The sequence below is a fragment of the Ochotona curzoniae genome, unplaced genomic scaffold (assembly GCF_017591425.1).
Source record: "Ochotona curzoniae isolate NIBS_2020 unplaced genomic scaffold, NIBS_Ocur_1.0 scaffold_4506, whole genome shotgun sequence".
NCBI classification, from domain to species: Eukaryota; Metazoa; Chordata; class Mammalia; order Lagomorpha; family Ochotonidae; genus Ochotona; species Ochotona curzoniae.
Genome location: NW_024467119.1, coordinates 12,453,820 through 12,525,908, shown reverse-complemented (window position 1 = coordinate 12,525,908; position 72,089 = coordinate 12,453,820).

Here is a 72,089-nt window from a genome sequence, read left to right as displayed (position 1 = left end):
TTTATCTAAGGGCACTGAATTGTCCTGTTTTATTTGGATAACAATATATTTGGGGAATCTAAAAAAAAATACATTCAGGGTGACACTCCCCATGAATCATGACCTGTGTAATCACCCCCTTCTTCAATGTAGACAAAATGTGTAACTTCTTCTAGCCAGTAGACTATGGATGAGTGATGGGATAGGATACTTGCTCTGCAGACCAGGTTCCATAACAAATGATCCTGTTTAACTGGACTTGAATGAGACTCTTTTATAGCCTTAAGGAAGTAAGACACATGTTGTGAGAGGGCCACAAAGCAAGTCTCAAATTTGTCCCCTGGATGCTGAGGATAACCATTAAAATGAGAATTTAAGTCACTCAACCATAGAAATTGGCATGTACCAACATTCATGTGAATAAGAAAGATGACATGAAACTGAAGAAATAATTTATCAAACAGGCACCTTGGTAGTAAGTGTGTTTCACAACCCAGAGCTTTGGATTCAGCAGAGCCATGGTCTGACTTATGATGTAGGAATATTGTGAGATACTATGTGTCTGTGATGTTAAACTTCTAAGTTTTGGGTAACTTGTGATTTAGTAATGGATAAATAATATACGAAGTCATTGATTTCTTCCTCTGATAGAGAACTCTAGTTTCAATACCACTTCTAACTTCATGAGCTCTAAAGTAGGCTTCTCTGTCTTGCAGACACAGAAGCATGCTCACTTAACATTTTGGATTTCAACTACACATTTTATCTCTTAAAAGATGATGTGGCCATCTGCCAATAAAACTACACCACATGGGCCCGACGCAATGACACAATTGGCTAATCCTCCTCCTGCAAGTGCTGAGATCCAATATGGGCTCCTGTTCATGAACTGGCTACATCATTTGTAATTCAGCTCTCTGTTATTGGCCTGGGAAATAGATGGAGGAAGGCTCAAAAACACTGGGACCCTGTACCAAATATGGGAGACATGGAAGGGGCTCCTGCTGGCATTAGATCGGCTCAGCTCCAAATGTTGCAGTCCTTTGGAGAAGGAACCAGCAGATCTTTCTGTCTCTCCTTTTCGGTGTAAATCTTCCATCCCAATAAAAATTTCTATATTCTTACTTCCTACTATCTCAATCCAGTGCATGTTTGAAATCTATTTGCTCCATGTATTTAGTTTTTAAAAGATTTCTTTATTTTTTATTGGAAAGGCATTTTTTTCAGAAAGTAAGTGAGACAGAAAGAACTTCCATCTGCTCGTTCACTCCCCAAATGGCTGCGACTGAGCCTTTCTGAACTCAAAGGTCAGGAGCTTTCACCTGCTCTCACACATGAGGGCAAGGGTCCCAAGCCTCTGGGCCACCCTCCATTGGAAGTGGAGCAGACAGGAAGCAAACTGGCTCCCATGTGGGACCCTGGATCTTGACCCAACTGAGCCATCAAGTAATTGAGCTCAATAAGCTTCATTTATTGACTATGACATGTGATAGAATTCTTCTCAAAGGTTCAGTGCTTCCATTTGATTAATAGATAATAAGACTACATTGATATTGATAGGATAATCAGGAAAAATAGATCTTTTATAATGCTTTGTGCAATATTTTATATAGGCTGATTCCCTAAATAAATTAGCTAGCACATATTTGCTCTTGGTATTATGGTTCTTATGATGGCAAATGAGTTGTCATATGTATTTTGGTTTGAACTAAATGAAGCCTAATGTCAGAACACAATAGTTCTGTAATTCTATAAAGATGACCATTACATAGGCTTTTGGTACAAAAAAAGCAGCTGTTTATAATTATATTGCAAGTGTAGCAAAAATTACTATGAAATAGCATATAGTTTTAGAAATAATTACTTTAGAGAAATCATTACACACGCAATTTTCTACAGACACAGAATAGGAAGTTCCTAGGTTTTGTGCAAATGATGGAGATTATTCAATCTGCGCTTGAGGACAGTTTTCCTATAATTTTAGGTTTTGCCACTATGAAAATAATAACAAAAATTACAAAAAGTAGACTGGATGAAATCTTTTGTTTTATTCAGGTTCATTTTAATTTTTAGAAGGCTTGAGTATTTTATTCTGGTTGAGAAATCTAGTTTGTGCTTTGTTCACGTTGGCTATTAAGTTAGCATAACACATTTATTAAGATATTTGTGTATACTACAAGGGATATTTTATATACTGTGGTTGTCTGGGCTTGATACGTTTCTATTCTAATTATGCTCTTTGCCTCTGCTTCTATTAACAACATGGGTTATCAGCACGGGTTCTGGGTAATAGGAATGTTGTTTGGACAAGGGAATTCACGAGTGGATATAGGCAGTGGCTATACACACATTAATTTAAGAGTCATTTGTTTTTTACTTGGTGATATTTTCCTTCATTTAAGATTATAAAAATCGATAGACTTTCAATTGCAACTTTTCATGCTGGATTATATTCATGAAGTTAACTCTCACACTTATCCAGAATATATGAAGTTTGGCCTCAATCAAAGATAAATTAATCAGAATTTCTCACTCATTATTGCATGTTTTTCTTTTTTTTTTTTTAAGGAATCATTTATTTATTGGAAAGTCAGATATACATAGAGGAGGAGAGACAGAGAGGAAGATCTTGCCTCTGATGATTCACTGCCCAACTGGGCGCAACAGCCAGAGCCATGCTAATCCGAAGCCAGGAGCCAAGAGCCTCTTCTGGGTCTCTCACGTGGGTGCAGGGTCCCAAGGCTTTGGGCTGTCCTCGTCCTCGACTGCTTTCCCAGGCCACAAGCAGGGAGCTGGATGGAAAGTGGAGCTGCCGGGATTAGAACCGGCACCCATATGGGATCCCGGGGCGTTCAAGGCGAGGACTTTAGCTGCTAGGCCACGCTGCTGGGCCCTGCATGTTTTTCTTTAAAGAATGTAATCTGAAGAGTTGTTAAATAATTGATTAGGAAAGCCTGTACAATTTTGTCTCTTATTTGTTGTAATGCTGAAATATTTTATCTTTCAATTACTACCACTTTTATTTGGTATCTTAGTGAATATGTTTAGTAAATAATACTAATTTCATTCCATAGGTCAATTAGTTTGTAAATAGTATGTTTGGCCAATGCTAAGTGGTGGTGAATAAGAAAAGAAAAGGCATGTGACTCAATGAGCAGATCTAAGTAGCGACCAGGTCTCACAAAAGTTACACTGACTCATCCACATCCTCAATCAAAGTTACTTCATGCAGTTAAGTCATGGAGAATAAGCACTACAATGGACGCTCACACATCACTGCAACAGAGAGGCATTTGGAAACATTGCCTTTAATTCTTAGAGCTCTCTGGAGGAGTATCACGCTCAGATTAAGGATGAAGAAACTCAAGACAGGAGTTTTAATGAAATTTGATCTAAATCACACAGTTAATTAGTAGTGCGTGTAACGGGACTCGTGTGTGTTTGACTCTAGAGTAAGTGCTCTTTTTACGGTACAGTTGTTCTTCTTTCACGTACAAACATAGAAGATGGAGACGTAGAAAGCTCTGGAGAGACTGAGCATTCCCTGTGGGCAGATGGAGACACAGGGATGTGTGCCATGTGGACAACACTGGGTATTTAGAGATAATTTAGGAAAGTTCGACGGCTTGTCTTCTTTCCACTTCTTATAAAACGTCAAAGGCACATAGGCATGTGTGTACCTAATTGGGAAGAATATTAGTGTGTTTACTAGAAAAAATCATTTTCCTAATTTTTACAACTACATATATTTTTCAACCATCCAGAGTTTCAATCCTGATGCTGATGATGTGGTATGGAAAATAATATTGCTAGTGATGAAATTATTTTATGGCTCAGTCATTACTATGTGCTTTTTAAATAATAATTCTTTAGTCAAGTTAAACATAAGGCTCACTTGTTTTTTTAGATTGATATATTTGTTAATATAAAGTGAACAGATTCTGTGCATTACATAGCATATTCATATTTTCATTCATCATGTCTTCCTGTCTCAGTTCCTCTGTTTCTATCCCTTTTTAATCTTTATTAACCTTTTTGAAAGTACATAATTTTAAAAAGATAGTTATGTTTACTGGAAAGGCAGGTTAGATTTACAGAGAGGAGAGGCGTACAGAAAGATCTTCCACCTGCTGATTCACACCCCAAGTAGCCGCAGTAGTGGGAGCTGAGCCATTCTGATACCAGGAGCCAGGAGCTTCCTCTGGGTCTCCCATGTGGTTGCAGGGTCCCAAGGCTTTGGACCCTGCTAAACTGCTTTCCTAGGCCACAAAGGGATCTGGTTGGGAAGTGGAGCATGTTGGAAATACAGGATTCTAGCAGATGCAAGGCGAGGACTTTAACCACTAAGCTATTGTACTGGGCCCTCAAATGCATAATTTTAAGCTACTCTAAAGTCCAACTTAATACACCACTAACACTATAATTCAAAAACTATATGTGTGCTGGAAGCAACCACACCATATTATTCAACATATAAAAATGAGGAATGTCAGAATTCTGTAGGAGTATAAACAAGGGCTAAAAAAAAAAAATCATGTAACAAGATGTCCAAGTCATTCCTGCGTGCTTTTCTAGTCTATAATAATTGCAACATATCAGAAGCATTTCCTCTCCAGGCCTCTGTTCCACTCTCTTCCCACCGTCAGTAACTCCTGTGACACATATGTTTAATTATTTAATAGCATCCCATTTTTCTAATTTTTTATCTGAGGTTTTTCTATGGATTTGTGCTCTAGCTCGAAAATGTTTATCTTCTCTTTTATTTTTTCTTTTGCTATATTGATTTAATTTTTGTCTTTCAGAATATTTCATTTTTATTATTTATTTATTTTAGAATAAAGTTTCATAGGCTCTGAAATTTGCCCTCCCCACAATTCCTCCCCAAATTCCTTCCCCCACTGATGTACCCTATCTTATTACAATATTATGGCCCTTCAAAAACAGCCATTAGTCCATCCATTGAATTTTTTATTTCTAATATTTGGCTTGATATTTATTCCTTATCTCTATCCTATGGAGACATTTTTCATCCATGCCTAATACGAGCTTTTGCATTTTGCATGTGCATTTGAGTAATATTTAATTTTTCCTTTGGATTCCTTTTCAGACATTTCAGCTTTCTATTTCTCCTCACATTTTAAACTTGAAGTGCTGTTGTACTCTGGGGGCGTCATGTGTTTCTCCTGTAGTTACGTATTTATCCTTAGGTATTTGGAAGCACTTGTTGGTTTCTTGCTCTGATAGCTTTTATCTTTGAAACATGTCCTAGTGACTTTATGGAGTGCCTGCTCCTTCAGCACTTCCAAACTCCTGTGCTAGATGAGTCTGCAGAGCTCCTGCCAGGGCTCATTTGTGTGGCATGAATCCACACTGCCACCCAAGTCTGACATAGCAGATCTTTTTGTCAGGAGGATGAGAACATGATCACATGGTTTGACATGATTACAATCTCACCTCCTCTTGGTCAAGTTAATCAATTCCCACACATGCATGTGCATGAATCATACAAAGGATTTGTGTGAGCAATGAACACTGCAGAAACCTGCCTCAGGCACTCAGGGTCCTCTGAGCCTCAGATGAAGGGATTACCTAAAGGCACAGCTACAACCCAATGTATTGTTCAGCAACCAAATTCCTATTGTCATCCCATGCAATCTTCCATCTGTCACAGGGATTTGGGGATCCACTCTCAGCACCATGAACCATGGACCCACTCTATCCAGGAAGAGAGCAGAGATTGTCGCACATTAAGCTTCTTATTATTGAACAACCTTGGCAGTTTAGGTCTGGGTGCTGTGATAGAGTCTAGAGAGGTGAATGTCTTACAATCATAAGTGGACACCTCAATCCCTATCAACTTTCTAGGTAAGACCCCAAATAATGGAGGCATTGGATTTAATCCTTTAGGAAAATCCCCTAATAGGTGAAGGGTAACCTTGGACTTCAGGGCACATTCAAAATCAGTGTTAGACTCAAAGATTCTTCCTCAAGCAGTATTGCCAGTAGCACAGGCTACGTAGTCCTCTCCTCATCTCATGCTCAAAGCTGGTGTGTCCACCCATTCCCACGTGTGGAAATCAGCAGTGATGCTTCTGCTTATAGCCACATGTTTGTACCGTCCTTGTTATTTCATTCTGCAGAATTTCCACTATAAACTTTTTTCCAAATCTCCCCTAGTGCTTCTCCGCTATCCTGTTTCTCCTTATTGTCAAAATCCTCACATCTTAACCCTATTCAGCTATCTTGGGGGGGGGGGGGAGGAGTAGGTGGTTCCAAGCCACTATTATGTGTTTTTCTAGCTAAAACTTGAACTTAAAAAGTTGTGTGGTTGGCTTTTTACTGATATACTGATTTATTTAAGAGGCTGAAATACAGAGAAACACAAAGTTAGGCAGAAAAAGAGAGGGATGGGAAGAAGACCACACCCTTTGACTTATTTCCCTGAAGCTTATAGCAACTGGCTGGGCTGGTTCCAAATCAGGAGGCCAGAACTGAACCTGCATCTCCTAAATTCGATGGCCGGAATCCAATGTCTTAAGGACTGTTTTCAACACATGCCCTGGCGTGTGCAGTTACTTGTCATGAAATTTAGCTTTCTCCAATCAGGAACTTCTAGCTAACTTCTAGGTATGTCTGTTAGCAGTAATGGATATACTGCTTAAAGAAAACAATAAGAAAAACTAAGTGACATACTGAAAGCTTGCAATCAGAACAAACAAAAATGTATGTGTGTATGTATTCTCTGATTGTTAGAAAAATAAAGTGTGCATTTTTGTCAACCTATACAAGTGTCAAAATATCAAAGTTGGGCCAGTCACAGGAGACTGAGGAATATCTGTATTCTTTACAGCATCTATTTAATGAATATATAATCATAGTAAAAGTGAACATTTGGTGAGCACACAGCATCCCAAATAGGCCCATTTTGGAGGGTACAGTAAAATCCTATTTGCATGCATAAGCAGCCTTCAGACATATAGGAATTAGATTTTGAAAGGTACACTTATTTAAGTTGATGCACAAGAAAGATTTGCATCAACTTAAGCTCCTGAAAGAAATGATGTTTTTGGGTCAGCTACCTATCTCCGACAGTCTCTCTCCACACAAATCACACAATTAAAACTTCTGAAAGAGATACACATGAATATGACATTTCTTTAGAAAACATTTTCTGATCTCTGAATGTTTCAGTAATGCAATTTGTGTTAATAGCTCTGGAATTTCAAACAACATATGAAGGTCCACCCTTTTTCCATTCTTTCTGTGCCTTTGTGTTTTTACATTAAGTTGCCTGTATTGATCTTTTTTCCTAAGATCTGTGTTCCTATGATACAGTTGATTTCCTCCAATTTTTTTCCGATGAGTTTCACTAATGCAACACAAGGCTGTCTCCAGCTAATGGGAAAATGATAAGGGTGAGAATGTACAAAACAGGATATCAGATACAGTCCTGAAGAAAAACAGGGGAATAACTCAGGTCCTCATTTCTATGGAAATGAAACATTGGCAGAAGTTTCTTCCTGCCTGTTTCAGGATGGATGTTGGAAGGAGAGCAGTAATGCAGCCAAGGTCTGTTAAGAGACTCTGGGATTCTGGCTTATGCCTCCTTTATGCTTAGCCGCACAGCTGGTGCAGGTGCATTTTCAGCCATAATAACTAATAACATTCCCGGTGGAAACATTCAACTGCAGTAAAACAGACTGAAATCTATTAAAAATGTGAGTGTAATGTCAATATTTACAGAAGAAGGTCAAATAACAGAATTCTATTTGGTAAATGTCAGTACTGTGTGAGTTGAAAGCAGTCACATTATTTGCATTCTTATTAGAATGAAATGTGCAAAATCCATAAATATTTCATGGTTTTTCCCAACTTATATTTTTCCTCCATCACCAGAAATTACTTTTCTTGCCACTTCTCAATATCTCCGTTTCCTTGCTCATGTGCTTTCCGGCACTGGGGGTTATTCACGGAGCCTTGGACTGGTAGGGTCTAACCTTTAGATCATGCCTACCTGACTGCGACACAGTGCACATTTATATTGAAATGTAAAAATCTAACATTTATCGTGTCTTCTAATAGGAATCCACTCAAAGGCAAAAACAAATATTTACTTGGTCAAGTGGTTAAATCCACCATTTGTATGTAATGTTAACTCGTTCATTCTCCACAACTGTTACCCCACAGTGTAGCAGGCTGCCTGGAATGTCAACTCTCTTTTTTAACAGGGACAAAACACAGTAACTTTTTGAGTATCATAATGTATATAAGAACAAGGAAAGATATGTATTTAAAACATATATGGGTGATAACACCTTGGGGGAAGGGGCCTCTGTTAATAATGTAAGATGATTTAAAACAGATTCCAATAGAATGTATGACATTCTGAGTTAGCGTCTTTGTTCAATTTCAATTTTATTTTATGTGAAATGGAGAGTGCTTCCCTTCTAGATTATAGAAATGGTGATAATTTTTCTTTGGCATTTTCTTTGTAATAGAAATATTATTCAGGGGGATGCATCAGAGCGTCTTGTGTTTCCTTAGATTATAGTATGTTCTCTGAAAGATTAGAGAATTACATTTAAGAAAGCAGACATTGATTAAAGATGTGCTAGACTATTTTCACCCGACTTTGTGAGAAAAACATATTGCAATTTCCAGTAAAGTCCATCTGCGCACATATTTTGCATGATGCTTTGCCAGTCTGTGGCTTTGCACCACTTCACTGGTCACCTAACCTTATTTCATGGAACTATTTATTTATTAATTTCATTTAACTATTGCGGAAAGTGATTAATTCTCATACTTCTATTTTATGATCCTTTTTTCAATTAAATAAATGATCCACCGGAGCTGAGATGTACATGACTACGGAATTCCAAGAATACCTGATCATATCTGGTAATGGAAATGAAGCAAAATCCAATATAAGAATTCTGTAGAAAAATTTGTGGATGATATTACCTTTAAGATATATGTTCAAAGCTAAAAAATAAACAGAGACTGTAGGCCAGCATGATAGGTTTGAATCAAAATGAATCAGGGTCAATACTTTGGATATGTATGAAAACTTAAAGGCGAATCCCAAAAAAAACAAAATGTCTTCGTGGATATAAATACAGAATGTTAACCACACCCTAAACCCGCTGCAATTGCATCAGAAAGGACTATTTTTACAAGATTTAGTTATTCGACTGAAAGGCAAAGTTACAATTGGAGATGAAGACAGAAAAAAATTCTTTCCACTGGATCACTCCCCCAGTTACTGCCACACTGAAGGCGGGGCTTTGCTCAAGTCCGGAATCCATAGATGTCTGACTCTCCCAAGGGAATGGCAGGGGCCCAGTACTTGGGCTATTTGGTGCTTTGTCATATGTGTCAGCAGAGAGGTGGAGCAGAAGTGGAAGTGCTGGGATTGGAACTGGTGTCCAAATGGGATGTGGCAGCAGCCTAACCTGATATAATAAAAGCCTGCTCTCCCTTGAAAGGGACTTTTAGCAACAGGTTTATTTCCTATGAAAGTGAACTACTACCTAAAACAGACCACATGATGAATACGGAATTTTCTCCATAATAAAACGTGATTGAACATAATGTGTAATATTGTTTTTGAATCACTCTTTAAAGCAAGAAACCGAGGATGTGATTGCAGACCAGTTGTTAAATCCTCAGAGTACTGATTTGAGTCCCAGCTGGTCTGCTTCCACACCAGCCCCCTGCAGATGTGCTTGGGACTCCTGCCACACATGTGGGAGGCTCAGAGGGTGTTTCTGGTCCCTCCTGCTCGCCTGGTCCACGGGCGTACTTGGGGAGTGAATCAGGAGATGAAAGATCTCTGCCTTGCAAACTCTGCCACTCTCAATTAGTTAAAATTATTTAAAATAAACATAGTAATAGTAATAACAGTCTTCGGACATTTAAAATAGTTAGCACAGAGTCCCCTGTTTTGGTTCCCAGTTTGGGCTCCCAGCTGGAGCTTTATGATAATGCCAATTCTGCGAAGCAGCAATAGTTGTTCAAATCATTGAATTCCTGCTGTATGAAAATGTTGAATGCTTTTTATTGCATGAAAGTTAGTATATACTTATTTATACCTCCATAGTTTGAAGTCCTCATATGTATATAAATATATACACACGTATTTATGTGTATATATATGCATATATGTATTTGCACATACACATATACAAATATAGATTACACCTATGCACAGAATACCAATGTATGCATATATGCACATCTCTATATGCGCATAGATAATGTACACATGCAGTGCATGTATCCTGACTCACCTCCATGCATATAAATCCTTTTATGGACAGAAAACTAGATCTCATTACCTGTAATGTGTTTGCCTAGGTACCTAGGGATCAGGAAACTGGAAGGCTTCATGGCAACAGGCAATCTTAAAAATATTTTTAAATTCCTTTCTCTTCAGGTAATGGAAAAGTCATCACGGAAAACCCAGTGAATTGTATATTTAATATGGCATTGTGGCTGGAATTTCTGTCCCTTGATATATTTAATCAATTTTAAAATTTGCTTTTAAATAATGTGCATGTTATGCAGTCTTTGAAGATCTTTCACATGATACCAAGTTCACCAGTAGGTGCATTCTCCGGCAGATTTAGAATTTGTGTTCTCTCCTCAAATCATTTGCTTAGCAGGTAAGTACGGATTAATCTGTCTAAAGGATCAGTGAAATTCTGGGAAATGCAATACATTTCAGCTGTGATTATTAATCACCTCTAAAAGAATTCAAATAAGTTAGCTTACTGCCCTAAATATGTGATTAATGTGTGTCTTAATGTCACTTTGTACATTCAAAGCAAAATCTGCAGATTAATGATTTAAATGTAAGAAATACAGTACTATCACGATAGGAAATTAAGTATAATTGAGGAAAGTAAAAGATATGCTGATGAATCTTAAACCTCTAAGGCTGAAGAATCCACCATGTATAGGATAGAAATATTGGCGTAGGAGATTTGGCCATTTAAAACTGAAATGAGGGAAGTGATTTTTGGGATTTGAAGTGCTGTGTGATCTAAGCATGCATTCATTGACTTTCCTAATATTAATACTCTGCACACCTTCGACTTGAGTCAATAGCGCCAGAGTCTGCTATCATCTACAAATATTTATTCAATAATTCCAGTAGCACTCTAAGTCATGCTATTAATGCAGCTATTACATTTTTCATGTTTTATGTTACATTCAAAATTTTGGGACAATACCTTGGGCAACTCAAATAGTTAAAACTGTAAAGTGATTATTCTGAAATAAACGATTAATGCTATTCAGTAAAGTTGTTACTTATCATGTGTTTATATGGAGGAAACAGGTAAGCCCAAACTTATGTGGCTAAAACTGAAGGGTAAGAAGACATGAAAGAGTTCAATGCTAAATTCTATACAAATTGGAAGTAATAATGGAAGAGAATTTACTCAGGAATAAAACTACTATTTGATACCTTTTGTATGTGATAAATGAGCCTGAGTGATCACTTTACATTGTTTAGGAGTTCTGAACAGTGTAGTCAGAACATCAGAAAATGAAGACAATGATGGGCAGCTTTTGCAATCGTACTAGAAAAAAAGTCACCACTCTGGACTAACTTCTGTGATCTTCTAACACTTTTCGTTAGAGCATGAATGAGTTTGGTTAATAAAAATTGTATTAAACTGGCCCGGCGGCGTGGCCTAGTGGCTAAAGTCCTCGCCTTGAACATGCTGGAATCCCATATGGGCTCTGGTTCTAATCCCAGCAGCTCCACTTCCCATCCAGCTCCCTGCTTGTGGCCTGGGAAAGCAGTCGAGGACGGCCCAGAGCCTTGGGACCCTGCACCTGCGTGGGAGACCTGGACGATGTTCCTGGATCCTGGCTTCAGATCGGTGCAGCACCAGCCATTGGGGTCACTTGGGGAGCAAATCATCAGACCGAAGATCTTCCTCTCTGTCTCTCCTCCTCTCTGTATATTTGACTTTGTAATAAAAATAAACAAATCTTTTTTTAAAAAAAAGAAATTATATTAAGCACTACTAAAAGTGTATGAGGTCTAGATGGGAATAATTCGGCTCCTTTATGTGGGAGCAAAAGTTTGAGGATTGGATTGCTAAAAAGAACGTAAGTTACTTTTGAAAAATTCCTGTTCCTTTCTACATTTTTTTTTAAATAATGATACATTGTACTATTTTTTTAGTCATTTTTAAAAAATAATCTTATTTAGTTGATCAGGGTCAAGGGCTTCAGGAAAGTGGGTAAAACCATTGTTTTCACACTACTGTTGTCATTTTTTCCCTTGTAACTGGGTCAGGGGAGAAACAAAGGGAGAAGCCGCACCCAGCCTTCCACCCATTCCAGGTCCCCAACGTGAGGCATGCTCCGAGGGTCCTGCTCTTGCAGTTTTGATAGTTCAACAGGTCTGAATTGCTGTCAATCTCGCTGCTCCAAGTGCAATGAATTCTCTTCAGAATCCACTGTCTGACACAGTCTCTTCATGGTTGGGGTTCTGAGAGCAGCTGTTCTGTTGGAGGAATCTCCAAAGAAACTTTGTCTGGGGTGATCCCAGACCTCATTCTTGGGTATGCATGCCAGTACAAGTTCCGGCACAGTCCGTCGCTCCAATCAACTTATGCACGTGCAGGTCGTGTCAGTTGCTGGGTTAGTTCTGTTTCCAGCCCTGTCTTCCACGTGAACCACTGGGTATTGTAGCCCAACCAGATTCTGCCCACTTTATACTTGGCCCTCATGCAAATCAATGGGATCTGCAGCCTAGTTGGGGCGACTCCCCATAAGACAGTATGGCTGTGAGTGCTATGGCATTTTTTTTTTAACAATAAAATATACTTTAAAAATTTACTGGAAGGTGTTGTTTCAAAACAACTCCTTGGGAAAATAATTCAAGAAGTCTCCACAACTACTTTGGAAACTCAATGATACAATGCAATCAAATCATAGCTAGCTACACAAGTATATACAATTTTCACCTCCAACAGAAATATCTTATATACCCTGACCTCTGAGTCACTGGGTTAAAGTCCGGGGTTTCTCGCAGAAGTTGCAAAGCCCTTCATGGCTTGGCCTCTTGTTTATTTCCTATGGCCAACAATGTAGTCTGTTTTTTATTCTTTCTTTTTTTAATAAATTTATCTTTTAACTTCATTCTCCATAAAAATGAAAAAAATATTTATTTATTTTTATTGGAAATTCAGAATTATGGAGAGAAGGAGAGACAGGGAGAAAGATCTTCCATTCACTGATTCACTCCACAAGTGGTCATAAAAGCCAAAACCGAGCTGATCTGAAGCCAGGAGCTTCTTCCTGGTTTCCCATATGGATGCAAGGTTCCAAGGCTTTGGGCAATGTTCAACTGCTTTCCAGGCCACAAGCAGGAAGTTAGGTGGAAAGTGGAGCAGCCATGATATGAGTCAATGCCCACAGGGATCCTGGAGCATGTAGGGTGAGGATTTAGCCACTAGGCTACCACTCCAGGGCCTGTTTTTGATTTTTTGTAAGAAGCAGTTTCCTCTAACCTCAAGATTTTCAACTGATAATGTATTTGTTCCAAACACCCGCATCACTAATTTTTTGTTTTATTTATTGGAAAGGGAGAGAGAAACTCTTCAGTTTGACAACCTACATGTATTCAATGGCCTGATTGGAGTAGGTTGAGGTTTTGGGTATTGGGGATTCAATCCAGCTATTCTACATTGGTGGTAGCAACTCAGTCACTTGAAATTCTGGTAGAAAGGTGGGGTTTGTAGCCGGAATTAGGGCAAGGAATCAGAGCCTGATGGGAAGTGGAACATTTGAGATACAAAATGATGCGTGTATGGGATGGCAGTGCTTGCAGGTAGATTAGCCAGTTGAGGCACTGAATGTTCCACAGCTTTTGGTATCTTGAAAGCAAAGTTTTCATATCCTTGGAATTGTTCAGGCTTTTGTATCTTCTGCTTCATTCTCAGAAGGAGAATTTCTAAAATACTGGGAAAGGAATATCTCCTGCTTTAAAAGTTTCTACCTGATCTGATCATGCCCAGCCCCCAAATCATTTCATTTAATGAGGAAGTCAATCCAGTAAGAGATATTAATTGCATATAATGAGATGTATCAAGGACTAGATACACTTTATATCCAGAAGGCACATCCCTCAAGAGGAGATTACGATGGCTGTTTTATAAAGTGGATGAAAAGTTTGGAGCCTTCTCAAAATTCTGTCTGATTATTCATATAGTCATAGAAGAAAGGGAAGTAAAAGTTTTACTCCTAAATTGTGTGAATATAAAGATGTGCAGAGCCATAGCAAGTAAATATTCAGATAAAAACTAATTATAATCACGAGTAAGTTTTAGCAATGATATGCATTCAGTGTATATAAGAATAGAGATTCTCATTCAAACTAGCACGTATCAATTCAAGCCTATATAGTGTATGCTTTCTATTCCAACTGTTGATCTGTTGTCAGAACCAGATATTCGCTTTACTTTGAACATTTGATAGACACACAATTGTATGTATGCATAAATGTGTACATATATTCCTGATTTTATTGTTACATTTATAGCAATAATTTGCATTTGAAGTAACCACAAGAGAAGCAATGGAAACTCTGATGAGCATCATTTTTTGCCTTGATTTTGAGCTATAGTTCTTAATCTAAAGCATAACGTTTGATTGACTACAAGTTACAAGATGTTATAGGCAGAGATTCGTATAAATGCTCCAATGTTTCTGTGTTGTAGACAATGTAATTTGTTTTATATAGCAGGTTATACAGCTTTAGAAACATGCTCTTTAGTTCTTGAGTAACACCACACAGAGTTGGGAAGGGTGTCACATCCGCTTGCAGATATTCTTATGTCTAGATAGTCTTTACTTTTTTATTCTGTACTCAGAATTCATTTATCTGGCAAATAGGAAGGTATTCCAAATATTTCAGAAAAAAACCAATTAAAATAAATGTTTATTTCCTTTCAATTTTTCCAAATATGTCTTTTGTTGTTGAGAGACTACGATTTTTTGAGCATTTTTTTCAAATGCACTTGGTACAATGAGTTGTAAAAGTGAGATTTGAGAAGACTAACATAAACATTTTGGTTCCTAATTAAGTTGAAAAGAGATATATAGTGAACAAAAGCTAACTTTCTTCCAATAGAGAAAGCGGTCTTACTACTTAACTTGAATTACCTCATCCAATGCAGACAATTCCATAAAATCTATTCACTCAATTTGTGATAAATAAGTTAATGCTAAACAGAGAATGACATGTGAATTAATTGAATAAAATGCTACAAAAGCAAATCCTAAAGCAATAGACTTTGGGATGGACTAGAGTTGGAAGAGTTGGAAGTTGGGAAGGCAACAAAAGTTCCTTTCTGATTTTAGGAATAATTATCTGAAGGATAATCAGTAAGAACAATGTTGTTGTCTTTGAGTGTAGAAAAAAAAATCTATTCAAATTGTGTCTATGCTAATAAAGTTTCTAGGCAGAATGCTCAGAACATTACTTGGTTTTCTTTGCAACCTTGATGAAGTGTTGCAATTAAATAATAAACTACAATCACAAAATGTTGAAGTTTTAAGTTCCAAAGAAAATTTTCATGTAGTGCTTGCCAAGTTATGAAATTAAATTTGTTTTCCTTCTCAACCTCCCCAGATGGTAAATCATTCTTATCCTAAGAATAGAGTGTTTAGGGCAAAGTTGAAATCCAGAGTGTTGCCAGTTAAAATGTCTTCCCAGTTGAGAGACCATACCAAGGATATGGGCACCTAGTTAAGATCTTACAAAGATTCAAGGTATTGCCTCTTGCTAAACAACCACAAATGCCTGAGCCATGAAGATTTCTTCACACAGCATGTGACATACACCAGTAAACAAAAATATTGAGGATTGTGTAGTGTCTTATCTAAAGAGCTGGATAATAACTAATTATGAAGAATACCCCTGAGAATTCCAAGTTGTCCAGCTTGAATTAAAAGGGCCAGAGAAAACCCAATGAATACGCATCTGTGAACCATAACATCTGCTTCTTGCAAATCTACTGAAAAAGCTCTTCAGCTACCAACACAAACTGTTTCTCTAAGATATAGGGCAAAGACTCATTTTTTAAAAAAATCCCTGAAAACATGGAGACTGTATCCCAGAGCCTTCAGAGAAGCATTTCCTGGAGACAGAACCGGTTCTTATTCAGGCAGTCTGACAGCCCTGTTACACCAGCACCGCTTCTTCCTTTTTTTTTCCAATGGGAGCACCCCCATACTCGGGTTTGGTGCTACCCCCATTTTCATTCATGTATGTTTGGGAATAGGAAACTGCCCTTTTGGCTTAAAGGGACTCACCTGAATGGCTTCAGTAGTCTCATTCAGGCATGAGAACAAAATGCTGTGATTTGGGTACCTCACCTAACATTGCATTCTGAGGTATGCATTAACTAAAATTGAACCTCACTGATACACTGCAGCAATTATGGAATTAAGCCCATGTGGCAGCCTAAAGCCCTACTCTGTGAATCTGCCTGAAAACAAATCTACTGGAGCTATAAAATTGCTCTGCAGATCAAAAATATCTAAAAGCTGATCCTTATTTAGTCTCCTGAAACACTGGAATGTTCCATGACTCTGTATCTCAAGGTTAAGCTGCATTAACTCACACGTGTCCAGACCACAGAGGCCTAAGCCCATTTTACAAGGTCCATGCTGATGAGCCTGCCGTTTAAAAAACTACATTGTATGAAACACCCATCACCTGTGTGGACAAAATTGCAATTAGCATCCCATATCTACCACAGTCAAAATCCTTGCTTTTTAAAAACTGAAGCCCTAAAGTTTTCAAAAGCTTCCTCAGTTAAAAATAATGTTCCCCCTTCCTTAAAACAGCGAAAAAAATAATCATGTAGTTCAATTACCCCTTGACAAACTGCAAAGAAAAAAAAAGTGTTCATTTGTTAGTCCACTGGTTACACATATCATCTTGAACATAGTAGCCATATTATTTTTATTATATTCACTATGTATTTCTAAAGTACAGTTCACTGTACCAGGGATACAATGGCCATTATGTAACCATCATTTTCTGATTCAAAGCAGCTCACCTCAGGGTGGTGACAGGCAATGCTATACATCTTAGTGTCAGTATGCCTAACGAGATGCAAAACAGAGAAGATTCTTCCATTACACACACGAGACCCAAAGAAAATAAGGAGGAAGTGCACAATACCTGCTCACTCTGCTGCCAAAAACTTTTATACTTTCCCTAAATGAGGAGAAAGTGAAGGCTGGAAAAATCTTGAAATATACTTTTAACTGTGACACAAAGAAAGCAAAAACAGTTCCATGGTTGCATGTGTTTTGGGTGAATGTGAAAGAATGGGTGATGGTGATGGTGGTAAGCAAGAACAAAGAAAATTAATCAACTTTTCACTATTGGTATTGAAGAACACAGGACACTGTGTAGGAATGCCTAGCGTGGATGTAGGGTCGCTTCAAAGACTGGCTAATAATGACCTCTTTGAAGAACTGATATCTAAGCCGAGATATTAGTGGTAATAACAACTATTTTTGCAAAGAAGAGTCAGGAATATATTTCAGTAACAGCAGGAAAACAAATAGAAATTATTGACGTCTGGGACGAGCATGGCGTCTTGACTACATAGAAAAATACAGACCACTATAGCTCAGGGGCCAGGGATGTGGGATATTAAATAAGAGGAGATTGGAGGAGAGTAAGATAAGGTCAAGGAGAGTTCTGAGGTCGTACTAAAGAGCTTGTTTTTCATGGCAAAATGAGGCAAGAAGAAGCATCAGGTACTATGCAGTAACAGATTTATACTGTCAGAGACCACTCAGGATACTGTGTGCACATCACTGATGCTGCAGGTGAATGCAAGTTGCTGCAGAAGTTCCAAAAGGACTGGCTTCAACTGTGATGACAGAGAAGATGCATTGAAAAATGATTGACTTGGTATATATTTAATAGGCAGTCTCAGTTTAACTTTATGATTAATTGAACATCAAAGCTAAGGTCAAGGAAGACATCACAGATTCTGCTTACTTTCTGGAGAAGAATGGTGGTACTAAAACGGTGATACTGAGAATAAAACATTGTATGCAGAAGTTGAGAGCATTTTTCATGAAAAATAAATTTGGAGATACTTAACTAACATGCACAGATGCATTTGAAGAAAAATGCATATTGGAATCAAGGTAATGAAGGTACGGAGTGAAGACAGTATAGAGAAGTTGTTATAACCTCAAACTCAGCCCTCAAGTATTGCACCATTAATAGAATAATGGTCTGGGCCCAGTGCTGTACCTGGCGGCTAAAGTCCTTACCTCAAACATGCTAGGATCCCATATGGGCACAGTTTCCAATCCCTGTGGCTCCACTTCCCATCCCACTCCTTGCTTGTAGCCTGAGAAAGCGGTCATGAATGGCCCAAATCCTTGGGACCTTGTGCCAGTGTGGGAGACCTGGAGGAAGTTCCTGGCTCCTGGCTTTGAATTGGCGCAGCACTGGCCATTGCAGTCACTTGGGGAATGAATCATTGGATGGAGGATCTTCCTCTCTGTCTCTCCTCTCTGTGTGTCTGAATTTGTAATAAAAATAAATAAATCTTTAAAAAGTAGATTAGTCTGCAAGCAAAAGCGAAGAGTCTAGAAGAAGAGGACATTTCATAGGAGAAAAGTTAAAAGGAGGAAAAAAACAAAAACCAAATGGATAAGTGTTTCAGGACTAAAAGTAGGCTTAAGTCAGATTCAGAAGTCTTTGGAAAGGAATGAAAGATGAAATGAAATGAGTATTTCAGCGGATTCATTTCTTTTTCAAAATTACAATTCAGGTCCTACCCTCAGATTCTATACATATTTGTAACAAGAACAGGAATCACAAGAAATTTTCTTTTAAGAGATATGACCCCCACTTTTTTTCAAAGAAATATTCATTTCTAGTGAAAAAACAAATATACAAGGAGCAAAAGATACAGAGAGAAAGATATCCCATCCTCTGACTTATTCCCTAAATGGCCACAAAAGCTAAGTTGATCTGAAGTCAGGAGCTAGGGGCTTCCTCCATGTCTCCCACAAGGGTTCAGGGACCCAAGGCTTTGGGCCATCCTCAACTGCTTTCCCAGGCCACAAGCAGGGAGCTGGATGGGAGGTGGAGTATGTGGGAAATGAACTGGTACCCCAGCACAAGCAAGGCAAGGATTTAGTCACTAGGCAATCACGTCATGAGCTCTACTTTTAAAAGCGCAGGGGTCATTGTGGGGTAACTAGTTAAGTCACTTCATCCACTACTAGCATTGCAGTTGGGTGGGAGGCGGGTATGTCATTCCTTATTCTGATTCTTATTCAGTTCCAGTTCTCTGCAAATACATCTGGAAAAGCAGTGGAAGATAACGCAAGTCTTAGGCTTCTATCATTCATGTTGTAGGTGCGGATGAAGCTTCTGGCTCCTGGCTTGGGCCTGCTCCAGTCCTGGAAATTGCAACCATTTTGATGTGAACCAGTGAATGGAAGAGTTCTGCTTCCCTCTTTCTCTCTCTCCTGTATAAATACACATAGATGTATATGTATGTGAAACCTCTCTCTGTAGCTCTTTCAAATAAATGAATATTTACAAAAATATAAGAACAGTGCAATGGATTCATTGTAAAATGGGGCTTACTTCATAAGGAGTCACAATTTTGTTTCATGTATTTGTATTAACAGGAAATCAGCGAATGAGAAACAATTGTATTTTTGAGATTCATTATTTCCTTCACTTGAGAACCCTAGAGTAGGGATATGTGGACAGGTAGAAAAATCTCCACTGCTTCACTCTTCAGGAACAGAATGAGGTGACGTGAGCAGGCAGCAGACAGCAGATGAGGCAATGCTGGAGTATTGGCAGCCTCTATGCTGCAGCTCCGAGTTGAACAAACCACGCTCACGTCCTTGGAGAGCCAGCATGCCTACTGGTTCACACTGCTTCCCCAGCACCCGGCTGCATACCCCTTTTCCTTATGTGAGTGGCATGGTGCTGATGACACACATGTGGTGCAGTGCTTTGTAGAGACATCCCAACACCTTCCTGGACATCAACTCGTGCACTGAAGCCCTCCCCAAAGCTCACCTCAATTGATAATTCAGTTAGCGATCTTATTCCTAGCATACGAAGAAGTGATCCTGACTTTGTTGGATTCCGCCACCTTTCTTCTTTATGGAAAGAGGCTGCCTGCATTCACAGCTCAATGTGTATCAATCCTTTGAATTGATGCTGATTTCCTGTACACGTATATGGCCTTCCCTTTGATTTTTTTTCCACACAGAAATGGAAAATTTTTTTAATAAATCCATGCAGGAGCTATGTTTCCCCCCAAACATGGAGCCCTAGGTCCAGTGGGTGAAAGAAATAAATATGTGTGCTGTTACTTGGGGCCTAGAAAAGTACTAATACTCCAGGATTAGAGTAGAGGTGTGGCTTGCACCAACACTAGCAACAAACTGTGGAAACTTAGCAGAAGTGGTAAAGCTAATTTAAATTGGTCAGCTTTGTACTTTCCCACAAGCTGGTCATTCTAGACAGTCAGGGGGAAAATGCTCCTCTAAGTAGTAGCGGAAACCACTGTTACCTTCTAAATGGATAGTTAATATTTACATGCATATATATATACACATAAATATGCATATATACACATACATACATTTTAATACAATATTTTCCTCAAAATTTATCTTCAATTAAACATATTTTGTGTGTAAATTAAATCTGAGAAATGACAATTCTACAGCTTTCCCCCATAAATACAAACTCAACTAATATGTATATGTATATGTATATATATATATACATATATATTTGTTTTGAAACAAATCTCATTCAACTTTGAGATAGTTTGAACTCACTTCAGAAGTAAAGCATGTCTTTAACTCTTATAGCATTACATATTTCACATCTTAAGCTGAGAATTATACAGTGGTAGCATAAATCTTTGTGAACTCAAAGGAACATGGGTTAACTGTATTTAAAGTCTTATTTAATTTCCAGTTAATTCTCTCTCTGTACATGTGCATGCTCATGTCTCGCTCTGTGTGTGCGTGCATGCTAATATTCCTGTAGAGAAATTTGAACACAGTTTTTATTTATCCTGAATAAACAGACATAAAATTCTTAGGCTACAAAATTGCCATTTTGAAATTCATTGTGGAATAGGATACTCACAAATTTCTTCTAAACTTATCTTTATATTTAAGACTGTATAAACTGTTCAAATCTTTTTGTAGTTTTTCAATGCGAGAGAAATTTTTGAAATAATAATTAATAAAAGATCCTCTTTGAACATCTTGCAACAAAACCAGATTGATGAAATTGGGTACTTTATCTATTAAACATAGTAAATGAAGATCTAAGATTTGGGTGAAGGAATTGACAAATTTCCAGCTGTGGTGCATAAAAATCAGAAACTCTACTCATCATTCAGTAGCATGGAAGTAGTATGTAAAAATAAGTTTATTTTCTCCCATTTAAACAGATATTTAAATATAATTATTCATAATTTTTTATCTTTTAGAGCTTAGTATTTATTTTGTTTGTATACTTAGAATAATGACTGTACATGAATTTCAATAGCCATAAATTTTATCTGCCAGTATTTCTTTAATGGCCATTATTAATATTCATTTCATGTCATGGTTATTACTGGAAATAATTTTGTCGTAAAGAGAAGTGTGGTGTTAAGAAACGATCTGCTCCAGGTGTCAAATATGCTAAGTACTCTACTGATGGTAATTCCTTTGGGGTCAAAGAGAAGATCCAAGTTTCTAATCAAAGACAAAAGTAGTTCATGCACATGAAAGTAAAATTGTGCCCTCATTTCTTTCGTCAGGTACTGTGGTAATAAGGATCATTAGAATTAAAAAGAAATAATTCGATTGTATTTATTTCCTAAGGTCCTCTTGGAAGAAAATGAATTAAATCTAAGTCATTAAAGGCCCTTTTCCACTGAAATTATGTAGCTGGGTGTACGTCTTTTGCCAGGTTAGACATCTAACGTGCTATAAAAGAATATCAGGAAGAGCAAATCTAGTTAGGAATGAATAGAAGTAACATGTTTCAGTACATCTTTCCAAAACGCAAAGGAATTTTTTAACGCACAGTTTTATTAAATCATTTCAGTCTATTTTGGAAATAGGCCAGGACAGATGTTTTATGTAAAATCTCCTTATGGGTATATAAGTGAATGAAGTTTGAAGAACACACTTTGGTTAATTTTGATGCTTGATTAATCCTGAATTCAAGAGAGCGGTAACACTCGGGAACCTCAACAACAGAGAGCTGTGAGGGGGTGATGTGGCTCTATCTTCTGGATTTGGATACCTACAATTCCAGCTTCTGGAAATGTGTTCAAAATGCAGCCTCTGCTGCCATGCCACTTAACAGTGCTCTTGGGCAAACAGAACTACTGCATCAAAATGAACTGCTCTCCCTAAGTGGTTTGCCTCCAATGACAGGTCAGCACAGACTGCTTATTCTTCATCTGAACCCATGCAATTGGCAGCCGTCCAGTGAGCCAAGCCTGTCCACAGTCACCTCTTTCTCCTTTTGTGCACTTTCTTTATTTCATTTACACAGGTGATGACTTCTCCATTTAACCTCCATCTCAGAATTTACTTCTGGAGTAGCATCATCCAACAGCAGTGGTTATGGAAGTGATTTGTGACAGCTGCATCATGTTCTACCTGAATGGCTGTGAAAGCTTCAAGAGTAGTGGTCAAGTGGAACAGATAGTCCTTGGTCCACGTCTTAGCAGAGCAATTGCTACGTCTTTCATTGATGGAAATTAGGATGGCTTAACAGTATTAGAGAGCATATTATTAGCTGTCAAGATGCATTACACGTTTGAAAAAGAATAAAGTGTGACTACAGGGGAATTAGTTTGCTGTCACCAAACTCAGTTAATGCTTTCTAATGGGGCACCAAAAGTTAGCAAAATCCATAGGTTTTTATGGTGAGGTATGGAAACCAGAAGTAGTAGTAGTACATAAAAAGTACTTTGGTTTTCTTTTTGCTGCAAATGATATGTGAAACCCGATAGAAGGTGCCTTTACTTAACTATCATGATGCTATCAGAGACCCCTTGCATTTGTTTATTGCATAATCCTCTTGAGATCCATTTATGATCATATTAGCTCAGACTATGTGAGTATGGATATGTTGAATTTGATAAGGGAAGAAGGTGGCTGTAGTTTAAATGACCTGTAAGAATCTACGTTGATGCATGTTGAGAGATCAAGTGTGGAGGTTGCGTTTTCACAGTCAAGGGAGACAGAGATTGTAAAAACCAGACTATCAATCTTGCCAATAAATCATACAATGCTCTGATAGTGCCTGGAAGATGCTGTAAGCATACAACTGCACAATAGTCACCAGCAGCATACGGACGCTAAGGCTCATATAAAGTGAGCTAGCAATACAGACACCACCATGAGAGATTGCGAAAGACAATATTAGAATAAGAAATTTTAGAATATCAGAATGGAGAAAATGTATAAGGCTGGGAAATCCACTGGAGGAGGCCTGTGCGCCAAAATAGGACTTCCCAAAGCCTTGGGTAATACACGAATGAAGAGCTGTTATCATCACTACAAGCTGAGTTGTGACTGCAGAAGCTATCTAGAGAACAGAACTGAATGCTGATATGCCATTAAAAAAAAAAAAAAGTTTGGTGATACTGCTTAATCATGCGATGCCAGCATGCGGTTACTACAGTAAGCGGGAAAGGTAGTGGCAACCACTATATAAAGGAGAGGAGACATTAAGCCAGAAAGATTTTTAGAGACAATTGATAAATCATGGTATGCCTGGGTGTAAATGGATGGTAAACTAATAAGGGCATTGTGTATCCATACAATTGAAAGAATTAATGACTAAAAGATCAGGAGGCTCAGCATGGTCACCCCAATTAAAAAAATAATTCATTCCTTATTTATGAATCTGTGCTAATGCCCCTGAAATCCATTGAATACAAAAGTATCTGGGTCCTTTAGGAAAAAAATGCTGTATTGCAATAAGTATACCAAAGTCTTCAAAAGTAATATACAACAAAATTAGGACTTACGCTTATTTTGATGCAAGAGATGCAAATCTATGCAGAGGTTTTACTTCACATAGATTTTTCAGGGACATATTGAATATACCTCACATGACGTAATGTATTCACAAATTGTTCCTCAGTCTGGTATCAATTATCTGGGCCATCATACCCTTGGCAAGACTAATACTCACATATATTAAGAATGATTTTATGTAAGATCAGAGCTGAAATTCAGCCCAAGGCATCATGCCTCATGCTGTGTAGCGATAATAGATAGAGCCCGAACCCCAAGACTAGTGCATAGTGAGTCTATTTCCTCACATCCACTCATTGGTCTTGTCTGTTCTCTAAATGTAAAATGGAGCAGACTTACTAGCAGTTTTTACAATCCTATACCGATATTTTGGCTTAGAACGTAAAATTATTTGCAGAAAAATATTTGTGGAACTGTCTGAAGCAGCTTCTTCTTAGGGCCATGTGACAAATGTCAATCATATTGAATCCCAAAGGGATGCAAAAGTTGGTGTCATTCTTGAAAATCCAAAGAATGTGAAAGTGGCAGTTCCCTCCATTTTTAGAGCAATCTTTCATCTAAAAGAATGTGATGGGAGACTGCAGTGGAGCATACCAACTTCTTCCAATAATGTTTGCAGAGACAATTGCAGCACTTCTTTTTGAGCACAATAACACGATCTAAGCTGAAGCCCTTATAGCACTTTTATGTATGCTTGCTTTTCCATCACACACACACACACACACACACACACACACACACACACACACACACACACACACGGCTGCAATGCATACTGGATTTTCCAGAATCATTCATCATTCTATCCACTGTCATATTCCAGTCATCTGAATAGCCTGGAGATCTTGAAGGATATCACTCCACCTCATTCTGTAAATTACACCATGGACAAGATGAGGAATAAATGGCCCATTAAGGGCCTTGGTGAGACACAAATGTTCTAGAGAGTGAGAAATGAAATGATTATTCAAAGCCATGGAATAATGGAAAAAGTCTTATTGATCTGGTGGTTCATGCATGCTAAGATATCCCTGCAAATTATCATAACAACACACATGCAAAGGAAACCCACAAGAGAGCACAATTTTAATAGTCTGAGAGAGTGATATTGCCTATCTGGGAATACTACAGAATTCATATTCTCTGCAGTGACTTCTAACTTTGAGGAATCCCAGAGTGGGGAGGTGCTGGGGCAGGAATCAGGTCCGGAATGCAAGAACAGCAATGTTTTCACTTTTTATATTGGAAATATCATTGACAAGGGAAACACTACGGAGGGTCTGAAATAAGTTCCAAGCGACAAGTCCCAATGTCACCCAGACACTGACCATGAGGAAATGCACAGGGAGATTTTACGTTAGAGTTCAATATACCAGGTCATGAAATCAAGAGACTGCATATTTAAAGCAGAAATGATGTATCCAAGATTGGGCATTGGCAAGACAAGAGGCATAAACAATTTTATTGATGCATTGACCCAGACCCTACATAACAACAACAACAAAAATTCTGAGGTAGTGTCATGTTCTCCCATTCAGGATTATTGCAGCATAAATCCGGGCTTAAACATGATTCCCAAACAGGTTATTTCAATGTCTGTGTTAATTCGGATAGCAAGTCAATAATGACCGGGATATAACTTGTCCAGAGTGACTTTCAAAGGACAGGACCAGGAGGTAAGTCTGATTAAGGGCAGAGTTCTTAACAGTGCACTTTGCTTTCCATCTTATGTGGGAAGAAAAGTGGAAAACATAGAATATAAATTTATTCATTGGAAGTATAAAAATGAGTTTTAGAAAAAGACTGGAAAACGAGTGATATAACCTAGAAGCCTATTGATGTGCACAAGGAAGTGGGTACCGTTACCGAACAGAAACCATGTTGAAGAGAGCCTAAACATCCAGGCATTCAAGAGTACTCACACATTTGATTTTGATCTCATTTTTGTCAGCAGACTGTTTCTCTGTTACTGAAAGCCAGAAGGCATGGGTGCAGTTCAGGAGTAACAGCAGGAAGAGAGCCTGCAAATGTGAGCCGTGGAGGAATGACTGTGTTGGCACGGATGGGGTTAATGGATCAAGCAAAAAGCATGCATTTCCATTTTCCAGGGCTGACACAGTTACTGTGGATGCCAGGAATCCAACCTGCTATGAATACATGGATGCCACGTCTCTGACAGAATCCAACAGCTACTTGATGGAGAATTAGCTACACTGGACTCCTTACTTCCCGAAAGCAGTGGTAAGACATTTTGACAGGGCAACACACATGTTTTGGTGGATGTTATCTTTTCTGGACACACGAGCTTAAGCCAACAACAATTACCTGAGAAATTGAAGGGTTTTTGACTCACTGGCACAAGAAAACTCATGATAGTAGACCCAGAGATTGATAGCTAAGGTGTATGGTAGCCGAAATAAGGTCCTGGGTTCTATGGGGCATGTTAATATACTCAGTGATGCAGAAATCTCTGACTGACAGAATGATGAATCAGACTGTAGAAGATACAGACATAGCATCTCATCACCGATATTTGCCAGTAATGTTAGAACACTGTTTTCCAGGAACTTCGATGTGCAGGTCTTCTGCTTTTATATTATTTATTTATCTATCTATCTATCTATCTATCTATCTATCTATCTATCTATCTATCTATCCATCCATGTATTCATCCTATCTATCTATGCCTGTCTCCATTTCTATCTCAGAATATTTGCTGAAGTGATGACAGCATGAAGAGGGAACTATGCTCAGAGGTTCCGATCTATCACTTGTGAGGTCAGTGTCCTACCACAGAATAAATATCAAAAATAATCATAAAAAGTGATACTAAGGGCCTGACACAATATCCTAATGGCTAAATCCTCACTTTGCATTTCAGGGGATACCATATGGGCACCGGTTCATGTCTTGGTTGCTCTGCTTCCCATCCAGCTTTCTGCTTGTGGTCTGGGAAAGCAGCAGAGGATGACTCAAAGCCTGGGGACCCTGAACCTGCATGTGAGACTCAGAAGAGGCTCCTGGCTCCTGGCTTTGGATTGGCATGTCTTTCATCATTGCAGCCACTTTGGGAGTTAAACAGAGGATGGAAAATCTTTCTGTATGTGCTTCTCTTGGTATATCTGTCTTTGTAATAAAGACAAATAAATCACATTTTAAAAAGTGATAACTGGAGGTAGAGGGGAAGCAGGAATGGAAAGGAGAGAAAGAAGCAGTTATCACCCACTAAGATGAGACAGTATAGCAAAGCTGCCATCATTGCCCATGCACCTAATCTTCTTGTAACGTTCCCCAAGGGACTGTGTCCCACCACAGTCCTCTGGGACCTGTTGCTCCTAAGACTTATATTTAGAAACATGAACGTTCCATCAGTCAAATGATATGTTTTGGTGGATACTTGAGGAGGTGGCTGTTTGCCCTCCTTTTATTCGAGATGAAAGCTTATATTCGCCATAGTGCATGAGCTGTCAGCTATCAGATAGCACTCAGCCATCAAATACTCTTAACATTGCCCTGGTGAAGACAGTCAGAAAGCCGAAAGTTATTCTCCTTTTCCTGAGCAGCACACATTCCACGATGGCTTGGCACAGGAAAAAGAGACCGGACCCTCATACCAGATAGAATGTTTGTGAGGGGCCATTCAAACTCATTCAGTGCATTGGCGAGCCTTCCTCCAGGAGGGAATGCGGCTGCTTCCCCTTCCAGGTCCTGCTTCCTTCTCTTCTTCCACTGCTCTTTACCCTAAGAGCACTCGACAATGAAACTTTTGAACACAAACCTATGTCTCAGAAGCTTTCTGGGACATAAAAAAACTGGTAACTAGTAAAACATTCAGATTATTATCAAAATTTTTTGTGGTGGATATAAACTTATTTTTACTAAATGAAAAAAAAGTGTTTATTAAATTATTTAAAATGCATCTGGGAAGCTTTACAATGTATAATTTTAAATGCAATTATAAAAGTGTTTGTGAGTAAATCATCTTTTTAAGATTGGCATCAACATTATTCAGGATTCTGTTTTAAGAAAAATGTGCACCTTTATTTGGTCTGTTTTGCCTAAAAACTAAGTTTTTCTCTGATTTATTAATGAAAAAATTAATTAATTAAATTAATTTATTAATTAAAAATTGCAATGTGGTTTCCATTAAATCCCACAGCTAAAGGTCTCATTACCATGTCACAGTTTCAACTGGTACTGTTTTGGAAGCTGACCTTGCAAGTGACTAGGTAAAGAAAAAGACAGCAGTATGGATCAGGACAGTAGCATTGGACATTGAACTTCTGCCTGCTCTACTGGAATCTCATATGGGCACTGGTCCAAGTCCCTGCTGTTCCAGTTTTAATCTTCTCACTGAGTCTTGCCCGAGTCCTTGGGTCCCTGCACCCACATGAGCTACATGGAAGAAACTTAAGCTCCTAACTAGATCAGTCCAGCTATGGCTTTTGTGGCTAGTTGTGGAGTGAACCAATGAATTGAAGATCTCTCTCTCTCTCTCTCTCTCTCTCTCTGTGGCTCTCTCTCTCTCTCTCTCTCTGTAGCTCTGTTTTTGGTATAAAAAATATAAATCTTTAAAAAAGGAGAGATGTGAAGGTAGCAATAAACACAAATCCAGAAAGAGCTGAAGCTTATAATTTTGTCAATACTTAAAAATAATAACATTTTGAAGCTTTTGTTATTGCCATTGTTAACAAAGGAATATTTTTTACATTTGAAATATATCATCAGTCTGATAAGCAAATCTGAGAGTGACTAACAGGTGAACATATAAGATTACCAAATTTAATTTGGATAATACTTGCTCCTTTTTTTCACATGAAGTATATTTTGGTAATCATACTAGAAAGCTTGATTGATTGCACAATAATGTTTGATCATGGCTTGAATTCTAATTTTGTAGCTTGTCTTGTTAATTGTTGAAGAATCTTGCATTGTGGTTTTTATGCTATGATGTTTTCTTGATTCGTTTCTTTCAGTACTACCCTAGGTACCTTTGGTGTTTTACTGCTGCTTCACTCGGTAGCAACAAAACAAAACTATGTAGAATTCTCCAAGTTGCTGTGGTTAAATGTCTCCAGCTTTGCTTATAGACTCAGTGGCAAAATGCATCAAGTATAATGGAAAACACATCAGAGGTGTGTGTTCCGTCACAATCAATGAGAAAGAATAATTTCATGAAAACACATATTAAAGCAGAAATGTGGCAGGCATATTTGCCACTTTGAACACCGCTGTCCCAGGCCAGATTTGAGGATTCCAAGTCGGTCTCCAGTCCTGATTACAGACTTTCAGAAGCAGCTTTCTGTAGCTCAGGTCCTTGGGTTCCTGACACACACTTGGACGCCTATCCCAACTGTGACTTTTTGCAAGTATTTAAGGAGAATAATAACAGTTGTGAGGACTTGCCTGTCTCTCTTTGTGACCCTGTCTTTCAAATTAAGGAAGATTCAAAACGTTAAAAGGGGCATGATGGAGAAAGCATGGATGAGTACCTCTGTTGGATGAACATAAGCCCAAACATAAGTCTAAATAAGACTGTCTGCCAGACTCTATGATAGCAGGAGAGTGGAATCAAAATGGAGGCAGGACTCAAGTCCAGGCGCTCTGTTACAGAATTCAAGTGTCTTAAACGATGCCTTAACTTACAGACCAATTCCTGCTCTGATTTGGCACTTTTTAATCATAAAAAAAAACCAGCATTTATGGTTTTTTGCAATAGCTATTGTAAATTGAAACAGAAGGGGATAAATGAAATTTACAAACTTTATACATGTTATTTCCTAAAAGAAAAAGTACTTTTGAACAATTATGAATCTGTGACACCTGTGCTACCGGGCATGTTTTGTGGCTGGTTCATTGTTACCCAAGTTGAGGCTGTGCGAGGCTTAGGGGTAAATGCTATCGTGTATGAATTACTGTGACCAGGGCAAATGAAAACCCAGAAGAGAATGTGATGGTGGAAAGGAGTGTGGAAAAGTGCCAGCCCCCACGTTTGAAGTGATGGAAACTGAGCCAGGAAAAGAGACTAAGGAAGATTTGCAAAGGTCAGGTAACAATCAGCTGTTTGAAGGGCAATAGGATCTCAGAAGAGGAAACTCAGCCAAAAAAGAGGAGCTGGTCGACCATGTCAAGTGTTGTCTTGTCAGAGCAGTGCAGGAGGCAGGGAGGCAGCGCTGACCCTCAATGCTCAGGCTTCCATGTCGGAGTCATGATGGCAATGGCATCGTGAGCCGTTGCAAGGAGAAGGGGGAGGAGAGCTGCGAACAGAAGATAAAGGACAGGATAGCATTATGTGAAAATATTTGGGGGCCCGGCGCGGTGGCGCAAGTGGTTAAAGGTCCTCACCTTGCCGCCCGGGATCCCATATGGGCGCCGGTTCTAATCCCGGCAGCCCCGCTTCCCTTCCAGCTCCCTGCCTGTGGCCTGGGAAAGCAGCAGAGGACGGCCCAAAGCTTTGGGAACCTGCACCCGCGTGGGAGACCCGGAAGAGGCTCCTGGCTTCGGATCGGCATAGTATCGGCCCGTTGCGCTCACTTGGGGAGTGAATCATCGGACGGAAGATCTTCCTCTCTGTCTCTCCTCTCTGTATATCTGCCTTTCCAATGAAAAAATAATAAAAATAAATCTTTAAAAAAAAAAAAAAAGAAAATATTTGGAATATATATATTTAGAGCATATATATGGCTAGATATGCGCATGTAGTATGTACGTATTACAATATATATACTGTTTTAGAAATGCCTACATATATATGTGTGTATACATGCATGGTTTTTAAATGGTTTTTAAATAATCTCCCATAGAATAGTTTAAGGTCAGACATGCAATTTTGGATGATTTTCTGTTTAAAATTTGTTATGTGATTCGTAGAGAGAATGAGCACAGTGAAAGGCTGAGTGAAATGAACATATTTCTGAAGAACCTTAAACATCACTAAATTGAGTAATGAAGGAAATTTGCAGGACAAATCAACTTTCCTAAAAGTCCCTGATGTAAACTTCCTGCTTAAGCTCTTTTCGTGGACCCCGTTTGTGAGTCATGTCTTCCAAGGTAAAGGGCTTATTAGAAATACAGGTAAGGTATTTTTCTTAGACAACCAGATCACGAGCAAATGGTCTGTGGAAGCTGACAAAACAAATCTGCAATCTGTCACGTACATGTGCATACAAGGGATTGGTTTGTCCAGATGTCTAATCTGGCACAGATGGACAGGCAAGGTATTTGGCTGCGGTTTTCTTGTAAACATTAGAGAAAGTAGTACCCAAAGCTAACTTTTGAAGGCAGTATCCTCGCGATCAGGGAAACGTACCAAGCTGGCCTACTGCGAGAACTCTGCCATCAGCACCCTGCTGCTCTGCCGCCTGGCATCTGCCAGCAAAGCAATCCCAGCCTGTCTCCCAACACACACACACACACACACACACACACACACACACACACACACACACACACACACAGCAGAGCTGCAGCCAGCAGCAGCTGTGTAAATCTGCTGCAGCTCCTTGCCTGGATTCCACGACCTGATTAAGAGTCTGGTCAACATTTCCCTTCCCCGCTACTCTGGTAGGATTCTGCATGGAAGGTGTCAAATATGGAAGATTAACTCGCATGGCAAACAATGCCATGGGTGAGGGGGAGAGCAATGCATTTGCACTGAGAGATATGGATGGATTTTTATACCTACTCAATGAGAAGAACACAAAGCATCAGAGAGATACTGAGATGTGAAATCCTCACATCGGGGGTCAAATGTGTGTGCAGGGCTGTGTGTACAACTGTGCCATTTAATTTAAGGAAGGGAATGTTTATCAAGTATTTAATTGTGCTTTGTTCTAAACATTTTAAATTAAATTAATTGCATTCAGAATTTTGAAATACATGTGTTGTTGGGGGTTTTGAATTCCCTGTTCTTTTTTTTTTTTTTTTGTATTTGCAGTTCCTAACCCATGCACATTCATGATTTTGACCAATCATTAGGAGGTAAGCAAATGCTTCATGTCTCAGAAGATCATCAAAGTAGCAAAGTAAACAATGTTTAGTGTCCTTCCTAACATGGAGCTAACTCTTTTAAAAATCACTTATTTTCAGAAAGGAAGCCTTAGGGGAAAAGAAGAGGAAATTATAGTTGACGACATTATCTGTCCTAAAGAACTTGTCTTACCAAGTCCATTTTTCTCTGGTGCTTGGAGAATTAGTACGCTCTATGTCTGCAAGTATTTCATGTTTATCAACACATGCACTATTGAAGCACGAAATTTGCCCCAGATAATGATGCACATTTCTTTGCTCTCACATTAGATAATTAGAAACATTAGAAATCTTTTTTTAAATTTTTTGTTGGTGTATTTCAACAGGGTGCCCCTCTCATATGCTGCAGAGGGTGAGAGATGCCGGGCTGGCAGGAGACACAAGAATACAGAACCCTTGAGCTTCACAGAACATCACCGAGTTTGAGCCACTGGTGAAGCGTGCTGCTGGCAGATGGAATAGCCCCTGAAGAAATGCTGTGTTCCCTGTCACCTAGGATGGCTCCTTTGCAATGAAACTCGGCTGTCCTTGTTTTATAGCTAGGCCATGCCATTGTTTGTCAGTAACGCATCATAATTGTTAAAATGAGATATGCATATGTGAGTAAATTTAAGAAAATATAGGACATTTAATTTAAACATTTTGTATAATTCCATATTAAATCAAAACTCCAAGAAATGATGTGTAGGCAAAATAAAAAAAAAACAGATAACAATTGAATATTGGCTTTTCCTAGCCAATATATTTAATGATGCTATTTGCCTAAAACCTACTTTAGTATAGAAAGAGTCCAAAGATACATATATATGTGCATACATATATACACATACATATACATATATGCACATACAAAAAACCCAAATCCTTACAGTATTTTCTCTAGTTTTTCTAGCTTTTCCACAGTACCAGACCAATCAGAATTACTTATAATAGAAGAATCAGATATAGGTTATTTAAATAAAATACTATTACAAGTTGTTGGTTGTTTTTGACAATACCCAATGATGTTTTAATTACAGGTGACTAGAAGAATAAGAAGGCAAACAAAGTGTCCGTAATTCATCTTCTTAATCATATTTTTAATCGTATTTTTAACATATAGAGCAACTGTCTACTGTTATTGGAGACTATTAGGACAAAATACTTCTGTAATAAACACAATATAAACTGGGACTGAGGGTACGACTATATATTATTTGCCTTAAAAACATTTATCAATTATTCACCTTGACTTAGAGAAGGCGAGATGGTCAAATGATAATTGATTTGTAAACAGGGTTTACAAAAAAATATTGTTTTTAATTTCATATACCACATTCCTTTTTACATGAATTTGCCCTCATATATTCTAGCTGAAGATATTTTAATTTCTTATTTCCTAATGAAAACTTTCCCAAAGTCTGCATGTATCAGTGATGACTATGGATAGACATGAAGAAACAAATGTGTAATTTGCTAAACCTACTTTACTTTAATGTTCAGCATTTATACCTAAAGTATTAAGTACAGAAAATCCAGGAATGAAATATGGTAATGCTATTGCCCAATCTGGCAGTGGCATCAAACATTTTAGCTGGGTCCCAAAAGTGTGGCTTAGAAAATAAGTCAAACTATTAAAAAAAAAAGTAAGAAAAAAAAATGAACACAAGCTAGTAAAATTTCAACCAATGAATGGATAAGAAAGGAAGATGTAAGCATAGGGATAACAAAGGCGTTTGCTGAGTTACTGTACTCCCATGTTTATATGAAAAGGAAGTTTGGCCTTTAAGAAAGCCTGACGTGAAAGGCTTTTGCAATAGGGGGTATGTATAGACACACAGAACCCTGTTTCTTTTAACGTATATGCATACATTGACCCTGGGAGTGCAAGTAAAGTAATTTCTCTTTATTCTCCAACAGACTGAGCAAAATTTAGACCAAGTACATTTTAGGCTGTAAATATGGAATACATTTTATATTATGTTATTAGAAGAAAAAAGACATTGGGTCCGGCTCACTGGCTCATTCCTCACCTTGCAATGCTGGGATTCCATATGAGCTCTGCTTTGTGTTCAGACTGCTCCACTTCCCTCCAGCTTCCACTTCTGGCCTGGGAGCTTAAAAAAAAAATCTTAAAAAAAAGAAAAGCAGAGAAAAGAAAGGAAAAATAAAGAAATAAAGAAAGGAAGAAAGAAAACTGAAGAAATCAAGAGAAACGGAAAAGCTAAAGAGATGGGTGTTGTCCAATGAACTGCAGACACCAATCATGACCCCTGCATCCCTTATAGGAACACCAGGGGTGTTGTGCAATGAACTGCAGACACCAATCATGACCCCTGCATCCCTTACAGGAACACCAGGGCTCCATTTCAGGCTCTGGCTCCTAGCTCCCACTGCCTCCAAATGCCAAAACCTGCGGCAGAAATGACGGCAAAACTGCCTGATTTCAGCCCTCCCACACGGCAAACCAGGTCCTGTCCCAGCGCTGCAGGGACCCGGGGAAATACATCAGCAGATCAGACATCTCTGTCTCTAAAATACATGTGAAAAAACAAACAAACAAACAAACAAGCCTTTTGAGAACCGGAAATCCAAGTGCTAAAAATATCCATTGGTTTTTACAGTTTACGACATATAGGAAAAGGAACTTGGTGATGTCAACAATTTTCTCACTTTTAGAATGCTTATTCTAACCTTCTTCCCTGTCACAGTTAATGGAATATTTAAATCGCTGCTCAATGTTGTATTTGTCAGCAACTCTATAAAATTGAAACAGCACAGGGAGTGACCTTTTGCTTCCCCGAGCTGTGTTACTCGCGTTAGAGTCACAAAGCCCAGACATATCCGAGCAGTGCACAGTAAAGGCTCGTCAGGAATACATCTGAACTTTGCGGTGTTTACACACATTTCACAAGTGCCTTGGTACTCTGAAGTTCTGAATTACTGCATATCACAAGATATATTACTTTTGCTCACTTCCTCTTGAGGATTGTTTTCAAAATGCTGTGTTCCTATAAAATATTTTAGATTCTGCCTTCCTAAAAAAATGTTTGAAGACTGAAAGGAGGTATTGGTTTGCTTCCCATACAATGGTTTGGTTATACTGAATGTATCTGTTGAGGAATTTTATGCATTACATTTGTGAAAAGCTTTATTCTCTGATCTCTAAAGTTACCCAATGTAGATTTTCTTTTAAAAAAGGGATTTTTATGTAGTTCTATGGTTCTTTCATTTCTGTCTAAAACTGTGCAAAATTTATTCACTTGATCTTAATAAAGATTACTGAAGTAATCTACATATGTAGCAATCAGGATATGAAAACTCACTGGGAAATTTAAATGTGTGGAAATGGAATATGTAGATATATGCATTTAATGCAATGAATACATTAAAATATATTAACTGGAAGATGTTTTTATAATAGCATATTAAGGTGCAGATTTAGTGGTGTTACTTACCTGTTATTAAAAGATTTGAGTGACTAATTTGGGATAAATTATAGACTAGGCATTTAATAATATCATTCAGAAATGTAAAATGGGAAACCATGATTTCCAGCCAAAAACAACATGCCTTAGTCAGTTATTCACTTAACAAATATTGAAAGAGCTTCATTTACCTTTGCAATCTGAAATAATTTTACACTTGCAGTAAAGTTTCAGAGCCAATACAGAGAGTTCCCTGTTGCATATTTTAACCCTTCTGTGCTAATGCTTGGCCTGAGATATTAATCTTCTCTGCCTAATAAAATCCAGCCTATTTAAAAAATCTAGCACAGAAATCAACTTCAGAACCTTGTATACCTTCAATGGCTAAATCCTTACCTTGCCACTGCTAGGGTCCCATACAGGCTCCCGTTTTGTCCTGGCTTCTCCCTTCCAGCTCCCTGCTTGTGGACTGGGAAACAGTCGAGTACTGCCCAAGGCCTTGGGACCCTACACCCACATGGGAGACCTGAAGGAAGTTCCTGGCTCCTGGCTTCGGATCTGCGCAGCTCTGGCTTTTGCAGCCTTTGGAGAATAAACCAGCAGACAGGAGCTCTTTCTTCGCCTCTCTTTTTCTGATTTGCCTTTCTAATAAAAATAAATAAACTTTTAAAATGAAAAAAAAAAAGGAAATAACACCTGTGTACCAGCATTCCTTCTTTGGGTCACAGTGCGTTTTTTTTTAACCAGATGATTTTAGAAAAACTGAACGTATGTAAGCAGCCCTTTCAATAACACGTGAGAAGCTCCAAATGAACCGGTGATTCTTAGTGATTTTTTTTTTGGCATTCATATATTTCATAAGAATTGTTGGTGGAAACTTATAAAGACTTCTGAATGTAAATAACAGAGAAAGAATTCCAGTTTGCTGGATGGATGCAGCATTAATTGATTTCTGTAGCTTCATAAAGTGCTTCCTTTGAAAAACGACTTCCCAAGACAGAAGGCCTCAGCAGGACGTTCAATTCGTTAGGACTGGCTAGGCTAGGTGTCCTACCTCAGTACCCTCTGCATGGTCCTTGGAAGCCACTCTGGAAGGAGTCAACTCACTACAAGGCAGACTGGCAGAGCTTGCACAGGGGTCACCCTGCATTGGTCTGCAGATCTGCAGTGTCCTCTCTCCTCCCAGGTGGGAGTAGTAGTCGGGCAGGACCTTGTCCCAGCAAGTCCCTTTCCACCTACCTGTTCCTGGCTCCTGGAATGGAGAAAGGAAGTTGCCAGGAGCGAAGGTCCCATCCAAACAGAACCTACTGTCTGTCAGCTGCAAGGCTGCCCTCCTGCTCTTGCCCTTCCACACAGCACCACTTCTATCAGGAGGCCAGCAAAAAAGCTTTGTCCTCACCAGAGCTGGAGGCCCTGGCCAGCTGCAGCCACCTCACTAAAGCCTCTTGCAAAATGCATGACCCTGGCTTCTTCCCTTTGGACTACCTATCCTTGGTGTTCCAAAAGGAGGGTTTGTATTCCTGAGGCAGAATGAGCAGATATGGTGAGGGTGGTACAAGAATGTTGCTCAAATAACTTCTAGCTGCCTGCCCTCCGTCTCCTGTCCTGTTGGCTTGCTGGCGAGAAGCACGAGGAGTCCCTGGCATGCTTTTCTCCAGGTGCCCCAAGAGGGAGAACATGACAGAACCAGAGGGAGTTGGGGCACTTGTAAAAGACACTGGGGAAGGGCTCCCTCAAAGAATTGCGACAGTCCAGCAAGCGTGCAGTTAGGGAAGGGCGGTGGCCGCAGCAAGAGCCTTCGACTTGGACTCCGAGAGGAAGTGAGGAAATGTTGCCAGGAGCTGAAGAGCTCTGATATCTTCAGGAGGGAGTGAGACAGTGACCTCTACAGGGGTCAAGGCCACTGGACACCGGCCTCATGTCAGATGTCCCTGGACTGCCCCCTCTTTACACACGAGCACCGAGACCCCATTTAGCTCATGATCATGGCCTGAGTGCGAAGACAGAGGCGGTGCCAAGATCGCTGGAAATAAGCTGAAAGGAGGCATCTTCCTTCTCTGTAAGGGATCTTCTTAGTCATCCTAAGAGTTAAAGAAAAAAGAAGTCAGTTTGAAAGCATTATTCATGTTGTTACAGCAGATATATTCTTCATAGTGAGAGAGAAATTAACGTGTCCTCTAATTTCCTGTTATAAATATTCAATGCCATTTGGTGAGATTGCAAATGCTTTTTGGTTGCCTGCATAGTTTATACATAAAAATCAAAGTTTATAATTATAATAAAATAAATATGCAATAAGATATTACTGAGGTTTTTCACAAAGTTAAAAGCGAAAGAATATAAAATTATTTTATAGATTTCCTTTTTTTGCATTTCAACATATTAACAATCATTAAGGGTCTGAACTTTGCAGTTGATGAGTGAGGAAATTTATGTAACATCAGATGGGTGAAAGCAAATGTTACATCAAGTAGGAGAGTCTGTGATTATAAGGTGGTTATTCAGTAGTGGCAAAATAATATTAATCTAATTGGAAGTTTTACTGAAGTGCTTACTTTGGTCAGTTTCTGCAAATCTTCTTTTAAATCGAAGAAACCGATTAGCTCTATTTATCACTGAACTTTTGCAAAGTTGCTACAGAATCAAATTTGTATTAATGTCAACTGTTTTCTTAGTCATAATTATTTTATCCCTTGTAGCAGACATGAAATCCGAGGCAGAAATAAAAAGGGTCAGCTTTTCAAAGTCATTACAAAAACGTGGGACTTCTACCCAGTAATATAGATTTCTGTGTTGCAGGTAGAAGTGGCAAACAGACATTAGCAAGATATTGAGGTGATTATTAGCATCATAGCCTAATTTCGCTACATTGATTGTAACAGCATGTCTTAGAAACGCTGCTTCCTGTTGATTATTCTTGCGGGAAAACCAAGATAATGAAAATAATACTGAAAGAGCCCCACGAAGGAAACAGTTGATCGTGGCATCCTCCCATCCATTAGAGCATAACAGCTACTAACAAATAATGGAGGTGTGACAAATGACAGATAAGAGAAAACATAAAGAACAAGTACACAATCTGATAATAAACCATTGCATCCAGTGGCACACAGCAAAGATTCTGACACCAGCAAAAATCAAAGAGAGGTTAATAGACTAAGATCGTTATCAAAGAGCAAAGATATTGACAAGTGTCGAGTGAAAGATAACTTACTGGAGCAAAGTAAAGTACAAAAAGCTGAAGTCTCTAAGCTATTCAATGGTGGATCCCCTACACGATGAGGGGACATCTAGACTTGCAATTTAGGGTCTACCAAATCCCAGGTAAGTGGCTGATTGCAAAGCCTTGGAAATCAAGTTCTATATACTGGCCAACAAAACAAACAAAAAGATAAATGATGGCACATGGTTAGGAGAGAAATAAAAGCCTGAGCTAAAGAAACAATGAATTTAAAAAAAAAGTGGGCGATATACTGATCGTTTGCCTGCTTCTTCTAGATTGTGTCTTTGAAGAAAGGACTTTGTGATAGCTTTGACTGTTCTTACAGAGGGTTTTCAAGAAGTACAACTGAAGCAAAGCAAGGAGAAATGATCCCAGCTTTTGAAAAGAGGGTATTGTGGCAGGCAGTAAAAGTCTTACAGTTTCTTTGCACAGAAGATTAAACTGCTTGAGAATTTTCTATGAGGCAGGCATCCTTGAATGCCAAACGTGGGGAAAGGAAAGCCGTGCAAAATGGTGACAGATAAAGAAGATTCCAGGGAGTAAACTGCAGGAGGAGAAAAATACAAAGTTTCTCCCTCAGTTCGATTCCTTCCAGGATATGATAATTTCTGCCAAAAAGGCTTACTTGAGGTACACTTTACAAATCGTTTCTTTAGAGTGTGTGCTTTTAATGACACAGGCCACATGACGACTATTTCTTAGGTTATGACACAGCATGTGAAAAGACCATAGAACATTCAAAGCTGAAACTTCAAATGATTTTGTGTTTGAAACTGAATACTGGAATTCTCAATGTCCTACCATGGAGTTCGCTCATATGAGATGTATTAAAAATACACTTATTTGTGTCTAACCAAAGATAGAGACAAAAAATTGTTTGTTTTAAATTTAACCTTGAGCATTTCCATTGCAGGACTTCAATTTAAACTAAATATGGCAAAATATAAACAAACTATTGTATTTGTTTTGTTTTGCAGTACAGTAGAAATAGAGGACAAACATGGGAAAAGATAAACATTAGTGACACTACACCAATGTGACAGTACAAATTTGAGAACTGTGTCTCCTGACATCATGCACTAAGTCCATTCTTTGGTGGACAGCTTGTAGACAATCTCAAATGAAGTTTTTTGTTTGTTTTTTGTAATAAAGAGAGCATTTTTTTTCTAATTTATAGGTTTGCATCTATTGACATGTTCCTATTTTTTTCTTTTAGTCTCCAAATCCTCCCAATGTCATCTTTATCTCCAATTTCAGATTCCCATCATGTCACTGTGATAGTATCACTGCTTTTGTTGAGTGATAGTTAACATGTAGCAAGTGCTTCTTGTGTGGTAAAGATTTGACTGCTCTACTTTACCCTTTGTTTATCCATTTGATGTCTTTGCTACCCATTTTACTGACAAGGAAGCTGAGTCTTAGTGTCATTGCATGACTTGGTCTAATCAGCTCTACCAATGAAGTCAGGGCTGACCCAGGTGCAGCTGACTCTTGCAGCTAAGTTTTTCACCACTGTGTAGCTGAAAGGAAATAGGTCATTTTCAATGTGTGAATTTTGGAAGTGGCGATCAGGCTGAGTACTTCTATAAATATATAATATATGCTCAGTAATACATAAAAAGACACTCAGGAGGGAGGGCATTGTGCTCCAGTGGGAAACCTACATCCCATTCTGGGTTGCCTGCATCAGTGTCCTTTCCACCCTGGTTTGCCTTCCTACCAGAACACATGGGAGGCAACAGATCATAATACAAGTTCCTGCATTCTTGTTCTCCAGGGCTTCCTGACCAGCAGGCCCCAACACCACTGAGGGGGTGAGATGATGGCGTTCAGCAGCAAGCACCACTGGAGACAGTCTGATTGAGCATGTCCATTTATTGCAAAGCAAGCACAAGCTTACTTAGACTAAGAAAGGGGATGGCAGAAGGGCATCTACCGACTGTGTCCTTCCACTTAACAATGACAGTGTAATTGAATAGAAGGCATGTCTGTCCCTCTAGAACCTTCATTCATGTAGCATGTCACATATAGAATGCATGCCTGGCAGGTATGCAACAGGCCATGTTCACCACACATGGCTGTGCATCACATACAATACCTGAGCTGGTGGGTAATGTGCACCACACCTGAATTCTCAGAGTTGCTTATCAAGGATATCCCAGCTCAACTCGTTCAAGGACAGAGCAGTGAAACTGGGGTGCAGCCCATTGCTCTGACAGGTTGAAGATTATCTTCAGAAATGCTCAGTAGGTATGCTAAGTTAATTCCCTAAATGCCTCAGCATGCAAGCACGAGTCCTATAAACTCTCAAACTAGTTTCAAATTTTCGGTGGCCTTCTGAAATAATTCCTAATTCAATCAATGTGATACCTAGAGCTCCTCCGTGTCCTATCCTTCCTAGAAGTGCCGAGGAGTACAAACAGAGCTAGAATGATGGATAGATGCCAAAAGTGCTTTTTGGAATCCTTTGGTCAACTGCCTCCAGCTAAATCTGCATTTTCATATCCATATTTGAATCTTACTGTGTGTTTAAATATTATGCTTGCCCCTGCAGGCTTATCTGTACTACTTTCACATGAACTAGCCATTCCACTCTTGGGAATTTATCCAAACAAAATCAGATCAGAATATGAGAATTATGTGTATGTCCCATGATTATTGCAGCTCAAGTCACAATAGTTAAGATGCCTATTGATGGATGACTAGATAACGAAAATAGGATAATGTACAATATGGCATACTACCCAGCCCTATAACAGAATGAAATCCTATGTTTTGGAACAAAACTATTATAATTAGTGAAGTAACCCATTCCAAAAAAGATACATTTTTATGTTTTCTGTAGTTTGTGGTAACTTATACAGAGCACAAAGTATGTAATCTACTGGAGTAAAATTGATGTTTTGAGATTTGATCATTGTACAAAGCTTTTGTCTATGCTCTCAAGAAAAGTACATTTTAATTTTTTACTTCTTGCTATTTGTTGAATTGTTTATCTAATGGAGTATCAAGCCTGTGATTGAGAAGAAAACTTAAAGTGTGCAAAAACAAAAAATAAAATAAAATAAAACAGAGAGAGAGATAGAGAGAGAGCATGCTGTGGAAACGTGGGAAGGGGTGGGAAGCATAATCATACCCTAAATCTGTGAGATATGTGCAAGCAGTTCACATTTATAAATAACTTAATTTAAAATGCAAAAAGAGGAAATCGAAAATAACGTGTCTAACGGCAAGTGTAGGGACCTACTGAATGTGTGAAACTTTTCTTAGGAACTTGGGAATCATGTGTATTAAGTCAGCTGAGTCACTCTGAAAATCTAAACTCTCAAGAGGCTTAAATATATTGATTGTTTTTGTGCATGTGTGGGGTGGTTGCTTAGGGCATAATTAGCAAGAAATAAATGAGGAGATAGAAAGCAAAGAAGAGGGAAAGGGAGCAGAATTTCCAATAGATGTTGCATTTAAGTGGGCACCTCTCAATCTAGATTTCCAAGGAGGCAAGGAACCTCGGATTTCCTGGGCTTTAGCTATGTCCTCTCAGATATAGAGATTCTACAAACTAATCCCACACATCATTGAAACACAAAACAGAATGTGGCAAAAAATTATTTAATATGTAGAAAGAAACAATTTCTCAAGTGATTATTTTAATTTTAATTTTTTAAAAAGAATTTTGGAAAAATCAAAGAAAATGCTAGCAAACTATGTCAACGTGCTTTTCCAAGTCTCATCATGTATCGTTTTTCCCTCTTGCTTGCTTTCCTGAGTGAATGACAACCACGTGCAGTTCCAGCCTTCGTTGCCATGTCTGCATTTATGCTAGTCCAAAACATCATGCTACAATTCGGATCTATCCATCATCATACTCAAAGCAGGGCTTTATCAGATTATCTGCTAATATGTTTTTTACGTGCTTGCCATCAGTCCCAGATGCTAATGATGCTGTAGAGCCGAAGAAGAGATTCTTGGAAAGTGTCCTTAAGTTTACTCTCTGCGGCATCATTGTGAGATGATGGCTGTGTGGTTTCATGAATCATAGCTGCTACTCTCCTCTGGATTGAAGAAGGTCTTTCTGAGGCTACCATGCGGTTTAGCCCTCAAACATAAATCTCATAAGATGCCAATAAGTTGTGGTAAAAGAATCTTCCTTTTCCACATTACGCCTCAATGTTCTCTTCTTGAGCTGTGGTTTGTAGGTTTTCCTGGACCCCAGCCATACATTTCCTACAGAAGGCTCCCAACTACCCAAAATGACAGGTCTCTGGGGACAGGCCCGTTGGTTTCGTCCCCAGGCTGATGTCTTCTCGTTCCACAGTTCTCTCCGATGTTCTGGCTCATTAAATTAAGGTCTTCGTATATGAACAGGAAGAAACATTCCATGAGGTGGTAGAGCATGAAAAGAAGAAATTAGATAAGTTATTTTATCGTTGCTTATCATATTTTTAATGTTCACTATATTCATTTGCACAAGGTGATACACTGACCATCAATACAAAATTCCAAAGCATTCTTACTTTGATTACTCATTCTAATCCATCAGCCTATTAAGATCAACTCTTCCTTTCAATTTACATATCTCAAGAATATATTTCTTACGTAAAGTGTCTTGGGAACTTAAGTGATTTAATGTGTTACTTCTTCCCATGTCCTGAAATTCCCCCTGCTACACTCTACCATATCCATCATCTGTCTTTTGCTAAGAATTTATCTTAAAGGTATATATATATATATATATATATATATATAATTTTATTATATATTATATGTACTTTGTAATATAAATCATTACATAATATATATTATATATTATATCATTTATTTCTATCTATCTAACTATCTAGATAGAAAGAGATAGACAGAGACAGAGACAAAGCAGGCTGTCACCCACTGGTTCACTGCCCAATAGCAGGTGGCAGGGACGAGGCTAGGGGACAATGCCAGGAGCATGGAATTCCACCTGCGCCTCCCAATGATGACAGAGAACTAGGTGCTTCTGATACTTGCTGTTGATTGCCCAGGCTCATTACGAGGGAGCTGAATCTGAAGCAGAGCACCCAAGCCTTCAACATGCACTCACTTGGAATGCTGGTGTGTTAGGTGGCAGATGTATAATCCACTGTTCCAAGATGCTGGCAACACACATTCATCCTTTTAATACACAAATTGGACTGGAGTTTTATACAGTACTATGTTTTCTGCACAGGCTTCCTGTTGGGCTCTGTATGATAGTCTAATGGCAGAAGTCCTAGCCTTGCATGTGCGGGGATCTCAAATGGCTGTTGGTTCAAGTCCTAGATGCTGCAACTCCCATCAGCTCCCTGCTTGTGCCTGGGGAAGCAGTAGAGGAGGAGGGCACAACGTCTTGGGAACCTGTACTCTCATGGAAGATCTAGAAGAAATTCCTGGCTCCTGGTTTCTGGTTTCAGCTAGGCTCAGTTCTAGCCATTGTGACAGATGGAAGCTCTTTCTCTCTGTCTCTCTTTCTCTGTTTTATTCTGATTTCCCAATGTAAATAAAACTTTTTTTTAAGTTTCCCTATTGTTCCTAAGCAAAATAAAATTTTTCATTTTTTTTAATTAAGACATTGTTGAACGGTTATGCAATTTGGGATCATGCAAGATCAGTATAATATATGTTACAATCATGCTCCAAGGTGCTTGCTCAAGTAGTTTTGATGGTTCATCAGTTATGAATCACTGCCAGTCTTGCCACTCCAAGCACAATGAGGTCTTCTACCTTAATATCCCACTTTAAACATGAAGGAAACAATATGGAAATAAAAGTTTTACCCACTTTCCTATAGCCCTTGAACCTTTTTTACCCTAATTAGCTATGTAAAGATTGTCAAAAATATAATAAAAGAAGAAAAGAAACAAAAATATATGCTACAATCAATGTTTAACCAAATGCCTTTCAAGTTTCTGAAGATGAAGTTTTTTGAAATTATATTAGATTCTGGGAAGAGGCCATAGCTATTCTTCATGTAGACAGGGTCATTTCCAAGCTGTCACTGCAGGTTCACTTGATGAACTTCTAGAAGTTTTGGAAATGCGCTCCAGTTTTAAAAGTCAACATTCTGCTTACCATTACATGAGAAGTAAAATCTATAAAACTAGGCTATAGACCTTTACCTCTTTCCTACAAGTTCAGCATTAATTTAAAAGATATGTTTCCTGAGTGTGGTATTCCATTTCCTTTGTCAGTTAATGATATTTTTTTTTGGCATGACTTAATAATTGGGATACTTTTGGTCTTCATTTATATACCGTTCATGTAAATGAATCTCCCGAGTTCTCTGGGCATCCCATTGCTTTGTGACATATATGCTTCTCACGGTCTCTTTTATACCTTTCCTGGGTTCTGAAATGCATCATTGCTCACGTTGTTATCAGACTTACCTCAAAATACACACTTACATAACACTTAAAAAAATAGCATATATCTCTTTTCTATAAGTTCAATCCAGCACTGAAAGTGTTCAGTTGATAAATGGTAGCACTTAAACACCGTGGCAAAGTAGATATGTTCATACAATAGTGCCGGGTCTAAGTAAGCTGCACGGTAGTTAGCCCTACAAGGATCCTTAGCAGGGGTTAATTGATCAGGGTCTTCGCCACTAAAATAGGCCAGCAGTATGTGAGACTGCACTTTAGTGATGTGAAAAAGAAGTGGGCTTACTGAACTAAAGAATGATTTAGTTCTCCCCTGAAGATTTGTAACTCTTCTCCACGTTCTAAGACATTAGCCAGTTCATAGACTTGCATATTCAAATGAAGGAGTCTCTGAAGGCCTATGAGAAAAGATTGTCAATAAATGTTGTAAGCACTTCTTTGCTTTAGCCTTTCCCAGAGTTTTTCACAACCATTTTAATGTGGAATATTTGTTGTAGGGAAATGGAGGTACCCTTAACAGACTGTGTAGATGCTTGTAGATACCAGGATTACGTTAAGACTAATCTCCAAGTGCACAAGGCCACAGTGAATCCCACCGGTTTGATGGGGACCTTATGAAAATCAGGGGTAGGTGGAATCTTGGCCACATGAAGACAGGACAGTGGTTCCAAATACGTCAACTATATTCTATATTTCTGGCTATACAATTAACTTGTATATATATGTGTGTGTGTGTATATGTATATATATTTATATTTAACACAGGCTGTTTTCTCACAGTTATTTTCTGAATAACTAAATGAAGTGGATTATAATAAGAGAAGTCAACAAGAAGATTCTGAAGTTTCTGCTACTTATAGAGAGGCCTTTGAGTGAAAAATCCCCAAGGGCATGGGACAGATCAGTATTACTGTCACAGATCTGAGCATCATGCAAATTATTCATTTCTTATACACGGGACAAATAGAACATACCGTAAGGAAAGGGATTTCAGGAACTAAGAGCAGACAGCAGCACCCCTGCTCTTCAGGAGACTTGGTCTTTTTACCGGTCGTTATCACTGATACATGCCTATGGAAATGATGAATGCATGCTTTTTTATGGGCTGTGCTTTACCCAACAGAGGTGTTAGTTAGTGACTGGTCTGATAGTAGTATACTTTCACTATTTGGGCTCAGAGATACAACATTCAGCTCCATGAATGCCATTTAATTAGTCTGGAGAAAGTTTGATAATTTCAGCATTCAAAGCACATTATGCTATTGCAATCATAGGTGGAGTCACAATGTTTAGAAGTGGTGAACGAAATGTGGTGAGCTGAGTTCTGTCTAATGCCAGAGTAAGGAAGTAATGCGATCGATCTGCTGGCAGGCTTTCTCATGGAGATATCATTGTTATAATGTGTTTATTTCTTTTGAACGATTGTGACACAATTCAGCCTTGATGCATTGTGTAAGTGTTGAGAGAGAGAACAAGGGGCAATCATTTGGCTAGCCAGGATTAAGGTAAAAGCAACAGGAGGGTGAATCAATATTTTAACTATTGGCCTCCTGGTTTTTAGATTCTGGAAGAAATGCTGTAGTCCACATACAGAAGTTTGAATAGAGATTCATTGGGATTTCAAATTCTTTACATGATGGACATTCCAGCTTGTGAATTTCATCTGTGAAATTCATTTCATGTCTGAAAGCCTAGACTGGTGCTGGCTTTGCTACACTTTATATTCATTCAGTAACATCAAAATTTTAGTACTAAATTTATTTTAAGTGTCCAGGTAATCCCTGATTCCTCGTGTTGAAACTTCACTGCCACGAGATCTGTATGTATAGATCATGCATGTTTGTTGGGAGTGGAGGCAGTTGCCGACCATTGTTTTGGTGATATTCTATCAATTCTTCCTTTTTTATCACTTTTGCCTATATTAAATGTTCCATCCTTCATTCTAGCCTCTTGTGTTTTATTCTAAGGGAAGTAAAATATATTAAAACAAAGCAATTCACTCATCATTGAGCTAAAAGCTGGATATACTGATAACAGGTTTTTTTTTTTTTTGACCATTCTTAGGATCATTTGGATTATCCAGAGATACAAGAATGTTCTGATAACTTCAACTTTAAGGATTGTTTAGCAGATTCTGTTGCAACAGAGAATGAAAAACAAATCCTCTAGCAGGAGGCACTATTTGCAAAAGAAATATTTGATGAAAGAGTATTATCTGAGACCTATGTTGAAAAAAAAATCTTGATACTCATAGTAAGAAAATAACTCATTTTCAAAATGGGCCGAAAACTTCACCAAGGAACATATGTGGATGGCACACAGCATACGAAAATATATTCAACATTATATATAATTAGAGAAACACAAGTTAAAACAATGATGAGCTTTTACCATCTTGATATTAGGTTGGCCAAAATCTACAACAATAGCAGCACCAAATGATGTTAAAATATTGAACAAAAGAAAGTATTTGCAAAATGACCTGGTCACTTTAGAAGACAACATTGTCATTTATTGAAAAAAAAAAGCTGAAAATACCTCATTGTCTAGCGTTTTCTTTTTTCAATCCAAGAGTTGAAAACTTTATGTGCATAACAAATATCCGCACTGATGTTTACAGAAGCTTTATTCATAATTGTCAAAACTCAGATAAATGTAGATATAAATTGTAAGTTATTCAGACAATAAGATAGTATTATTGAACAGTACAAAGAAATGATCAACTTTTGGAGAGATATGGAGAAAACCAAAATGCATATTAATAAGTGAGAGAAGCTAATCTGAGTTGGATATATACTGTTTGATTCCAACATTTGGTATAAAAAACTGGAATTGAAAAATTGAATACAGTAGGAAAAAACTGTTTCCAGGATTTAGGAAGAACGGAGAGTTGAATAGATTGAACACAGCATTTCATTTTTCTTTCTTTTTGTTTAATTGGAAAGACAGGTCCATAGCAGGAGATACAGAAAGATATTCCTTCTACTAGTTCACTTCCCAAGTGGCCACAATGGCTGGAGCTGAGCTGATTCAAAAACAGGAGCCAGGAGCTTCTTCCAGGTGTCCCATGTGACTGAAGGGTTCCAAGGCTTTGGGCTCTATTACTTTCCCAGGCCACAAGCAGGGAGCTGGATGGGAAGTGGAGCAGCCGGGACACAAACAGATGTCCCTATGGGATTCTGATACTTCCAATTTAGGGATTTAGCCGGTAGGTTACTGTGCTGGGCTCAACCCAGAGCATTTCTAAGACAGTAAATCTATCTTTGTGATAATTTTGGAAATATATATTATCATACATTTTCCATACTAATGAAAGGCAAACTGCCCGGTAGAAATATAACATAAATGAGACTTGTGATGAGTATAAGTAAGTTCATGAGTATGACAGATGTAGCACGCCGAAGGGGATGCTGTCATGAGGGAGGTTATAAATGCGAGTGTGAAATGATGAATGAAGCAAGTTTGATGTCTTCCTATCAATTTTGTGGAAAATCCCAAATTGCTCTCGAATAAAGCCATATACTATTTAAAAATATATCTATGATTTGTTTAAAAAACATGCATTTCCCCTGTATCTGAAGAGTAAAAAAATGTGAAATTAAATGAAATGGAGCTAGATATGGAAAAATGAGTGTTTGAAGAGACACTATTTTTCAGTAGTCATGAGCTAAACTAACATCTTTATTTATTTTCTTAGAAGCATTAAGGGATCTTTATTAACCAAGCTCAGTGATGGCAGGGGTCACTAGAAATTACCAATGACAAGTTCATGTGGAAAGTCAATTTGAATTGAAACTGTGAGAGAAGCAAATGGTCATTACAGTGAAGTCTTTCTGGTAAAGACCTATAGTCCAGCTTCCCCAGCAATATAATCTATCCTAAGAGAATTGCAGCAAACAACTTGGACACACAAAGCTTTAAACCTTTTCATTTTCCTGACTTCTCCATCCAGATTCGATAACTGCTAGGTCTCACCTCTCCTGGAACTCACCCAAGGACACAACGTAGAAATACAAACCATCTTAGCACTCGTTTCTTCATTGACTCCTCTAGGCAGTGACCAGAGGATGAAGGATACAGGTATAGGGTTCATGTTGAGGGCCTACCTGTCTGTGGAGTCTGTCTGTGGGGAGCCAGAAAGCAAGCAGATACTAGGGAAGGCTAAGAGCTGGCATACAAGAGTGATGGAAGCACGCAGTGAAGAGAGTACTAATATCCTTTTAACACAGAGAATCCTATTCATCATTCCTCTTACTAGTCCAATGTTGTCAGATGATGACACAAAGGGGGCGGAGCCTTTATCTACGGTGGGAAACAGACAACAAAAAAATAAAGTAAATATTAGAGTGCGCAAATAAGTGAGGTATACCGGTAGTATCACTGGCAGGAATGGGTACTATCTGAATGTGAGACTACCTTAACTCTTTCTTTCCCTTGGTGGCTGGGTAACACCCAGAGTGAATTTTAACAAGCGACAGTTAATTTCTATCAGGGCTTAGGTCTCCCATGGCATTTGGTCTGTCTTTCCTTCTAAAAATTCTGAGCATTAGATAATTATGTCTTCATTTTAAGGACAAAAAAATATTGATGTAGGCTATGATCCTGTGACTTGTGTAGGGAACAGAGGTGCCCTTTGCCTCAGAAAAGGGGGGAGAGTGGTAAAAAATAGTCAGAACTCAACATATTCGTTAGCTAGGCTGTATTCAGAATTAGGTGTTCTAAATATAAATACCCTTAGCTGAGAAGTTGGGAGTGTACAAAGGATTCATTATCCTTGTCAGCTAATAAGGGATGTGGTTATTTGGATAAAAATACAAAGTACTGCTTAATTATTTTAATGTTAAGTAAATTATCGAACACACACTTTTCTTCATTGATTTACACAGTTCATGTATATATTTGTGTGTATTTGTATTAGCTTTATTCATATGCAGAACTATCGTCTTAAGCAAGGAAAGAAAATTCATTTTCTGTGCACAGGGTAGAGAAAGAATGGCTCTGGAGTGCAATTAAATCTCAAGTTCTCTGTGCTTCTCTGATCAGGTGGTGACAGTAGATGATGGTGCTCGGACTCTGTGGGTCTACCGAAGACTTCTTGGCTAGAAAAAAATCTAATCTTTCAATTGGAAAATTTTTAAAAAAAGAAGTAATGGATTTTTGAAATCTGGAGTGTATTGTGTTAGCAAATATGCAATGTGTTTTCAGTGGGGAAAGAAACACGCAAGAGAAATTCAGAACAGAAGAAGAAAGGAAAGCATGAGCCTGGCAGCCGTGTCTTTGCCACTGAAGACATACAGAATGGTGCCCATAAATGTGCTTAGATTGATGTCTGTAAAAATTTTGCTGGGAAAACTTTCTGGTTGTATCTATTTCACTGGTTAAGACAGGAAAATTAGTAACACGGTGTACGTGTGATCCTTAATGCAGCTGTGCTCCTTTTACTTCTTCATGTACCACACAGAACGGACGTGAAGCAGATTATCAACCAAACGTTATATTTTGCATTTTAGAGTAGGGCTTCTTTGTTAACAATGTATCAAATACTGCCTGCAGCCTGGGTGACCTGGAGTCTGAAATGTCATAGCTTTGTATCTCTAGAAGAGGATGCTTGAAGCCTATTTCAGGTTGCTAATTATATAAATACAGTACACTTGTTTCCATGGTTTTCCCTCAGATGCATAGTAAGTGCTTGATGTGCATTCCTATTTTTTGTGAGCATGGACCACTGACAAAATTTCTGTTTATTCAGAACCTCATTCCTGCAAAATTTATTGCAAGATTCCTTGTCTTCTGCAATAGCTGTTTAAGACAGTGTTACTTTTTACTGTAAGCATAAATAGCTATTTTTAAGACAACTGATCAGGCACTGACCACAGGTTGTTGACAGGTCATAATTTCATGAGATTAACGTCAGAAATAAAAGTGGTTGTTGCATAGTCAATGCATAATAATTGGTATTCTGAAACCACAAAGTGATTAGCATTTCCCATACCCAGTATCCTTTACTCCAATCTTGTAAAGCGAAGGCCATATATTTTCTACTAATTGTAAAGGGACAATTTATTAGCAGATACTTGCTAGAAAGAAGCCAAACAATTTAGTAAATTGAATTGCTTTAATTGATTAGCTAATTAATTAATTTTACCCTTTTTTACTGAAGCTGAATTAATTATGCAGACATAGCCGTAAGTCATGGCAGAAGTCTGAGATTTCTGCAGTTTGGGGGTGGCAGAAAAATAGGACATATATCATTGAATGGAAATCAAATGACATGCTATCTTTTATAGATAATGCTGCAGGGCCGTGTTACTAGGGATGGAGGAGACAGGTGTGGTACCCAGCCAAAGCACGGCCATCTCCAGGTGCACAATCTGCAGGTGACTCCTTTTCTGGAGGTTGGCTTTTGGTAGAATGGGCGGTGGAAGTCAGTAACTCACATGGATCCCTCCTCAAAATCTCACAGCTTGCAAAGATCAGTAACAGAGGGTGCAGTGTGACTCAGGTGCCAACTGTGGGCATTGCCCGTGCTCCAGAGATCCCTGTAAGCCCGGGACTTCTTGCTGTCTGAAACATATCTTCATCTTGTTACTTCCTCAAACCTCCTGTCTTTATGTTTTTTGTTTTTGCTTTTTGAGCCCTCAAAAGTGCTTTACTGCTGAGTCTGAGCAACAGACTCAAATTTCAGGCTTTGCCATCAGGACACCCAATCTGAAAAATGAGCTTAGTCAATATTATGTACCAAAAGACTGACTGAATTAATTGAGGATGTCTTAAAAATGTTTTTAGCTCTTAGAATAGATTACATCTCTATGCAAAGCTGGATTGCTGTTTTCCCTAGATTTGGTATTACTAATCCAGCTGTAGCATGTATTCATTTAAGTAGTGACGTCACTGAGCAAGAAATATAGGTATGTATACCTAATGGGTGTTTTATTAATATAATTATGTAAGCTAAAAACCAGATGTAGGGAAGCAATCTGGCATATATATGCTATTCCTGAAAATCATTTAAATAATGTCCATTATACAATTATAACAGTTAAAAATATAATCTTATCCTGTAAACTTTCATGATTCCTTTTTATTTTCATGCATATTTAATGAATTTCCTTTATTAGTTGTCAGTTGATGGGTTGATTCTATATCTTTGTTTCTCCACCTTTATCTATCGTCAAGGTGACAAAATAATAGCATTTGCATTAGGTGAACAAGATTAGCTTCAGAAACAATGCCGAGAGAGAAGCGATGTCCCTTTTGCAGAAAAAAAAAAATAAAGGTCATTATGGATGTGAGTAAAGGAGCTAAGACATCAGCAAGGATGTTGTGATGTTTGGATTATCTTATGTTACTTTCAAGATTTCTACATAAATCAAAAGTTTGTATGTTGGAAAGATGGGGAGAGGTTTGACTTCAGGTGCTCTGTTGAAGTGTGATTGAAGAAGCAGAGATGCCAAATTTAAACACATAAGCCAAGGGCCACAAGCAGCTGTGAGAAGCTATAAAGCTAAAGCCATGTGTTGACCCTCCTACCTGCAACAGGAAACTGCCCTGGCAACAACTTCACTTGAGTTTCCATGAAACTGATATTGGATTCTGTCTTCCAGAACTGGAAGAGAATAAAGTTTTATGGTTTTAAGTGATTCAACTCAGAGGTAATGTGGTCCTTTGAAAAACTAGTAAGGCACTCACCTATTTTAAATTTAGTTTAAGATTCATTACTTATATAGGTCCCAAGAACTGTGACTGTGAAAGTAAGCGCAGCATCAATACTGAGGGAAGGCCTACATTTCATGTTGAAGGACACGGTTTCGTACATTTAGGGCTCTGAGCTCCTTCCATAAATACCTATTCCCCAGCAGAGTTGGATACTCCAGCGCCACGGATATGACAGAAAACATATCCAACAAAACAGCTGCTTTAAAATTAAATGAAATGTTGAATTACCAGTAGTTCAACAATAATAATAAAACAAAGCCCATAAGGATGTGTTTGTCTTTCATATTTACACAAAGAAACCTTCAAACCACTCATGGAAAATGGAATTGGACAAATGAAATATATTGATGAAAATTTGATGATTCCTTGCAAATGAATACATGCGTGATACCATAAAGAAAAGGGAAAGATACAATCAATGGAAGGATAAGTAGATAAATATTGGTTTCACAATTCTGGACCTCATGTAATCTCTTTCTGCTCTTCAATGAAGGTTCAGCTAAACCATGGAAGAGCTAAACAGTTGTATGTATCAATATAAAACATAAATACAGATGTTTCCACAAGCAAATATAAACTCTCAAACCTGAATGCTATTGTTGTTGACTGTCAACTTGAGAAAAGTCAAGATATTTTTGTGGTTTACAGGCTTCTTTATTGAGGGAAAGAAAGTTCTGAACAGAGGATCATGATAAAAAGAGTAACACACACTTATGAAGATAAAGTTCCTTATCTGCCTCATTATTTTATCTAGCATAAGATAAGGTAGGTCCTTGAGAATGAATCAATTGTTTAAAATGGTTTCTTTATTTAGCATTATGGCATTCAGGATTTGAATGGAAGTGGAGCTAAAAGGGCATAGGTAAGAGTTTAGAGTCAAATGATTAATATACTACACTTTAGCAGTGGGAGTAAAGGTTCATAAATTCCAAACTATTCTGAGAATCCAGAGAGAAAGAGATTTGGTTGACAGAAGAGGTAAAAATTAGTATTTTCCATCCAAATTAGTTTAATATTCATTCCATGATACTTGTGAGCTCTTAAATACTTATACAATTAAAAATCAATCTGTGAAAGCTGGGAAATACCACGGCCATTTCCAATGCACATGAGATTCCCTGTTCTTCCAGGAAAGTGAGATAGGAAATGTGCAAAGCCAGCCTAATTGAGGGCATCCCATTCCCTCTTCCAGTAGAGCAGGGTAATTTGCATTCTCCATCAGAGCAGCTCAGTGTGCGGCTGGACTGTCCCAGCAGTGGCAGTCACATGAGGAGAACCATTTAGATGAAACATTTACTTTGGCACAGGCTTGGTGCCACACTCAGGTTTCCTCCAGATGGACCAGCTCCATGTGCACATAGGCTTGCCTCTTAATGCAGCTACCGAAATGAGGGACAAATTGTGCAAGAGGCCCGGGGCACTAAGAGAACCAGCAGGAATAGAAGTGCATAAACTGTATCACATAACACAATGTGATTAACAATAAAAAAAAAAAAGAAGTGCATAACAGCAAGCTCCATTCCTTGTACGTGGATACTTTGCAAAGAACCTGCATTGCTTTGAACCAAGCCCTGTCAACTGTAGCTCTGCACATGACCCTTGCATGAGCCTTGGCCCTCTGGTTTGCTAAGATGAACCATCAAAGCCTGTGCAGGAATTGAGAATCATCACACACCCCATCGTATTTCCTGAGGCAGCTCAAGTGATTAAATGGAATATCTTTATTTCCAGATTCTTGAATTTTCAAGGGAGAGTTGAAAGCATGTTTGGATCTGAGGTGCTAGGCTGTACACTTTGCCTCATCCCACCTGCAGCACCAAGCACTAAAAGGAACATAAAGACATCCAATGCATTTTAAAGACTTGCTCTTTGAAAGGAGAAAAAAATAGTGGTGACAATAACACTATGAAAATCAACTTCTGCCTAGTGTTATTACAGAATAAGATGCTGCTGCAGAAGTTGCTCCTGAGCTTTGGGATCTGTGGAAAAACTGATTTTGCATACAGATCTGAGGTAAGCAAAGAAGTGGCCACTGAAAGTGTCAAATTCCTAACCTAGCAAACCTAAACATGTCAGCTAACTGGCAAGGCATAGTGAAGGCTAATCACGATGGGCACAGTGGACGAAACATAATTAGGAATGTAGTTTATGTGGAAAGGCAGATTCAGAAAAAAGAGATTGGAAGATCTGCTAGGCTTTGCTGGATTTAAAGATGAGGAAAGGGCCCTGCACAGTAGCTTAGTGGCTGAAATCCTCACCTTGCATGCATTAGGATCCCATATATTTACCGGTTCTAATCCCTGTGACCCTGCTTCCCTTCCAGCTCCTTGCATGTGGTCTGGGAAAACAGTAGAGGATGGCCCAAAGCCTTGGGACTCTGTGTCCATGTGGGAGACCCGGAGGAAGCTCCTGCTTCCTGTTTTCGGATCAGCTTAGCTCTAGCCATTGCTGTCACTTGGAGAGTGAATCATTAGAGGGAAAGTCTTACTCTCAGTCTCTCCTCTCTATATATCTGACTTTCCAATCAAAATAAATAAATTAAAAAAATAATAATAAGATGTGGAAAAGCGCCTCACGCCAAGAAATGCAGATAGATCCTGGAAGCTTCAGGAAAAGGGTTTCTCATTAAATATTCTTAAAGGAGCCCTGCACACACCGTTTAGACAATACGATCCATTTCAGGCTCCTGACCTTCAGAACAGCACAAATGTGCAAAACCACTGACATCACCAAATTTGGGATGATTTGATACAGAAACAATGAAGTATCAGCACTAGATAAGACCATATAATGTGCTCAACGAGAAGTCTGAAAGTGTAGAGACTATCAAGTTGGAAAGTGAAATTAAAAGCTGTCTGTTCTAATGCAAAAATAATTGAAATCCATGTAGCTGAATATTTGCATATAACCTAATCACATCCTCCTGTATAATATCAGGGATGTCTCAATTTCTTTTAATACTTAATAAAATGTACATTTTATGTAAACAATGTTATGGTTTGTTGCTGAAAGATTAACAGCTATAATACAAGTCTGTATCTGTTGAAACACAACATCACAGGACTAACTCAAGAGCAAGATCTGCGTTTAGTGAATTCTGCAGATATGGAATTTGGGACTATGCAACGTGCGGTGTCAAGAACAACTGCAATGTATCTACAGCAATTTGTGAGATTAAAAAGTGATTTATATTTATTATCTCAATTCACGAGACAGCCTGCAAAGCTCTCCATTGCTAATATCATATTCATACAGTTGCTAAGTTTTCGACAAGGCTCCCACGGGCCGGATGAGAAATCAAAGCTAATCTCCTGTGTCTAAATCCTTCATCCTTTAGGCTCATCGAGCAGCTCTTTCGTGAGGTTCCAGAAACAACTGGCATGTTGAGGATTGGAAGTGAACACACGGGGTGGATTATAGGTATATCGCCTAGGGGACGGGGTGAATGGCCGAGGATTGTGGAGGAGCAAGCCATGGAACGGTGGTATTTTGGCTTGGGATTTTCTCAGCTCGTTATTTTTTTTTTTAAAGATTTATTTTTATTATTTTGTCATTGGAAAGGCAGATATACAGAGAGGAGAGACAGAGAGGAAGATCTTCCGTCCGATGATTCACTCCCCAAGTGAGCGCAACGGGCCGATACTATGCCGATCCGAAGCCAGGAGCCTCTTCCGGGTCTCCCACGCGGGTGCAGGTTCCCAAAGCTCTGGGCTGTCCTCGACTGCTTTCCCAGGCCACAGGCAGGGAGCTGGAAGGGAAGTGGGGCTGCCGGGATTAGAACCGGCGCCCATATGGGATCCCGGGCGTGCAAGGCGAGGACCTTTAACCACTTGCGCCACCGCGCCGGGCCCATCAGCTCGTTATTTTTTATCTCCCTTTCTTTGGGCAACTTGTCACCATTGATCATCTTCGAACTGCTGAGTGAGCACCTGTGTTGTACAATGCACAACTGGGGCAAAGATGAGATGATAATATTCCAATGAAATTGCTATTGGCATCCTAATATTATAGAGTGTTACAAAGATATTGAAATAATTACTATTGAATAATATAACAATAATACTGAAGACATTTTTATGAATTTCACATCATGCAACACTTCAGTACATAGTCCTGAATGAAGAGGGTTTTGGAAAAGGCAAGAATAGAAAATATTTTTTGTTGTTGTTGTTGAAGAGTCATTTCCATTCAAATACTTTATTTTTATTTATTTTTTAAAGATTTATTTAATTTCATTAGAAAGGCAAACATACATAGAGGAGGAGAGACAGAGAGAAAGATCTTCCATCTGATGGTTCACTCCCCAAGCAGCGACAATGGCTGGAACTGAACCAATCTGAAGCCAGGAGCCTTTTCCAGGTCTCCCATGTGGGTGCAGGGTTCTAATGCTTTGGGCTGTCTTTGACTGCTTTTCCAGGGCACAAGCAGGGAGCTAGATGGGAGGCAGGGCCACCGGTTTTAGAACTGGTGCTCATATGGGATCCTGGCACATTCAAGGTGAGGACTTAGTCACTAGGTTATGATGCCGGGCCCCACTGATAATGACTTTTAAAACTAGGATTCCCTTAAGAACAGCACGTTGTATCTGAAGTTGAAAATACCTTACATTGAAAACCAACTTTATATATATATAAGCTTTATGTATATATATATAAAGTTCACTGACCATAAATGTGAGGCTATAACTATATCTTTAAGAAGCAATGTGGGAACAATTACTCTTATGCATAGTTTATAAGACATAGTTATAGCATAGCATGTAGTATTATGAAGAAAAAAATAGTTTAACTGACCTGATATAAAACAAAATTTTCTATTTTGATTCAAGCACCAAAGAATTGTTTCTTAGAGTGGGAGCATAGAGGAATTTAAAGAATCAGGGAATGGAAATAATGATGTAATAAAGAAAATGCATCACTGATTTACCAATATTGTACATATACAAAAGGTTAAAATTATGCTCTTCTTTGGAAACAAAGATGTAACAGTTTGTAGTACTTAAAAACAAATGAAATTTTATTTCATTCAAATACTATTGCCATAATAATAGATGATAGCTATTATATAATTATATATATTATATATTAATTAGAAATAAATTATATAATTATATAATATAATAATAGCTCTGCCTTTGACTGGATGAATCATTTTTCTTTTCCCCTATTAACACCCCTCCCCCCTTTTTTTTGACTTGTAAAGGCATATACTGAGTTCACACTTCTCAGAGGTTTATGGGATGTGGTGAGCTGTAAATCACAGCTAGGCAAAACAGTTTTTCTTAACTTGATTTCCTTCCTTTTAGAACCCATTCTGTACTGAGATTAGTCACATGTTGTGCCCTAGAATGAGTCTGTGACTATACTGCTTTGCTTAAATTGTTTGGATAACGAATTTGTGGCACTAGGACACAGTTAAGGCATTTAAAAAACACACACGAGACCGTTTGATTTTGGAATATCAACACTCTTCCAGTATCTCCATAGCCATGTTGAGCCTGACAGCGTGAGTGCACGCGCGTGAACACACACACACACACACACACACTCCATCGTCGCTTCCTCAGAAGGACCTACGGAGCTTTGTGAGAGAATTTGGAAGCTTTGGGCATCGGGACTGTCGAGGCTCAGACCTGGCCACTCTTCTGCCCACTGAGACATGCTATTCAGAACCTGTGCCCTGGCATCTGACAGCAGGCAGCCCTTGGTCTCTGGGTCTGGTACGTACTTATGGAGGGAAAGCAAAAAGCGTACTTTTTAAAAAATTAATTTATTTGTTAAAATAATCTTACTTGGTTGATTAGGGTTCAAAGGGTCAAGGGCCACAGGAAAGTGGGTAATATCATTATTTCCACACTGCTATCATCCTTTTTTCCCTGTTGCTGGGGTCAGGGAGAAACAAAGGGAGAAGCCCCACCCAGCCTCCCACCCATCCCAGGTCCCCGATGCAAGGCATGCTCCGAGGGTCCTGCTCTTGCAGTTTTGATGGTTCAATACATCCGAATTGCTGCCAATCTCGCCGTTCCAATCGTGATGAAACCTATTCAGAATCTACAGGCTGAGATAGTCTCTTCATAAGAACCTGAACATAACAGTTGCTGACTGGTATATCTGTTTACTGTTCAACTGGGAGTGCTGTGAACTTCATCAAACATGGTTAAAATACATGTATCCATATTAAATGATTAAGATATTTAACAAATAATTTTCAAAAGTTCATAAGAAGGAAGTTCACACAAACTTGTTCCTGGAAACATGTTCCAACATGCAGATGAGAGAGAATTTAGACATGTAATTTTACCACTCATTTATTTATTTATTTAAAAAAATATTTATTTGTTTTTACTGGAAAGTCAACTATACAGAGAAGAGGAGACAGAGAGAGGAATAACTTCCATCCGCTGACTCACTCCCCAAGTGAGCGCAACGGCCAGTGCTGTGCCAATCCGAGTCCAGGAGCCAGGAACTTATTCCAGGTCTCCCATATGGGTGAAGGATCCCAAAGCATTGGGCCAGCCTCTACTGCTGGCTTTCCCAGGCCACAAGCAGGGAGCTGGATGGGAAGTGGGGCTGCGGGGATTAGAACTAGCATCCAAATGGTTTCACGGTTTAGGCGAGGCAAGGATTTTGCTCACTAGGCTAGTGCATTAGACTCCACTCATTTATTTTTGTCTGTGATCTGTAATACTTAAATCTCATTGAAATCAAATTCAATAACCATTAATCTGACCAATATTAGCATGTGGTTACCAAGTGTTAAACCTGTGTGAGGAATGTAACCAAATGTCTAATCTAAGGTAATTAGCAAGCTAGTTGTATAAAAAATGAACAAAATAAATTCATATCTTGATATTAAGTTTTCTGAAATCATTCATGTCCATGAGGTTTAGCCAGTAATGATCTTTTTTATAAAATCTTTTTCATAAAAAAATTCTCATGGCCTCTAATTGAAGCATTTGTGGCTGCTATTGTCATTTAAATAAAGCATTATTTTTAGTGCAATTAAATTATTTAAGCGGACAATTTCCTACAGGTTCAGTTAATAAAATTTAATTCATGGCAAACTAAAATCAGCCCTAACTAAAACCATCTTTGCTATTTACCAAATTTAACTCTTCATTTGAACAATAATTTGTGGGGATTGGACCTTCTCGGTTTAGACACCTTTTCAAATTACGTATGTATATACATTTTAAGTAAGTATAGATTTATAATAACGTAATTTCTTGAGAAAAAATATTGCTTAAGGAAAAGAATGAACATGAGTTGTCCAAAAATCCAATTCCTTGTTTGAATGTATAATGTTATGTCACAGCATTATTTGGTGAAAACCATTAAGAGAATATCAGTTCATGATGATTGTGTGACCGTGTGGCTGCTGTGTAGTCACTGTATTGTTGTACATGTGGTGTTCACTTGTGACACAGCATGAAGCTCACATGTTTGCATATCTTGCCAATTTCATTCCCCAACTTCCATGTTATAATATTTCATATTTCATGATATTTTATGAAGCACATTAGCAAATACAACTTTGATTTTCAGGGTGCTATTTAGATTTAATTCTGCTAAAATTACTTGAAAAGTCTCCCTTGGTATGATTTTCCTTAGCCAAATTTAATTCTGTTTATTAATCACATTGTACAATTTGTAGAAATGTTGAAATTAAATTCTCTCCAGAAAAATTCACCAAAAAAATTCTGTCAGTGGCCACTTCCTACATCGTGTTACCCGGGCGCTTCTTGCCTGGATACCAAGAAAATACATATTTTAAAAAGATTTATTTATGTATATTTGAAGGGCAGATTTAGAGAGCGGAGAGATCTTCTGTCCACTTCTTCACTCCCCAGCTAGCCACAATGGCTGGAACTGAGCTGATCTGAAGCCGGGAGCCAGGAACTTCTTCCAGGGCTTTTTTGCAGGTACAGAGTCCCAGTCTTGAGCCATCCTCGACTGCTTTCCCATGCTAGAAGCAGGATGGGAAGTGGGCAGCCAGCACATAAACTGGTGCCCCTATGAGATGCCGGCAATTGCAAAGCAAGGTCTTTAGCTACTAGGCTATTGTTCTGCGTCTAATAAGATATGTTTTATGGTTGCCTGAATAACAACTTTTTCCATCACCACAGCCCTTGCCCCTCATGGTTTTCTACCGACTACCACCATTGTTAAGTGTGTCTTTGGCCATTACAAATAGCAATAGGTGTTTGGTTTTTTATTATAGTTGCTTTTCAAGCACAATGACCTGAATACAGTAATATGTAGTCTTCATTGAGTATCTTTATTGTTTTCTTTATTGCGTGAAAGTAATAGCTGGGTACCATATTGTAATCTCATAAAAAATGAACTATATTTAGGTAAACAACCGCATTAGTAAAAACAAAATTAATACGTGCAATTGGTTGGTTTAGATTTTTCTAGACAAAAATACCAACAAAGCATATGTTATGAAATTAGGAAACTTTATTTGTACTCTGTAAGAGGAATGTAAAAATTGGAAACTTGATATGAATGGCTTGAATTTAAAGCATAAAAGGTCCACTGATATAGAAGTGAAGTTTTTAGAATAATTACAAATGAGTTTTATTATGTAGGAAATATATCAAGCCAAAATCAACTGAGTTTTCTGACTCAGTAAGTTTGTTTAATGAAAACAGGGAGAATAAATTGGGGGGAAAAGTTCAAGAATTGTTTTCACCTCATTATGAATGCCCATCAATATGGCCTAAATATATTTATCTTTCACACAGGTGGCAAAATTAATCTTCCATTTGATGGAATTTTTATCTTACTGCTTTTCTTTAATTGGCACTGATAATGCAGAATGGAACACTAGTACAATACTGCCTTTGATTAAGTTTTGTCCTTTTTCTGACATTATTTCTTTGAACAAAAGTTTCTCTTGAAAAAAAAATCAATAGTGTAGTTACTGATCTTTTTCTATCAATAGTACGAGCTCTGATTCAAAGTCTAACAACTATTTTTCACTGCTCTCCAGTATCCAATACTTCATCTAATTGCTTTTGTTATTGTCTTTAATATTGTTTGCTTCAAGATAATTATACAGTCTTATTTCTTTACGTGTGCTCACTTATTTGAAAGAGTTACAGATAAAGAGGGAGAGACACACCGAGAAACACAAGCCTTATTCACTGATCATAATCCAGGTGGTTATAGTGGCCGGGAGGAGGCCAGGCCAGGCACCAACAGCTCCATCTGAGTCTCGGGCACGGGTAGTAGGTGCCCAAAGCTTGGATCATCTTTGTTCTTTTTTCCTTAGGCCACTAGCAACGTGGTGGATCCGAAGTGGAGCAGTGGAGACATGAATTAGTGATTGTGAGGTGCCACGTTCACAGCTGATGGCTTTGCCCATTTATGCCATTTTGGAGCCAGCCTCCAATATGACACTTTTAAATGTGACACTGTTTGGTTTCTCTGCGTCACCACACTGTCAACATCCAAGTCCCGTTTCCCTGCATTTTCAGGAAATTTCTAAAAAATTACCTTACTAAATTGACTTGATCTCACTTTAAAATCATCTTGAAATGCAATCAGGTTGCGACACTTCCACTGTCAAAATGTGACAAAAATGAAGCAGAACAAAAAATAAAATGTCATGAAGGAAATGCAAGAGTGAAAAATGTTAAACCAAAACAAACCCCCAAAGACCTCAAATATGCTCATTAAGTTTCAACACCCATATTTTAAAATTAAATCTTCATATTTCACTTTGCTTGTTTCTGGAAACATGACCAAATATATATTGTAAATTTATATTCAGAGCACACATTTCATTAGGACCAGTATAGTTTGTGGAAAACAATCAGTTGCAATATAATATTCTTTTGTAAAGTATAAGAAATGATCACATATTCACACACCAAGTTTTGTTTCATTTCTCATTCAGTAAATCTAGCTTGTTCTTTGAAATATTGTAATGATATTTATTAAAGAGTGGATAGCCTATGTCACTCAGGTATGTAAAACAAGCTCATTTTGATTTCTTTGTAGAATTTATGAAGTCTAATGTTCACTCAAAATTTGTTTAACCTTAAGGTATCTCAAGGAAGGGGAAGCTAAACAATTCCCCACGTGCAGCACGGTTCTGCTTGCTTTAAATATGGATGAGGGGCATCATTTGTAATAATACTGCACTGCCACCCTGTGGTGTTACTGCATGAGAACACCACCAATCTTCCTCTCCCACACCGTAACCCTGTACCACACCCTAACCCTTACTGGGACTCAGAAAAATCTCATGAGGATTCAGTCAGAGCTGTTACACAAGTAATTTATGAACATGCAAATGAATACGTGGTGGTCACAGACCATATTGCCTATGAGCGAATTCATTAGAGAGAATTAGATGTTTGTAACCAATTTCCTTGGAGAGAGATTTATTTCAAATAACTTAAATTCTGTGAAGCACACTTTTCCTGAGGAGCAGAAAATATCAGAATTCAATGTGTGCTGCTGCTATTTCTAGTTGTTTATACTGATTTCCTTTGGCCTCGGTTTTTGAATATTAGAAGGAGGAATTTGTGCTAGTGTTTTAAAACAAAGGCATTAGGATTCATTGTATGTGTAATTCAGTGTCGATCATTACTGTTATACAGGCAGCCTGTGAGGCCTTGGAACTCAGTCTGATATACCAAGTCTTTGTAAGGCAATGCATTGAGCTTTGGATATTCAGGATAAAAAACAAAACACATGATACCTTATTATCTGTTTATGATGTATAAAAAATGAAACAGTTTATTGATTAAAGTATGAATTTTATGTACACTTTAAAGTCTTAATTATTCCTAAATAAGAACCCTGAGACAACTATGGGGATTATGAGTACATGGTTTTTTATGCATGAATCAGCATTTTGTCTGTCTTCACAAGGGAACTTTTTTTTAAGGCATTTGAAATTATATATTCATTGAAATTAATAGGTTTTTACAAAATTCAAAAACTAAATTTGCATTACAATATGAATTGAATAAATTGCCCCACCACATTGACTTTTAAAAAAATTCTGAACCGGTCAAATGTAACTAAAATAATTTTAATATAAAAATTCTCTGAAGCATTTATATTTCTGCTTTAAAAGTGGAAAATACTATGTAACATGTAATTGTTATATTTTTATCCTGCTTATTCAAGTTAGATGTGGAAAAATTGCTAATCTTTTCCTGACTGAATATTAGAAACAGCTATAAAGTGTTTCTGAATTCTATTTATTTATTTATGTATTTAGAAAGGTCAAGTGAAAGACACACATGGTGTTTTCTACCTCTGTTAGCTCCCAGCATCTTCAGCAGCTTCTGTTTTTCCGTGCTTGGCATGGACGCCTAAGAAATAGCACCTGCCTGATTTAAGAGCATCCCGTCTCATTCCACAGTATTTATTCTAATATACATGCACATGCTCCTTCAAACACTAATCTGTAAGGATCATTGGGGGGGGGGGCATAACAGATGTATAGGTACTAGATATTTCTTATATACTTAACTTTGTTTTTAATTGTGTTTATCAATTGGAGGAACAGAAAGAAATTGTGTGTGTGTGAGAGAGAGAGGGAGAGAGAAGAAAGAAAGAGAAAGACACACAAAGAGAATATTCTATCTATTAAGTCACTCTGCAAAATTTTAAAAATAGTCATGACTGTGCTAGATCACAGTGCAGGAATCCAACTGCTTGGATAGCATCTGCTGCCTTCCAGGGTATCCATGAGCAGAAAGCTAGATCTAAGAACTGGAGTTTGGAATCAATGCTTCATGTTCTGATGTAGGTTAGAGGAGTCACTACTAACATCAACACTTACTCTGATACCAGATATAATAAGCAAGATTTCATTTTATTAAAATGTAAATTCATTGTAAAAGACACATTAATAAAAAAATAGACTCTTTTTTCTGGACTAATGTGCTTTAATACAAAAGAACCTCCAATAGCTTGGTAGTTGAAGTAGAGCATCATAAAAGATGTGAACATTGCACTGTGTTAGAAGCATGACCAAGAGTTATGTATGCCAAGCAGGAAGATAGGAACACATTTTACTGAATGGGATAAGTGTCTGCAAGGTCATGAAGGCCAGTAATCATAAAGAAAGTTGGCTGCAGGTACATGGCTGGCCTTGCATTTAAGTGATGGAACAGACCGGTGCATTATACATCTGAATATCTGGATTTGATCACTTGTTTATGCTTTTTGTAATTAAACAACATTTCTTATGTAAAGTGTAGAAGACAGAAAATCAGAGAGCATTAACTGCTACAAAAAACATATATCAGAGTTTATTAGAAATGGGATATTTGTAAGACCAAAAATCCCTTAGGGGACAAAATTCACTCATAAATTGTAAATTTTGCATTTTTCCTTAATTCAATTTCATTTTCTCCACCAAGAAAATATCATTTTCTGAATTTCAGGCTTATCCTTTTTTTTTCCTGCATTAACTTCTGAGATTGATTTGTGTTGATACTTGTAAATCCAGTTGATTGGTATTAATAGTCAATTATCATTCTTTGATGATAAAACACTCATTATCATTATTTGTCAAAAATACCACTGGATACTGCTGCTATGGGTACACTGAGTGGTTTATATCCAAAATGATTTAGGCATGCCTCTCTGTCTCTTCTCCAGGCTACACCCTCTTGTAAGCTTCTGAAAATTGCGTGTTGGTTGTTTGATCATTTGCCACAGTGCACTGCGATATGAAGGGTCCTGTAGACTGATCCGTTCATTTCCCCTTCTTGGGGTAGCAGTTCTATCCCATGAACCAGAGGCAAAGGGATTAGGACTCTGAGGTGTTCAACAGCATACGCAATGACCGAAGAGTGAGGTCCATACAGTAGAAGGGAGCTCCCAACCCTCAGCTATTCTATCTTGCGCTTGGTGGTGCAAACACAGGTATCCAGTGGCAGGATGGGTAATTCTGCCTAATAACTGCAGTACAAGGAAGATAACTTTTTCACCTGGAACATGTGAGAAAAGGGACCTTGTAATTTTGAGTGTATTTTTCTTGAGACAAGTTCTCATCTCTCTTAGCTGTAATTTAGGAAAAGACTATGTCTTGGCTTAATGATCTACTTGAACACTTTTATTAAGGAATTTTATTGTATATCCTGGGGACCTTTTTGTAGAGATGTTCCATACATATGATTCGCAAATCTCAGATCATTCTATTGTATATTTTATATAATGAAATTTCCTTTCCTCATCCTTATATTCTAAGATTGTTTCAGTAAACAACATTGAGTCTATTCTTTTTGTATTAATAGTACGTTAATAGGGGAATTGAGGATGAACATTGTATTGTAGTAATTACTACATATTTGCTGTGACTCTGAGAGTTGAATGCACTAAATTCTTCAAATCCAAAATGAATGAATGAATGAATGAATGAATGAATGAATTTCGCCAGTTTTGCTGTTCCATAGGACTCGAAAGATGCATTTTCCATGTCAATATTAGGATTCTATGCTATGGCTGTTGAGGTGCAATCCTGCAGTTTGATCTATTGTGCGTTAGCTGTGACTGTGGAGAGGGCTGTGCCCTCCAAGACTTGTTTGTTGAAGCCCTAACTCTCAATAGGAATGTCTTTGGCAATAGATTGTATAAAGCAGTAATTCAACTTGAAAAACCCCTTAGTAGTGGAACTCTGACTTACCAGGTTTGGAACTGGAGACTACAGAGCTCTCTCTTCACCACAAGGGCACAGCAGCAGGGAATCAGGGCAGGTCAGGGAGAGCCCTGGACAGGCGATCAGACGGCCTCTGGATGTGGGCTTGCAGTTTGCAGAACTGTGTGTCAATACATTTCTGTTGCTTATACTAACGAGAAGGGAGATGTTTGTTTGCTTTTTTTTTTCAGCATACTGGACAAAACAGTTGTCTAATCTTACATTTATGCTTAATAATCACTAATAATTCATTCTCATTCTATACATGATTGGAAAGTTCATGTTTTATTACATTATTTAGTGAGCACTAGCTTATAGAGCTGAGTTATTTGTTGTACTCCATAACAGCACAGCCTTATGATTCGGTTCTGCACAGCTCTCACTTGTTTTGACATCATGTTGATGCTTTAATTTCCCCCTAATTTCCACCTGAATTCATATTTCTTCCTCACCAAAAGCACTGACGTCAACAGTTTTGATTCATATCCTTTGCAATAACTATATCCCTTATGGAATATATGCAGTGCATTCTGAAAGCATGAATTTCAAGTCTGTTAATTACAGACTGCTGTAAATCTCGCGTTGTTCTTGTCTTACTCCAAGGGTGTTTTAGTGTTTGCCAGTTTGCTTCTTAGATTTTATTTCATTTAAAATTATTTATTGACTCATTTTCATTGTATTTGAAAAGCAGAGACAAAGGCACACAGAGCAATCTCCCATCTGCTGGTTCAGTCCAAAAGTGGCCTTGTAACTGGTTCTTGCCAAATGGAAGGCCAGAGGCTGAAGTCCATCCGGTCAGTGTTCTGTTCATAAGATGCCAAGCTGCTGTCACCCAAAAGCTCCGACAGTGGCTTGCAGCTCTTCTCTGTCCTTTAATTTGGTACGGAAGCCTATTCCTCTCTGTTGAGTTAGGTGTTCCCTTCAGTAGCTGTGATTTATCTGGCATTTCTTTTTGTTGCTGTGGCATAAGGACTTTGGTATCACCTGAGTTTGTCATGTTGCTAAAAGTTCTTCTTGCATTGTTTTTCAAAGTTTAATGTATCTGCAGTGTCACCAGTTGAGAACTTTTGACTAATGAGAACATATGGTGCTGTCAGTTCCACAAGAGCATGGTATTTAGAATAAAATCAATTATCTATCAAAATTAATCATCTATCCTCTCATACAGCATGTGCACGGCACAGCACAGAATACAATGTGAAATCTACCACTCGGCTTACAGGGTGTGGTGAGTGATGGAGGCTGAGAACAACTGTTGGCAAAGCAAAAGTACTCATGAAAAGTAATTATCTTACAAAGTCAACTATTCTGCAATCAGGTTCATAAAAACAAGTCAGAATAAATATTATATTGCAACCTGGAGTGAAAAAAAGTCACTACTGCTTTAGATGTACCTTATTTTCTTCTCTCCAAAGCAAAGTTAATGTGACAAGAAACATTTCAGGAAGAAAAAAAAATTCTACATGACATGCCACCTACTGAATAGGTTCATTGTTAGTCTGATTAGGTATTTACGAAAGTATAGGTTTTAGGTTCAATGTTCATTTGATGATATATTTAGTGAACTATAAGTCTTTTGAGGATACATCTTTTGGAGAATAAAAGGGTGGAGGAAGTGGGTGAATTTGAAAGAGACAACTTTTTTTCTGCAGCAGCTTTCTGGAATTGTTTTGACAAAAGCATAATGTGGATAGTTTTAAGATTTTTTAAATTTTTGTCAGAAAGGCAGATTTACAGAGAGAAGGAAAAACAGAAAGATTTTTTGTTTGCTTGCTCACTTTCCAAATGGTCACAATATCCAGAGTTGAGCTGATCTGAACACAAGAGCCAGGAACCATGAGTCAAATGCTTCTTTTAAGTCTCCCACATTGGCTTTGGACTGTCTTCGACTGCTTTCCCAGGCCACAGGCAAGGAGCTGCATGGGTAGTGGTTTACCCAGAATGAGAGCCTGCACCCATACGGGATGCCAGCGCATTCAAGGAGAGGATTTAGCCACTGAGCCATCATGCCAAACCCACGGCAGTTTTTTTTCTTGTGAGTAATTGCTAATAGCAGTCAGATGTATGGGAAGCAGAAATATAAGAAAATTAAATAGAGGAGTGCGGCGATCATTTGCATTCAGAATTGTGTCCTGATTTATTGTGGAGGGGCAAAGAAAAATACGGATAACATCTACAACTATGAGTGTTTTGGAGTTCATCAGTATATTTTTGTTTGACTGTGAAATGAACTTTTGTTTATTTTCATTTTCAGAATAATTCAAATAAACTCAGAACATGCATTTAAAGTTTCCATAAAATGATTTGAGAAATTAGGATTTCTAGAAAAACAAGACTTAAATGTTTAAGGTGTCATTGATTTAAAATAAAGTTATGCCTAGAAGACACTGTTGAGTAGAGAAATTTAAATTGACAATGCCAATAAGATTGAAGTCAAAAGGCCTTAGGGAATATTTCTAGTGTATAATATCTGTGAGCAGTGAGGATTACTGGGACTTTATGAAGTTAGATTCTAGGAATTTATTTCTGGTTGAAGAATTACAATAAAATCCAAAATAAAATCACTCATTGTGGCTCTTACAAAACTGCTGTTATAAAATAAGAATTCTCACTACCTAGAGGTGGTGGAAAGAAAGGTACCTAATGCTTAAGGTGTATTTTTATGGTGATGTTTAATTTATTGTGAAAATGATGTTTGTGTGAGACATCTTTAAAAAATGTCATGGAAATTCAACAAAAGAGAAACATATTTTGGTGCAGAAAATCTGAAGAGCCATTCGTGCAAGCATAATAAATCAATTGACAAGACAGAGTTGGTAGGATAAACGTGTATGAAAGAGTAAAACAGATTTATAGTGCCGATTAGGCTGAATTTGCTGAAGGTGGGTGCATGGATGTGGCGTGTGCATGTTTGAAACAGATTAAATTCTTGGAGCACTTTGATATTTGCTGTTGATTTGCAGGAACAGTCTGTGGAAGTCTGATTTATCACAAGACAAAGTTTGTCTCCCTGAAACTTGTTAGGTGACTTGGCTCTCAGGATGTGTATGTATATAAGTCCGAACATAGTTAAAAATAATTTTTTAGCAGCTTTATTTTAGCTTCTCCTACTTTAAAAATAATTTTTAGTATCTTGACTGACATTCGTTGTGTTTTTGCTCTTAGTAACAGGGTTTTTTTGCTTATGGTTTCAACGTTCCTGTTGGCTCTCAATGTACTATAAATCTCATGTCTTTTTTCAGTTTGCATAATGGTTTGTTTATCTTTGCTGTGTTTACTGTTTTCTATATAGGACTAAATGCTTTATCATCCCTACCTTTTACTTTTCTTCTAAAACATTTTTCTGCAATAAATCTTATGCACAAGAGTTAATAAATTGCATGAAAATTTGTGTAGATAAATAAGAATGTATCATAGTGTCTGAGAGAGAAAGTTTTAATAACATCCGTTCACATATTCACCAAGAAATCCATCAAATAGGTGCAGTCAAGTCTATGAGAACCTTTTAACAAATGTTACTCTTACTGTCCTGTTAGGTAGTTTCTTTTTTCAAAATACTTATTGTGATAAAGTGAAACGTGCTTGAAAACTTTCCCTGTTTATGTTTCAGTTAATGCCAAACGTTTAAGCATGCATTTATTTATTCGAGAGGAGGTCAGATAAACTGGACAGAAACTGGTCCAGAAAACATACCAAGAGCTGATTCAGCTTGTGTTATCTGCAGAAGCCAGGGCTATAGCAGGCGGAACCCAGTTCTCCTACATGAGTGGCCAGATTTTGAGTCAATATCACTGCCTCGCAGGGTTCACATTGGCAGATTTTTCTATTTATAGGGATCCAGAGAAGACAATAAAATGCAGGTAATCCAATATAGGATGTCTGCTTTTTAACCACCAAACTAACTTTCTGTTCCTATTAATAATGCTTGCATTCAATGAAGTTTAATTATTCACAGTGGGGTCCAATTGGCACAGCCAACTATTTCCAGAACTATTTTCAGCTTGCAAAAATTTAAGCTCTGTACCCATTGAATGATACTTTCTTGATTCTCATTCCCTAGTCCCTACAAATACTGCTGAAATTTCTTTTATTCTTATGTTTTTGTGTATATCAAATCTCTCAAAAAATGAAATTGAGTAGCATTTTGTCTTTCTGCAATTAGCTTATTTCATTAGTTTAATGTTGTCATAGTGTAAAGCTGTCAAACTTGATTCTAAATGTGGTGGGTGTTAATTTCATTTTGCATGTTGAAAATTTTTTTTTAATGTAAGCATAACATTTCTCTTATTAAATCATCTCCATTTAAAAGTTGGACTTCTTTCATATTTATGCTTTGTAGATGATGCTGAAATGAATATAGATATGCATAAGACCACTTTGAGAGTCTTCTATGAATTGTTTTGGAAATATCCAGAGGATCTTTCAATAGTGCAGGTAGGACTGTCTCTTCCAAAATCATGCTGAGAACCTAGGTAGCCACTTACAAACACCGAGAGTTCACTCTTTGCCTGATGCCATGCATAGGATCTAATTTAAAATGAATCACATACCTAATTATAAGTTCTAACAGTATAAAACTTTTAAAAGAAAACAAAAAGGAAACACTTCACAGAATTAAGTTCAGCCATGATTTTTAAGAGATAACACGAAAACACAGGCAAAAGCAGAAACATAGAAACGTAAGACCCTGATCATTAGTAAAACTTGTGTAGTACAATGGACAGTATCAACTGAATAAAATGAAATTAACAGAATTTGGACAAAATATTTATAAAACTTCTGATAAAGCATTAATATATAGGACATTGTAGCTAGATGTTTCTCATCAATCTTCTTATTCTTCTAAGTAGAAATGTTTATTCCTAGCCATTTGTTACATATATTCATAATAGACCTGACCCTCCATAATTATATGTATCTGTAAATGTGTACATATATGCATAACTCTGCTGTTTCAGAAGTTGCGTGATTGGCTACTTCAGATAACTGTGGGAATGCATTGACTTAAGGCATAAAGAGAAGTTAGCCAGGTGTCAGGCATATATCTGAAGATGGTGGGCAAACACAAGTGAAAGGCTTTTACTACCTTCTTTTATTCTCAATTTGTTTTTATCTTTGTATTCTTGCTTTCAGTCTCCCGATATTTATACATTATCAACTGTAACACTTGACCACTGTTTGTGTTTCTGCTGTTGTTCTCACAGTCCCATACCATCTCTCCATGTTCTATGGAACACATTGTGAGGACAACAAAGACTTTAGAATCTGATAAACTTGGAACAGAGATAGTAAATCCATCTGCTTAAAATGTAAGTGATGTTTTGGTTGTTATGGCAAGATAGTCTAAGGATGTTCTGACCTGTTTTTCTCTGACTCTCAAAATAGTTGTTAATAAGTCTTGTACAGTCATCATCTCTACCTAGTTATTATTCCATTCTTCCAAAATTAAAACTCTTACACACAAAACAGTGTATCCCAATCACCACCTCTCCCTTTATGTTTCATTCACATTTTGTAAACTTAGCTGCATATGATCCAAATTCAAATCTATGAAAAGCTAATGGA